This window comes from Furipterus horrens, unplaced genomic scaffold (assembly GCF_987537825.1).
Source record: "Furipterus horrens unplaced genomic scaffold, mFurHor1.1.pri manual_scaffold_6, whole genome shotgun sequence".
Classification (NCBI taxonomy): Eukaryota; Metazoa; Chordata; class Mammalia; order Chiroptera; family Furipteridae; genus Furipterus; species Furipterus horrens.
Genome location: NW_028327176.1, coordinates 82,990,926 through 83,041,877, shown reverse-complemented (window position 1 = coordinate 83,041,877; position 50,952 = coordinate 82,990,926). Strand labels below are relative to the sequence as shown.

At 41.9% G+C, this 50,952-nt stretch overlaps 2 protein-coding genes across 4 annotated transcripts; one reads left to right on the top strand and one right to left on the bottom strand.

Annotated features, from left to right (window-relative positions):
* Positions 1-3,696: 3,696 nt before the first annotated feature.
* ZFP57 (ZFP57 zinc finger protein) lies at positions 3,697-10,070 on the top strand. The gene is made up of 5 exons (XM_090281944.1): positions 3,697-4,358; positions 6,863-7,072; positions 7,522-7,648; positions 8,069-8,143; positions 8,770-10,070. Exons 2-5 carry the CDS (start codon positions 6,941-6,943, stop codon positions 10,011-10,013), a joined length of 1,578 nt encoding a protein of 525 aa, XP_090138070.1. The 5' UTR covers positions 3,697-4,358; positions 6,863-6,940; the 3' UTR covers positions 10,014-10,070.
* MOG (myelin oligodendrocyte glycoprotein) lies at positions 8,531-20,728 on the bottom strand. 3 transcript variants are annotated; one of them, XM_090281946.1, is made up of 9 exons: positions 20,505-20,728; positions 18,925-19,272; positions 13,992-14,105; positions 12,733-12,753; positions 12,371-12,391; positions 11,638-11,754; positions 11,385-11,405; positions 10,934-10,988; positions 8,531-9,435 (listed from the first exon to the last, which is right to left on the bottom strand). In XM_090281946.1, exons 1-8 carry the CDS (start codon positions 20,584-20,586, stop codon positions 10,975-10,977), a joined length of 738 nt encoding a protein of 245 aa, XP_090138072.1. In that variant the 5' UTR covers positions 20,587-20,728; the 3' UTR covers positions 8,531-9,435; positions 10,934-10,974. The 3 variants fall into 3 exon arrangements, with proteins under 3 accessions (XP_090138072.1, XP_090138073.1, XP_090138071.1); XM_090281947.1 differs by having other exon boundaries at positions 8,531-9,414; XM_090281945.1 differs by having other exon boundaries at positions 8,531-10,988.
* Between the last annotated feature and the right edge of the window lie 30,224 nt (positions 20,729-50,952).

Here is a 50,952-nt window from a genome sequence, read left to right as displayed (position 1 = left end):
CTTAAGTCATTCCTTTGTTTCACTGCCCCAGCTTTAACAAAGGAACTTTCAAAATCACCTGGACTTGTGTTGCAAAATCTTCTCTATATGAAGTCAAGAACCACACACTATAGGCCAGCCTAAGGCAGACCCGTTCCAGGCTGGTCCCTGTCTAGTAATATTCTTTGGCCTGCCTCATAATAATTGACCAAAATTGGCAGTAATGACAAGTCCAGGTCAAACTGAGTCCTTTACTCTGTGCCCAGATAGTGAATGCCTGGTATGGTAATGGATCCAGGCACCAGCAGGGGCAATCTGTACAAAATAGTCTCCATCACTGACTTGATCCCAGTCAGTCTCATTGGAGAGCAGAATGTTTCTGTGGGCAATCACCTGAGTGACCCATATGTTAGATCAGCAGCTATGGTTTATTTACAGTTTGAAGCTCCAAAGAAAGATGTCTAAGAAGTCTAGTTTTTCAAGTGTCAGGCCAAATAGGCCATAGGGAAACAGCCCAAGAGTCAGTAAAATTATAGAAAGGTTGATCAAGGGGAGTATTGATGAGAACTATGAAAATGGCTTTGAGTTCTGCCCCTCAAGTAGAGTGACAGCATTCATTTTTGGTTCTGCATACTGGTACTGAGATTGAGAGGCAGGCCACTCCAGACTGGTAGGTGGAGAGTTTAATAAGCAAGGGAACTTGTGTATGAAGCTTGTCTTTGGTGGCTGCAAGACAAGTATATCTACACACACACACACACACACACACACACACACACATCAGAATCTTAAAAGTTTGTTTAGAGATTTAAATTTGGTTCAGTCACATATTCAGTCCTGACAGTCTCAACAACTTACTCTCAAGGCCATGAAACAGCTCCTAGTGTGAGAATGGTGGGCAAAACGTACATTCCAAGATCAGGGGAGGGGTTATGGAGCCTCTGATTACCCGGTCCATCTGGTGGGTCTAGGTCTACTGGCTGTCATGTCCTCTCAATGACTTCCCCAAATAGTAGCTCAAAGGTTTGTGAAGCTTCAGAGGTAGAAAACTTGTTACAGCTTGCTAGATTGTGTCAATAGGGTGGACATCTTCCATTTTATTGCCTATCAATGAGAAAGCATTGGGGCAATGGTTAAAGACCCAGAACCAGGAACCAGGAAGTTGTTTCAAAGACAGTTACCCAGATGGTGCCCTGGCTGTTGCTAAACTTCAGATTAGGATCTTTGTCACCAATCTGCTGGTTAGCTCAAGGGTTTCTATCATTATTTGGAACCATGTAGATCAGAACCAGAAGGGCTTCTCCCTTTTTCCCTTTTCATTAGCCCTCAGTTCTGTCAAACCCAGGCTCCATATATAGGATTTCCCACAATACCCATCTATTCTCCACCTCACTATCTTCACACTCAAACCCCAATATCTATTTTATATCTTGTTCCACCTCAACATAGTCTCCTTACCACCATCCTCACCTCACACTTTAGAATGCTTCTTAGTCTCTGTCATCAGAGTTGAATGAGTTTCCCTGACCTGGTTGCTTCTCTATCTTAGGACTTTGCACTGCATTGTACTGCATATGGTGCTTCTCTCCTGTCTTGATTACAAACTCCTGTAACTCAGTTGAGAGTCTGCTGCACAGCAAATATTGTGCTGAGTACTTTTGAGACATGCAGAGATGAATAAAACTGGGTCCATCCCATCCCCTCTTTCTCCAAACCAATGGTGTAATGCTTATTGAGTGAATGAATAAATGCCTTATTCACCCCATATCTCTTTGCTCTTCCTCAAGATTTGAGGATCAAATCAGGAAACTATGGTCCAGGGGCCAGCTGCCTAGTTTTATAAATAAAATGATTTGGAACCAGGTCTGGGATTAGGGTTTTGAACGAAAAAGGGGCCACATACTAAACCTGACAAGATCTGGGTTGGCCTGCATGGGGGGCCTTACAAACTCAGAAACCTGAAGTAACTACATTGGATGGTCTGAAATTAAAACTTTCTAACTAAAAGTGAGTCATTGGAGGTAATCATGTCCTAGATGGGACAAAGGTCAATCTTTACCTGTCTGTTGTCTTTTTGCACCTACAATAACATAGCTTTGGAATGTTAGGGTAATTTCCTTTTATCCAGGCCCCTTGTTGCACCAGAGCTGAGACCACAGATCCTTTTATTGTTATTATTATGATGTTAATTGTTAACTGTTATTATCCTGTATCATCTATGTAAAAGAAATGTGTGTCTATGCCTTTTACTTTTTATCCAATCCCAGAGGTTTCCCTGATTTTTCTTCCACCTCTGTAATCTACCCCAAATAGATTTCATGTAACTCCCTATACTTCTTCCTTTGATTCCAATGTATAAAATAAGCTGCAAAACTTCCATTCTATGGAGCATTTTCTCAATCTGTTAAAATTTTGCTTCCTGGCAATTGTCAGTTTGGCTCAAAAAAACTCATAAAAATTCTCTACAGGTTTAAATGTTTCTTATGTTGACAGAGTGAACAAATGAAGCAGTTTCATGGCAGTGCATGGTCAGATTCTTTTTTTTTTAATCCTCACCTGAGGATATGTTTATTAATTTTAGAGAGAGAGAGGAAGGGGGGCAGAGAGAGAGAGAGGGAGAGAGAGAGAGAGAGATCAATGTGAGAGAAAAACATCCATCAGTTGCCTCCTGTATGCCCCCTGACCAGGGATCGAACACGAAACCCACAACCTTTTGGTGCATGGGATGACATTCAACCAACTGACCCACCCAGCCAGGGCAGATCCTGCCTTTTTTGAAGGGCTGGTTTAGTTTCTTCATGGTTAACGGGAAGCATATTTGGCACCCTCTTCCCCAGCCTGTTTTCATGTTGATCTGAAGATAGTGGTAATGTACATGACTACTTCAACCTCATGCTTTTCCTGCCGCTTTTCCTACCAGCTGACTATTTGGAGACTCTTCAGGCCACCATCATAAATTGTCTATGAAGCAGAGCACTGTCACACACCTTGGGAACACAGAGATCTAAAACCTGCACCTGCTAGCCATCCAGTACTAACCATGGAGTCCATATACCAGAGTGGTGACTTGAAAGAGGGTCTGGTTCAGTTCCTGGAGCAGCAGGATGTGGGTTTTGTCAAGGCTCATCATCTCTGGGCCTATAAATGGAATAACAATTCCTACATTCCATGGTGTTTAATGAAGGCTCTATTTACAAAAGCGTTTTGTAAATTATAAAACCCTATGCCAATGTGAAATATTTCCGCTGGGCTGATTAAAAAAACAAAAAGTCCCTGAGAAAGGTTGAATTGGGTTTGGCTAAATGGCGGAGGTAAGTAGAACTATACCTGAACATGGTCCTCCCTTCTCCCCTACCTGTGCCTGCCACTTGTCATCATGTAATGGAGACACAGGTCTGGCTGCCTGCCCACTGAAAGCCAAACTTGTGAGACAGGTGCTGGTGCATTAAGAAAGAGGTTTATTCAGGTGTGGACCTGGAAGAATGGTGGACTCCCGTCTCATAGACCATCCCCTCTTCCTGTTCAAGCCCATGGTTCTTATAGGGATAGGGAAAGGAGGGCTCCCCCTCGCCCCCGCCTTCTATCCAATTATCTTGCTAGCTTGCTGCATCCTGGGGCCCTATCCATTCATTTTCTGGCCTTCAGGAGGCTCAGAGTAAGAACCTCCTCCTGTGCTATCTCGGCCAGGGGGGAGACTTCCGGGGTTCCCCGTCTACTGTATCAGTGTCATTGCGGGTGGCGGGAGTGTGGAGCTGCAGCACCTCGGTCAAGAAGCCTGGAGGTGCCCCAGCCCTCAGCCCGCCTACCTAGCTGGACACGGTGCCCGCACATCGGAGGGAGCCGGTTGGAGTCCAGGGATAGCCCTGAATCCCGGCCCCACTGCGTTCTCTGCGCAGCTCCCCAGCAGCCTGCCCCTCCAACTGACTGTCTAGGGTAACAATCTTGTAAGTCACCATTGTAAATGCTGCCCTTTGCCTTTTCTTTTCTAAGGTGGTATGTGCCTCCATGTCTCTTCTGGGGGCCTGTGAGGGTCTCATTTTTGTCCTTTGGGTTCTAGGTGATGGTGATCGGTGGTTGCTTTAATCAGAGGTTTTAATTTAAAATTCAACCATTTCCAAGAGCAAATTAAGGTCGGGAATAAGGAAAGATCCCAGCACTAGGTGGCACCCGCGGTTAAAACTGGTAGGAGGAGTGGACTAGTGGGGCGGGGCAGGTCGCTTCCTTTTAGGCTTCAGACCTACCAACACTACGCCGGCCGGCCCACAGCCTAATCTGACCCGGCGGGTGGTCGAGGTTGCGGCGGGGACTGTCGGCCGCCCCGAACAGAGCGCGCTGGTGGCGAAGCTCGCCGCAGTTCCAGGGTGAGTTCTTCGTGGCAGGTGAGTAGGCACAGAGACGTTGGGTTCGCCGGGGTCTATGCCAGTGGATGGTGTCTGTCCCGCACGCCTCCGCTCCTAAGCTCCGCCAGCTTGTAGAGCGCTGCGCCTCTCATCTTGGAGGAGCTTCCCACCCCTGGAGCAGCTGGGGGCGACCCAGATGAGTCAGGGTTGTGCTCCCGTGAGCTGCCCACTCCAGCCTCGGTGGCTCCGGGCGCCGAGGACCGGCCTGACGCGTGTTGGGAAAGTGGGAGTCTCAGAAAGAAGGTTCGGGGAGGGGCGGGGCAGACCGACGTTTTGAGCACAGAAGCCCCACCCAGTGGGTGTTTCAATTACCTGCCAGCGGGAGACCTCCGGGCGGAGTGCGAGAGCCGGCAGGGCAGGGAGCGCTAGGGGTGGGGAATGCTGGGCGGGCCCGCACCCAGCAGGGGCCAACAACTGGACTGCAGGGCTGGGCAGGGGCTGGAAAGGGCCCTTGAGGCACTGAGCAGAGACCCGAAGGCCGTTGTGTTCGGCTGAAGAACAGAAAACACAAGTGGCTGGAGCAGCGAGTGGGGGCAGGAGGGCGGATTCCAAGACTGTTGTCAAAAGTGCCTTGGGAAACCGTTGCCGGTTTCGAGTCGGAAGGATGGGACGGGCGGGTAACAGTCTCCGGAGTTGGCCCACTTTGTCTGCACTTGTGAGTGTAGAACCTGTGCCAGTCAGCTTCACAGCCACCTACCTGCTTCCCCTACCCAGGACTCGTTCAGTCTGCACCAACCCCAGCAAATGCGATTTTCAGGACTAGTGACAAGAACGGGTCTTTCCTGCTGGAGGGCAAGAAAGCCAGGGCCTTTGACGATACTGTTATTAACATTGTTTCGAAATATATTACCTTTAATGTGTTCCAGGAGAGCAGAACAATGATTTTCAACTTTTTTCATCTCATGACACACATAAACTAATTTCTAAAATTGTGTGGCACACCAAAACATATATTTTTTGCAGAAAAATATATTACTTTTATGACAAAAAAATAGCTATAATTTTGATTCATAATGGACAGCTGTTGTTGTGTTGGCTGTTGTCATTTTTTTTTATTTGACAGTCTAAGGGAAAGGAGGTCAGTGCCCCTGACTAAATAGTCAGGTATTGCATTTTAAAAACTTTTTTGCCCTGGCTGGTGAGGCTCAGTGGATTGAGCGCTGGCTTGAGAACCAAGAGGATGCAGGTTCACTTCCCAGTTAGGGCACATGCCTGGGGCTGCAGGCCAGGTCCTCATATGGGGACCTGCGAGAGGCAACTGATCGATGTATCTCTCGCACATCAATGTTTTTTTCCCTCTCTTTCTCCCTTCCCCTTTCTGTAAAAAGGTAAATTAAAAAAATATTTTAAAAAATTCTTGCAGCACACTGATTGAAAATTGCTGGGATAGGAGAATAATCCAGATCTGCACACCTCACAGAATGACTGTGGATAGTCTTAAAGGAAAGGAAGGGATGGAGAGAGGGACTCAACTTCAAATCCCAAACATGTACCTTTCCTGTCATCTTTCTTAGGGATTCAGTCAACTCCATTGTCAAATGCCCTTTTCACTGCTGTTATTTTCAGTTCTATCACCAGTCTGAAAAAGTTAAAGAAAAAAGTCAACAAGTTTTTATGTCTTTATTCTTTTCATCTCATCTCAAGAGGGAGAAGTGGAATGAGTGACTGTCAGCAGACAGAGGGGAGTTCAGCTAGGTTTGCTTCAGAGCAGGGAATCATGGGTGGGCAGGCAACCCTGTGCTGGGCTTAGCCTGAGACCTAAGTGCTTGATATTGAGTTGTTATCACGATTCTTCTTTACAAAGTTTTGTATATATTAAAAATCCAAAGAATCTTGTTTTTTGCTCCTAGATGGGACCTTAGAGAGTGTCTCCTTTAATCTCATTTTCCAATGAAACCAGATCAGAATGATCTGGGCTGGTTACCTCAGGCACATGCTGCTCTAGAGAGTGCTTTGGGACAGTGAAAATCATGTCCTCAGTGATACTGAGTCTAGGCTTGGAACACTGATTCTGCTGTGGACCAGAAGTAACCTTGAGCAACTTAGCATCTGTAGAGATGCTTTAGGTTAATTAAAATTGTTAGTCACTTATTACCTGACAGGTCAGTACTGAGAGGATTCCATGGCACAGAACAGGAATTTGATAGCTTTTGAAGTTCCTTGACCAAATAAGGAAGCTGTTGCTCCTCACTCTTCTTCTTTCTGATGTGTTTTGTTTCTCTCTGACCTCAGGCTCCTGGAGGTGGGCATGATCTGGTGGTTAGAAGCAGGGAGAAACACAGGCAACCACCTTCCTATACCCAATCTTGCATTACTGGACAATGACAGCTGAGCCAGGGGTGACCAGGTCCCTGAACTCTGTAGCCTAGGCCTGAGGGAACTAAGGGAAGACAGCTCCTTGGAACAGATATATTTGTCACAGAAAGCCTCATCAAACCCTGGGATCTTCATAAAGCCTCTCCTTTTCCTCTCTGCTAACTCAGGGCAGTAGATAGCCCAGGGAGGTGTCCAGTCAGCCCTGGGAACAAGGCCAGAAGTGGATAAAGCTAGGAAGAAACACCATGAAAGAGAAGGTGTTTGGCCAGCTGAAGCAGTTGGAACCTGTGCAGAGGCTTCTCCGCAGCACCGGCACCAACAAGGAGACCCTGCAGGCAGCTGTGAAGAAAGAGTGCTGGTGGAAGGCTTGGGCGAAGGTGAGGAGACCACACTGCAGAGAGGGGCCAGGTCCTGGACTCCAGCAGCTCTTTTATCTGTTCCTTGTCTACAGGTGAAATGGAATCTCAGACTGTTTCAAATTGAACAGCACCCAGGAAGGGGTCTGCAAGGCCTTGCTCAGTCCCCTGCACCATCCTGGCATCCTTCATTGAGTACTTCCTGAAATTTGTCAGAGTGGCAGCCTTTTTTCCTTTGCTTCCCTTTCTATTTACTTTCAATATATATCCCTCCCTTTTCTCCTATATTTTCCTTTTCTCCTCTCCATCCTTCCTTTCTTTTATATGCATCACAGTTGCTGGCTTTGTTCCTGTTTTTCATATTTCCCCCCTACTTCCATGCTTCTGTTTTTCTCTTTGTTTTCTGAATCTTGAGACCAGATATCTATCTTTATGTGTACAGACTCCCTGAACCTCTCTTGCTCTTCCAGAAGCCAGTCACCTTTGAGGATGTGGCAGTGAATTTCACCCAGGAAGAGTGGGAATGTCTGGATGCCCGTCAGAGGGTCCTCTACCAGGATGTTATGTCAGAGACCTTCAAAAATCTGGTGTCTGTGGGTACGAAGCTGAGGTTCCCTTAACAAGTTCCCTGTTCTAGGACCTTGTGACGTTTGATTTCCCTGGACAGGTCAATCAGCTTACATGTAGCTTCAATGACCCTTAGTTCTCAGGTATGAAAGATCTGGATCAAAAAAGACATGAAAACCTGCATGAGAGCCAAGGTTACACCTGTAACATGATGACAGTTTTCTCAAAATATGCAAATTTACCTATTCATCTAATCAATACGTAGAGTCACTCCTTAGTTAGGCACTTAGTAGCTGGGCTTTCGAGTGTCTCCCCCTGAATCTATGTGTCCCAGATTATGGTTCTTAAACCAAGCCTGTTGTCCCCATTCATTGTAAAGTGGCCAAGCCTGGGACCTCAATTCCTTCTCTCCTTCCTACTGCCCACCTAGAATCTTTCTGTCTAATCCAGATCTGATCACCAAGCTTGAAGAGAAACAGTGGAGAGCAGATTTCTGTCCCCCAAATGGAGAAGGCCTTCATTCAGGTAAGTGATCATCTGCTTGAGTCCCTTGGCTTCAAGAAGATGAATATATAAGCCATCAGGACAAGTGAATATCTCCAGTTTCTGGGGATTGAGATGCTACATGTAGGTTGCTTATGTTAGTGATACTCCTTTGCTACAAGGTCTTTCTGAGAGAAAAGGAAAGGAAAGGGATGAACTTGATGCCATGCTGGAGTAGGGGAGACTTATTCCTGAGAGTCAAGTAAGGACTTGAGAGAAACTGAAGGCCAGTTTTACCATCTCCTGGTTGCCAGGACACCCAGGTTTTTTACCTCTCATCTTAGCTTGATTTTTAATAGCACCTCCTTTCACTCATGCCCTGGTTTGTATGATATCTTATGAAAATGAGAGGAAATGGATTTCAAAGAATGTGGTTATAGGTTAAAATTTTAATCTGATATTATTGAAAATTTTCAGTTAAATTTTTATTTGCTTTTAATTTTAAAAACACAAAATATTATTAACTCTAACCCAAGAGGTCCAATAGTGAGGCCGAATGTGCTGGCTGGAAGAGTGAGGGCAGGAAAAGGGAAGGAACTTGCACCTGAATGGTGTGTTGGGGTTCCCAGGGTGAATCTTGCAGTGCTGTTCTTCCTTATTTATCATAGGAAGCAAGAAGGAGGAACTTCAAGAACACAGTGAGCATTTGAGAGATGAGGACACTGGATGCAGAGGGTCAGGCCTATCCTCTGCTCTGGCTGGGTCCATCGGCAGGAGCCCAGTGTTTCCAGCATCCTTGGATGGACCACCCTTTCCCTGCCATATCTGTGGTAGGTGTTTCAGTAAGCGCTCCAACCTCCGTTACCACCAGTTTGTCCACAATCTTAAGGGGACGAACAACTGCAGCCAGTGTGGGAAGTCATTTCGGAACCCCAAGGCCCTCAGCTACCACAGACGCATACATCTTGGGGAGAGGCCCTTCTGTTGCTCAATTTGTGACAAGACCTACTGTGATGCTTCTGGGCTGAGTCGTCACCGCCGTGTCCATCAGGGTTACCGGCCCCATTCGTGCTCCTTCTGTGGAAAAAGCTTCCGGGACCTGTCTGAGGTCAAACGCCACCAGAAGACGCACCAAAACCAGGAGCCAATGGCTGGAAACCAGAAGCATTTTGTGACAGTTCTAGACACTTCGGCTGGATTCCAGGAACCCACTGTCAGGAGCCAGGAGCTTGTGGCTGAGCACCACACATTAGTGACAAGGACCTCCAAACCCATATTTAAAACCAAGGGTCCTGCAGCTCACTCCCAGCCATCTATAGATAGAAACCAGGAACCTGCAGTCAAGAACCAGATGATCACTGTGAGAACTCAGACACCAATTACTACAACCCCAGGGCCCGTGACCAGGACTCAGGCAGCCAACCGTAGAGTCCACTGCCTGAATACCGGGTCCAAGTCTCACCTACCAAAACCTTCAAGACTCAAGGTCTTCTCTTGCCCTTATTGTCCCTTAACTTTTAATAAGAAGCCCTATCTCTCCAAGCACCAGAAAGCCCACCTCACAGAGCAATCAAACTGCTGCTTCTGCTGTGGCAAGTCCTTCAGCTCATTCTCTGGGCTGGTCATGCACCAGCAGACTCACTGGAAGCAGAAGATCTACCGTTGCCCTATCTGCGACATCTGCTTTGGGGAGAGGGAGGATCTCGTAGGTCACTGGGGTAGCTACAAAGGCAAGGGGCTGTGCCTGGGCAATCCCCATAAATGCTGGGCTATCCTGGGCCAGTGGCTTGGCCTTTTTCACAATGGCTCCCCTATGGCAGGGAAGGAAATAGGTCTCCTAGGATCCATACCCTCAGGAGAGGGGAGGGAAGGAAGGAAGAAAGGAGGTATGCAGAGGAAAAGAAGCAAATGAGGCAGGGAGGGTCTTGGAACATAAATAAATGGCCTTTCTGACTGAGGCCTTTCCTTGTGTTTGGTTTCCCTGATGACTGACCTATGGGATATGGAGGCTGGGGTACAGGAAGAGAGGAGGGAGCTATGAAGGACATACAGGAAGGGAAAGGGACAGTAAGTGGTAGGCGGAAACCTGTGTTAATTAGCACCTTGCTTGTTTCTTTGTGTCTCACAAAAGATCAAGCAGTCATTGTAGAATAAAAGTGGAAACGCTGCTAGTTATGAAAATGGGAGGAAAGGGATGAGAGGAGGGGAAGTCTGAGGGACTCATCTGTACAAGTTGTGGGAGTGAAAGGGAAAACTTCTAAAGCAGGTGGGTAGCCCAGGTTGCATCCTTTGTTCCCAGCTCCTCAGTAGGCTGTGGGGACAAGATGAAGTTCTGGTCAGTATATGTGGATTTTTCCCCATGTCCTCACTCTGCAGCTTACGCAGCTGTTTGATGTTTTGGGCTCATCATGTTCCTTCTCTTCCACCCTCTACTCAGCCCACTGGGGCTGAGGTCTTGGAAGTAATAACCACCATTTGCAAAGTTGGTGGGCTGTAGTTTGCACAGAGGAGGTTCCTGGTCTTCAATTTGTGGCAGAGGCCCTCCTGTGCATTTCTCCAGCACAGGTGTCCTCTGATGAGCACCTGCCTGACTTCCATATGGAAGACAGAGGAGTTGGAAAGATGCATGGTAGAAAAAATGGGGGTAAAAGCAGCTGGGAAAAGGCAGGTGACAAAAGAGAAACCAATAGGTGCATAGATAGGTGGAACAGCAAATCGATGTTTATCTAAAAAAATGTTTAAAAGGAAAGAAAGAAAGAAATCCTATTTGGAATTTAGAGCATTCCTGGAAGTGTAAATGCAACATCCACAAGGATCAATCTTTGGACCAACCAGGCAGGCTTTCCTCCACTTCTGCCAAGATGCAACATCACTCAGAAGGGGTTTCCTAGAAGGAGAAAATAACTTGAAAAATTTGTTAGTAGTTTCTATCATGAAGCCATTAAATCAGGGAGAGGAAAAGTCCTCTGGGGTCACCCTGTCTCTTGCCTGCCTCAGTGGTTGGTCTTGGAGCCAAGGCATAGGGCAGCTGCCCCAAGGAATAGGAAAGGAGTGAACTTTTTGCCCCCAGGCACTGAAGGTGCCAGTGTCCCCAGCTCCCTTCCCTGCCACCTGTAAGGCTGGTATGGTACTCCTACCTCACAGGGTCCCCCCCCTCCACCTATGCAAACCAGTCCGTCCTTTCTTCTGGGATTTCTATCCCTCAACAGCCCCCTCTTTCTCTTGCTGCTTTCCTGTTTTTGTTTTATTTTGTTCAGCTTATAGGAAGGAGTAGGAAACTTACTTAGTTCTTCAAGAAATTGCCCTGAAAAAAAAGAAAAGTAGGTGACTGAATGAAGATGAGCAGCTTCTTCCCCACACCCTCCATGTGCAGATCCACAAAAGACCCACCCTTCCCTTTTCACCAAGGGACTCCATGGATTCTCTGAGGAGCCTGCAGTCGGCCCTGGGGACAAAGGAAGGAAATCCCAGCAACTGGAGCCCTGGTTCATCTTTCTGTTTCACATTCAGGACTGACTCATCCCCCACCACTGCACCTGCTAGTCTTCGATGTAGCCAGTTGTAGCAGATGATCAAGGCAGCCAGGGGTCCGAGAACTGGCACGATTACAAACAGGATTATCTTCCAACAGGGCACCCTTAGAAAGTGGGGATCTGAATTGTCCACCGAGAAACAAACAGAATTAACTGTGCTCTCCCTGATGCCCCACCCACCCCTCTCCATAATGTATTGCATTTCTTAACATATTGCAGAAATATCAAAATTTTGCTTATGTTTATCAATATTTTAAAACAACAAATTATTAGACCTGAACAACATTCTAGGGGGGCTTGATGTCTTCACTTTTCCTCCAAGAAGCCTGTACTAATGAAAACACCACCACATGAGTTCAGATGGTGATATATATGTACTTTGTTCTCCAGTTAATTCATGTATATGTATCACTAGATACATATGTATCAACTAGACATCATGTATTTGTTCATAGGATCTGTTTATTACTCTTTGTATTTCCTGAGAAGAGAAATAATGTGCACACAGTGTAATCCCGCACAGAATGAGTTAACAGGTGAAACTGTTAGTACACTGCCTGGCACACAAGCATGGTGTATGTATTTGCTATTATCTTACCCATCCTAGATGCAGGTGACTTAGTCAAAGAAAAAGAGAGGGAGAAGACCAATCAGGACTCAGGGATCCTTATTTCCCCAGGTGACTGGAACCAAGTGAAATAGCTGATCCTGCAAGGCCAGGCACCCCAATACTTACCAAAAGTCCTGTGAAGATTCTCTGAAAGGAACAAATGGAGAGAGACTTAGGAGGCACTCAAAGGCGATGCTTTCTCCTCAAAAACTTTGTTTTTTAATCACTTCAAATAATTTCTAGCTGACACAGTGGTACATAACACATGAGGGAAAGTAGGATTTTGTGTCTATCCTGGCTCAGCAGGGAAGGCAAGTTAAATTTTCTACCATTCTTAGCTGTTCTGGGAGTTTTAAATAGTGAATTTTGCACCTGAAGGAAACTCAGGGTATTGGGACAGAGACAAAGGTCGTCTAAGAAAGTGACCATTTTGATTGTGCCCAAAATCGGAAGGGAGGGCTTGAGAAGGAAAAGTGCCTGGAACTCACCTATCTCTGCTCGAAGTTTTCCTAAAATAGAAAAAGGCAACATTTTTAGTTCTTGCTCTGGCATGAGTTGGGCCCTTTAACACCCAGTGCCCTGGGCCTTTGTGCAGGCTTTCTGCCTAGCCCGGGAGCATCCTTTGGATGGGAAGAGCACTGGACTTGGAGCCAAGAGTTCAGGCTCTTTTTCTTGCTATTGTCTGGATTAAATATTGGGATAAAGAACATGGAGAACCTCAGATAGACAGCAAAGCCCCAAACCAACAAGGTTTATTACCTTCCCCGCTGCTCTTTGCTCCTTTTCTTGATCTTTTTCAGTTTTCATTGCCACTCCACCCTGCAAGGCTGTGATTTTGTAAATGTAAAGCCACTTCCCATCTGAACAAGGAAGGGAGGAACTAAACACTTAGTTGAGCAGCTATGCTGTGACTGGCTCTTTTTTAGGCACTTTACATAACATTATCCCCTTTAATCCTCCCTTACAATTTAGAAGGGAGGATGTGAGCTCTATTTTGGCAGGTGGGACAACTGAGCTGGGATTCAAACCCAAGCAGCCTAACTCATTGATCAGGTTCTTTCTGCTCAGCATGTGGACTGAAAGTCTTTTTTATGAATTTAAGAGGAGCAAAGAGCCACCATTTTTGATGCCACCAACATCCTCCCCTCACTCCAAGCCCTTCTTGCTACTTCATCCTCTTAGTGGAAGTGGAAAGAGAGGACTTCAAGGTCCTGGCATGCTTTGGCTTTGAGAACACTGGGTGGTGAGAAAATTTGGGCACATTAGAGGAGCTTCACTGAGAGCTAAACAGTTTTTAGTGTTGAATAAAGAAGGAGGAACTGGTGAATATCTATTATGTGGTAGGGATTTTTACTCATAGTATTTTTATTTAACTTCCTAATAGCCTAGACCTGTCTAACCAAAGCTCACTCTCCCAGGTGTGTGAAAGTACTCCACATGGTGCTGGGGCCAGAAGGTGGGGCTTAGGTCTGAGCTCTGCTACTTACAAGCTGTCAGATTGAGTAAATCAGGGAACCACCCCAGGCCTCAGTTGCCTACTCTGTAAAATGGGGCTATTATATGCCATCCTACCTCATAGGGAGATGCAAGGTTCTATTATTTATACAAAAACATTCTCTACTGTGTAAAACCTGTCATTGTGGAATTTTGAACCAAGAAGTCATTAAAAATAAATGTTAGCTGACCAAGCTTTAAGAGGCCAGCTCATTTCAGGAATGGGCCCCAAGCTGCCCCCACCAGCCTGTACCTCTCAGTCTGTGCTGCAGGCAGAGGAAGAGCAGGCCCACGGCCAGCTGCAGGAGGAGCACAGGCAGGACTGCTATCGCAACCAGCACTCCAGGGCTGATCCAATAGAAGGGATCTGAAAGCAGAAGCGCATCGCCCAGCACTGTATCCCCCACACCCAGTACAGTGCCCACAGCGTGATATATCAGGTTGAATAAAGGAATGAATATCACCAAGATTCAAAGAAGATGGCACAGAATTGACACCTGGGCTTAGTCCTGAAGGAAAAGAGGGTTTCTAAGAAGGGCTGGAGGTTAAAACAACAGCATTCAAGGTTGCATATTGGGCTAGTCCTGGAGAGTTTTGAGAACAAGCTAAGGGACTTACATCTAATTGTCAAGGCCAAGGGAGTACACTGATAGATTCCAAGCTGAGGAGTGACAAGACCTGGTTACTGACTGCAGGAGTAGAGGAGATCCCAGGGAGGTCAGTTCAGGGGGCATGGTAATAGTAACAGTAAAAACAACAGAGCCTGAACTAGGGCAGTGGTGGAAGTCAAAGGGTCTGTGAACTCAAATAAGAAAAAACAAACAAACAAAGAAAAACCACATTTATTTTCAGTAATGTTTAAGCTGAAATTTAGTGTTTCTTTCTATTATGTTTATAAGCAGCACACTACAATAGTATGAACAGAACCTGTGACTTTGTCAGTAACAAAAACCACAAATAATTTCCTATCACATTGAGTTGTTCCAGAAATCTCAAAATATCACTTATGTTTGTCATCATTTTGAAATTACACTAATTATCAGGGCCATTCCATATCCTGTTCTTTCAATATTTTGGTACTATTTCAGTACAAAAGTGTTTTATTTTACACATTTAAAATACCCTTCTGTGAAGGAGTCCACTATCTTCACAGTTTGCCAAAGGGGTGCAATGTACACACAGGGTTAAGAACCTCTTTTCTGGAGCTTTTGAGAAAGGAAGATCCATAGAATTTGGTAACTGAGCCTATGTAGAATGGGATGGGTAATGAGGGAGAGGATTCAGATCTCCGGTTTCCACCTCTTTCCTATTCTAGAATCTGCACAGCAGTGCTCCCAGTTCTGTTTGTCTAGCCTCAGTAGCCATGCTGCGGTCCAACCTTTCTCATCTTGTTCTCTGCTTTAGGGGGCTGGATAAAGATACTGCCATCACAGTTAGGAATTACATCACAGCAAGCCACATTAAATGGCTCAGGAGGGCCCTTGCCAGATAGCTCAGTTGATTAGGACATTGTCTGGATACACCAAGGCTGTGGATTTGATCTCTGGTCAGGCACATACAAGAAACAAACAACAAATCAAAGTTTTGCTCTCTCTCTAAAATCAATAATAAAAAAGTTCATCTAAAATATAATAAATGGGTCAAGAGCATTCTAAAATATAAATACAAACATAGAAGAAAACGCAGTGAATTTTACTTTCAAGTTTTTTTCTGAAATAACCTGTAATGGCATGGTTAGCAAGCACATACATTAGTTCTTTCTTTGCACACATTTAGCACTTTTTCTAAGGATTAGAATCACAGGAAGAGAGAACAAAAGGCATTATGAACCTTCTGATGTAAAGAAATATGTATGTAGCATCACCTACAAAGTATGTTTGACAAAATAAAACCCAAATGTGATTGCATGTCTCCAGTTGATCAACCGACAGGAAGTACAAGGTATGGAGTGCTCTGTTCAACAACATGGGAATGAAATCAGCAAAATTTAGACCATGGGATACACTACAGGAAAAACACCAATGTGTGAATCTTATTTGGATTCAATGCAAACAAACCAATTGTAAAAATATACTTATGAAACAATAAAAAATTTGAACAAAGACTGGATATTCGTGACATTAAGAAATTTTTGTTAATTTTTTTAAAATGTGGTAATAATATTATGGTTATAATTTTGAAAGAGTTTTTTTTCCCCCTGTTTTTCTCTTTTTTATTGGATTTATCAGATGACATTGGTTAATAAAATTATGCAGGTTTCAAGTGTACAATTCCATAACACATTATCTGTATATTGCATTGTGCATTCACAACTCAAAGTCTCCTTCCATCACCATTTATTTATTTATATATATTATTTTTTAAGTGGTTATATCATTAAACAAAAATCCTCACCTGAGGATATTTCCATTGATTTTAGAGAGAGAGAAAGGAGGAGAGAAAGAGAAACATCAATGTGAGAGAGAAATATTGATCGGCTGCCTCCCATATGTGCCCCAACCAGGGATCTAACCTGCAAACTAGGTATGTGCCCTGATTGAAATTAAACCTGCAACCCTTTGGTTAATGGGACTATGCTCTGAACAAGTGAGCCACACAGCCAGGGCCATCACCATTTTTTTAACTTTACTTGTAATTTATTGATTTCAGGGAGACAGAGAAACATCGATCTGTTGTTTCACTTATCCATGTATTTATTCACTGGTTGATTACTGCGTATGCCCTGACCAGAGATCAAACCTCATAACCTTGGTGTATCAGAAGGATATTCCAACCAGCTGAGCTACCCAGCCAGGGCTCCTCCGGTCACCATTTATCTCCTTTCTTTACCCTCTCCTACCTTCCCCCACTCCCCTAATGTGTTCTTATATTTGAGGGATGCATACTTAAGGATTTAGCAATGAAATGATAATGCTGCCTAGGATTTGCTCAGTAATTCAGCTGGAGAAGGTGAAAATGAGTGGGGTTATGTGAAACAGTTTGTCTTTTGGTCATAAGTGTTGCAGGCAGTGATGGGTACTTGGAAGCTCATTATTGTTATTCTCTACCTCTGTATATGTTTTAAAGTTTCATAATAAAGACTTAAAAAAGGATTAGAGACAACTACTAAAATCACAAAAATGAAAAGAAAAATAATAAGGTTGGAGAGACAACAAAACTCTTTGGTGAAGGAAGGGAGATAAGGACCCCTGGACCTTGCAATAATACAGTTACAGCATTTTAGTCCTAAATTTGCCTCAGTTTCCTGGCTAGCCTGGCTAGGTGGTCCCTTGTTTAGTTGTGAAACACTCTTATAGGCTCTTAGGCATGGAGACTATGAGATGGAGGAAGAGGGTTGGAATGTGGAAACCAATCCAAAGGAAAACTTTCTTCCCTGAGACAAAGTTTTTAGGTTACTTTTTTTTTTCTGGTGCACTGGATAGGGGTGGGGGTGTACTGGGGGGCAGTTATTGAACTAGGACGTTATTGAACAGGAAGGAAGAAAATCTGCATACTAGAGAGGTCCTCAGCATTACTCCTCTTTGCAGGTAAAAATCCACCCATTTCCCCCACCCCCAAGGAAAAAAATGCTGTTGAAGAACATTCTGTGACACACAAAGCTATTCATATCCCTGCAATCCATCTCTAGAAAATAGTGCTTTGTTATCCTGCATACAATGCCATCATCTGGTCCCAGCCTGCAGTGGTCAGCCTTGAGATATAAAACTGATCTATTGTCTGATGTTTTGCTACAGGTGGGGAGGAGGGAAAAGAGAGAAAGGGGAAGGACCTGAGACTTGGGCCCTCAGAATATTTCTGTCTCTCAATTAAATAGCAATTTACTTTCACCCTCTCTGGTAGCTCAGCTGGTTAGAGCATTGTCCAGATAGCCAAGGTTGTGGGTTTCATTTTAGATCAGGGTACATACAGGAATCAACCAGTGAATGCATAAGCAAGTGGAACAACAAATCAATGTTTTTCTCTCTCTCTATCTTCCTCTCTCTCTCTAAAGTCAGTAAATAAAAAAATTTAAAGTAAATAGTAATTAACTTTGAAAGCTCTCCTTTCACCCACTTCACCTTGTCCACATCTTAATCATCCTGGGATAAACAAAAATAATAATAAATTACAAAGTCATCCATCACACAAAACACACTGAAAATGAAATTCTGGGTAAAGAGAGTGGTGGAATAAAATCTATAGGTGACATCTCTCTCTATATAAATTACATTCAGACATTTGTTTTACTTGTTTACTCACTTTAACTATGTTTTCCAGGGATATATTTTCCAATAATGTTTCTCATCTAATAAAACACCACAAATACATCAACTTTGGAATTCATTGTAATAAGATTTTGTCAAGTTGACACATTAGAAATAATCCTCTTGCTTATAACAGATAAACAAGGAGATATTCCAAAGCAAACAAGAAAGAAAAAAGTCCACTTGCATACTTTAACTTTCAGGTTATTCATATTCCCTTCTAGTAGCACACACTAATCAGAAATTAATTATTTTGGATTTTGCTGCTTCCATTTATTTCTTTTTTCTATTTTGTTTCTTGTTTCTTTAAAAGATTTTTTTCTTTAATTTTTCTTTATATGTACCCACATATATATATAATATATACTTTTATATAAATGAATAAATATGATCATATAGATAATTATGATTTTTTAGGTTCTTTGGCTGGACTACACCCCAACTTCCTCTCCTTTCTTATCCCCAAGTAAACTATATTAACTTTGTTATGGATCTCTTTTCATGTTTTTCTCTGAGATATACATAGTATATTCACAAACATAAGATTTTGTTTTTGTTCCCTACATTGTGTAGTTTGCTTTTATCACTCAACAATACCTTATGGAATGCCTCTGAGTCATTGGTTATAGCCCTAAAACAATCTTTTTAATGGCTGCATAATATTCTCAGTATGGATAACAATGTTTATTCAGTCACTTCCCTACTTGTGGGCATTAACTTTCATTCTGGGGTCCTCTCCCGTGTTGAATAATGAGGCAGCAGACATCTGTGAGTATATAAATGCTTCTGTATTGATGTACATACTTCTGTGGAATTGATTGCCAGGAGAGAGATGAGTTGAAGGAGCTAATCTCAAGTAAGAGAATGATTAAAGTCTCAGAAGGAGGTCTTAGCCACCCAACAGATGATACCGTACCCAATAGTATATATGGCACTACTCACCTTCCACTTTCAATTCCATTGCTGCCTCCTCTTGATAAGAATGATCTCGGAAAAAACAGGTAAAACCTCCTTCATCTGAGAACCTTACATTCCTGATCCTGAGGGTCACCTTCCCGTCACCAATATTGTCTTTCAGCAACTCTGTCCGACCCCGATATTCAGGCGCCTGCTCTCCGTCCTGATCCTTGCCATTTCGGTAGAGATGAACCACCCGAGAGAAGGGTGGCCGGTACCATCCCACCTCCATGCCTGTAGCATTTCTTCCAGGAGATAAGTGACATGGCAATTCCACTTCATTCCCCACCAGAGCCCAAATGGGGTGTCCTGGTCCTATTACTCTGAACTGTCCTGTAGAAGATACCAAAGAAAAGAAACAGAATCAGCAGGAACCTTCACAAGCGTGTTATGGGAAGGACTGCTTCAAAGCAGAAAAGGAAGAAGATACTTGATTTTTAAATGGGGTTTTGAATAAATGTTTTAAATGTCATTCTAGAACCAGGAAAGAGCTTGACTTTTTCTTCTTGAATATTTATATAAATAAAAGGTCTCTAGTTATAGAGCTATCATGAGTACCCTGGACAAAACATTCTAGCATGTGGTCATCCTGACAGTTGCTGCTTACCTCTGCCAACTGTGTGTATCACTGTTCTTCAGCCCCACTTTAGGTCCCAGCTTGAACCATGGTCTAGCTTCTTGCTGTTTAATTCTTCATGGGCCTCCCTGTTCAGACTTGGCCAAATTGATCCCTGCTCTCCGCTAGGGATTTTGCTTTTGTCCCTCCTCCACTGCTGCCTTTCCATCACTTCTCAGCCCTACATCCTATTTCCAACCTGTTTCCAAATTATTCTCCACTGAGACCTAGCACCCAGAGGTGACTCCACTTCCTTCTTTTTTTTCCCCTCTGCACCTACAGCCATCACTACATGCTCCTGGTCTTTTCTGACATGGAAGGTGTCTCCTCAGTTAGACTCGGAGCTACTAGAATATAAGGCTGGTTTCCCCATTCATTTACAAAGGTTTCCTCAGGGGAGTGCAGAGACTGGTTCTCCACTGTTAGGGGCTCCCTTAAGTTAGGAATCTGTCTTCTGTTTCTTTTACTTCCCCCCCAGCACATGAGTACAGGGCACCTCTACAAAAACTTATTAGTGCCTGATCATGTAGAATAAACCTCTCAAACATGAGAAGATATTACATCCAATAAACACTGATTGCAATTTACTATGGGATAGGCACTACTAAACATGTTTATGTATCTCATCTTGCTGAACCCTGACAGCAACTCCAAGAAATTGTTATTATTATATCCCTATTAGGTAGGTGAGAAACCAAGTTAAAAAAATAGGTAAGAAGGAGTTCAAGGAGAGCCTAGAGTTAAGGTCACATTAGGGAGTTAGGGTTTTATTCTGAAAGCTAAAGGTAACTATGGAAGTTTTCTGTGGAGGGGAACACTGTCAGCACATCTAAGTTTCAGAAAGATAATTTGCATTGTAACTTGAGGATGAATTGAAGGAGGTAAGCCTAGGAAAACTAGCCTTTCTGTTCTCTGGTACTCCCAGGGCAAGAATAAAGATCAATCTTACCTGCATCGCTAGTAGACAACTGGAGGAGGAAGAGGAGGCAGAAGAAACAGTTGGGCAGAGAGGAGCTCAAGGAACTTGCCATCTCCACTCTCACTGGGGACACAAAGCCCCCACAGCAGGGTCAGGACGAGAGGCCTCAGGGTGCATCTTCCCCACTTCCCCACTGTTGAAAAAGCCTGATGAAGGATCTGGGAGGGCAGTGCTCTGGCCTCGCCTCTTCTTGGCATGCTGCAGCTGTGCTCAGAGGAACAGCCCCACGTCATCCTTGTCAGGCACTTACACAAAGGGCTACAGACATAGGCAATGACCAGGGTTTGCCTTCCCACCCCCTCAGAGCTACAGAGATGAGGCTGCCTGGTACAGGGCCTTCCTCCCCCACTCCCTAGGAGAATTTGAAGGGGTTCCTAGGATCTGACCAGTTGGGATCGGGACCACTCACTTATTGGACCTCAGGAAGAGGCTTGTCTACATAATGTGTAAGGCTCCTTCAACACCTGTCCTCCCAGTACTAGCCAAGGAAGAGGGATCATTGTTGGCCTTTAAAGGAAAAAGAACCTTTAGCCTTGGTTTCCTCTTTCTACTACCTCATAACTATAATTGCCAAGCCATTCTTTTTCATGTCGAATGTCCCTTTCTCCTACTGCAAGTCCAAATTCCCTCCTTATGTTTAGATGTATGATTGGTCACTTGGGCTTAGTTAGCTTCTTGCTCCCAAAGAATACCTTTAGGAAAGTCATGAGTTTGTAGGAGAGGAAGAAACTGTACCCTCAAGGTTCTTTCAACTGGTCTAGTAATCAAATAGACATGATAAGATTAGCAAGAGAAAATGACCAAGTTTAATTACACACATATGTCTGGGAACCCTGCATGCCTGAGAGAGCCAGAGACCCCACATCCATGAGAGGTTCAAGGGCAAAAAATTAAAATGAGATATATATGGCATTCTGAGTTAGGGCTGAGGTAAGGTGCCTCAGGGACTTTAAAGGGTTATGGCATGATGATAAGAACAGCAAATGTTTGGTAATTAGAAGTTTGCCCTACCCTATAGATAGGTAAAAAAAGGTTATCTTTGATAATCTGTTATTATGGACACAACCCTTAATTCAAATACTTCAAGTACTTAAAGGGGAGGACAGAAGTTTCTCTTAAGCCCACAGGGTCTTGGTTGCCTTTAGGTCAAAACAATTTACACACCAGAGAGGCATATCTGGTGGTGATTTAACAGGGAATAAAAACTTTATACTACTCTGACTTACCATGAAATGGAATTAGAATAAAATGTACTAACAAACTGATAAAAAGAATTCACATGCTGACAGTTTCTTTGTAAGCATATTGCAAGGACCAACAGTTCCAGTTCCTGCTTGTATTCAGTACAAGAAATGGCCTTGACCATGACTTCAGTTGATGCAGACCACACAACTACAGGAATTTGGCTGGCACTGACCAGTTAGCTCCAGGATGCTGACATTAAAGACCCACATCAAGTCAGCAAGGACACTGCCTGCACATCCACAGCCTCTCCCCCTGATCTCTTTGTTCTCCTTGTCCCTCTTCCTCCTTATAAAAACTCCTGCCTACACTGAGATGTTAAGATGGGCTTTGGGATGAGAGTCCATCTTCCGTGTTGCCAGCACTTGAATAAAACCACTTTCCTTTACATCAGCACTTGCCTCTCAAGTATTGGCTTTCAAAGAGGCAGGCAGCCAGACCTGCGTTCAGTTTCAGTGACTCCTTTCAATTCAACTCCACAAATTGAACATCAGGGGTTTATGGCCACCTATGCATAGAGATGAAATCATAGAAGATTAGCAAGGTCAACAGCTATCAGTCAACATAGCCAATGAGGACAAAGCCGGTAAGTGGACACATCCCTCTAGCCTTGGCATCACTCTCTGATTTCCTCAGTGTCATAGGGGAAAGTGAGATCTGGAATGGAACTATGATTTTTTTTCTTACCTCCTGAGGTCAGCTTACTGAAGGACAAGACCAGTATCAGCAACAAGTTTGAAAAATATATTTCCTAATCTTAAAGCAAGAATGTCTCATTAAATAATAATAATATAATGTGTCAGACAGACCATTTAAACCATGCTGTCTAATGCAGTAATCATTAGCTATAGTAGCCATTTAAATTAAAATTAAATAAAATTAAAAATTCAGTTCCTTGATTGCACTAGCAGTGTTTCAAATGCTCAGCAGCACATATGACTATTGGTTACCACATTGGACAGCACAAATATAGACTTCCCATGATCACAAAAAATTACCATTCAAGGGCTAGGAATATGACTGGACATATATTTTTGTCTGTGATGAGAACCAGGGGCTAGAAAGACAGACTCTAGTCTGCTGGGAGTTGCTTCTTCTTTCTCCCTGCAAAGCAGCTATAGTTTGGGCACAAGTAGGTTGGATACGCTGGAGCCGTGAAGGTAAAAATCAAGGTCAGGAGGGGTGAGTCAGGTAGAAAGAGGAGCCTCTGTGCACACCTGAATTCCTCTAAAGTAGGAATTCTCTCCTTCCAAATCTAAAATGTCCTGCAGTGCTCTTCCTTTATGATGCATGTTTAGGTAGGAGTGTTCTGCACAAGGTGCTTTCCTGAGCAGTGTTTGGGAGTCATAGGGTACTAAAATCATCCAGCACCAGTCCATGTGTCAAAAGCTGAGTGAGAGATTGGGGTGGAGTGGAGGGTTAGGGGAGCAGAGAGGATCAGAAGCTAGACAATCAAAATCAATTTGGAGAAATCACAGCATCTGTGAAAAAAAGAAAAAAAAAACACCCACAAATACCACAAAACATGTGACTGAACGTTTCTATGTGCCACTGTTCTGAGCTGTTTAAATGTGTTAGCGGCAATAATGGCACCAGGTGTTAGATCGGTACAGTCAGACTGTGCTCTTGAGGTCTAGCTAGGAAAGAGTTCAGGGCCAAGACTAACTATAAGAGAAAATGTATTCAGAATGTCACAGAGGTAGAAGAGTGAGTGGAAGAAGAAATGGGCTCAAGAAACAAGTTACAGAGGCAAAAGAAGGGTCCTTGGAGCTTAGAAAAATGGAGAGTAAATGTAATGCCCCAGGGGGGAAATTGAGTTGGGAGGAAGGCTCCTGCATGCTCCTCGGAGGGAGAGCATGCTGGGTCCTTCCTCCTAAAAGCTTTTAAAGGTGCAGATCTCAGGGGAGGATCTCAACAGAATAATCATCAGCTTTCTAGGTGCGTCCTTTTAGGGTTGTGGTCTCCACTGATTGGTTGGTGCAAGGGTAGGGGGTCATTAGTCAATGCAGCTACTCCTTATGTCAGTCTGGGCACACTTGTCTGGATTTGCTGCTTTTATGGGTGTGGAGGTGAAATGCAGTTGAGACCTAGATATATTTGATGCAGGTCAGAATCTCCTTGTCTTGGTACTTAATGCTTAAGAGCTGTTCTCTGCCTTCTTTGTTTGTACCCCCTCCAAGGAGGTCTAACCCACATAACTAGCAACATACCAGGGGCAGAAAAGTCAGAGAAGAGTCTGGACTGCATGACCAGCAATATGAAAAATCAGGGGGCCAAAACTGCATGACCAGCCATATGCTAGGAGAGGAAAGGTCACCCTGGGGGTTGAGGTCCTCGTTTTCCAGTTTTGCGCATTGTTAGGCACCCAGGGATTTCCACCCTAATGACTTTCTCTATTGTCCTTGCTCTGCTTGTATCTGTCTAACTGCCTGCCACACATATATTACCTCATTTTACCCTCACATCATTAAAACAGATGTTAAACTGTTATCACTCTTATTTTACAGAGGAGAAAACTGAGACACAAAAGAAGTCACTTGCTCAAGGTCATACAACTAGGGAATGGTAGAACTGGATTTGAATCCAGGCTTTCCAACTTCTCGTAATGTGCTTTTTTTTAAATGTATTTTTTAAAACTATTTAATTTATATATATATGTTATATATCTCTATATATATATTATTTAGAGAGAGAGAAAGGGAGGGAGAAAGAGAGGGAGAGAAACATTGATGTGAGAGAGAAACATTGATTAGTTGCCTCTGGAACACACTCCAACCAGGATCAATACTGCAACTCGGGCATGCGCCCTGACTGGAAATTCCGTTTTGCTTTACCAGACACTGCCCAACCAATTAAGCTACAGCAGTCAGGGCATAACATTTTTTAAAAAATATTTTATTTATTTATAGGGAGAGGGGAAAGGAGGAAGGAAGAGAGAGAGAAACATTGATGTGTGAGAGAAACATTGATCAATTGCCTCTCATGCGTCCGCAACTGGGGACTGTGCCTGCAACTCAGGCATGTGCCATGACTGGGAATTGAACTAGGGACCTTTCACTTTGTGGGATGATGCCTAACCAACTGAACCACAATGGTCAGGGCTTTTTAAAAATTTCCTGTAAGTGCTTTTCCAGGTACTTGTAATGACTATACTATGCATGTCTGAAGACACCTCATTCACCTCCATGCCCTTGACTCCCTCAGATCTCTGGAAAGGATGTGAATTCCTGGAATTAAGGCAGTGGATTCTTTGGATGACTGACCTTTGGGCAAAGGTGATGTAAAGTAAACAAGGGAAGGGGATAGGAGCCACTAGAAAGAATGAAATCAGTGGTGTGGTCATTTACAGGAAGCTGGGGTGTAGGAGCATCCAGTCTGTGTTGGGCATGGAGCATGACATAACTGTGTCAAAGGAGAAACTGCTTGTGTGATCAGAGTAATTTATTTCCTTTGGCAGTTTAATGTTAGTTTGATTTTGTTTAGCATATCTTATGGGATTTTGCAAGTGTGTTCCAGTTGTTTCTTGTGTGCATTTCACTCCTCAGTAATTTTGTTAATTTGCACCTCTTTTCATGTTTGATACAGTCCTGTATGCAGTCACATAATGTAAACACATCAATATCCCTGCTAGTTAACATGCTGTCCCTGTGTGAAATTGTTAAGCACTCAATAAATGGTGGCTTACCCAGGTGACTATTCAGTAACAGTACTGCATAAGCTTATCCAGATACTGTGTAAAATACATTTCATACACAAATAATATAAACAATATTCTGCTTCTTTTGTTGTTTATATAACAATGTATAGTTCTACATTAATACATAATATAGCTATGTTATGTTTTTTCCTATTTTTTAATTGTTATTCTATTACAGTTGTCTCGTCTTTCTTCCATTACTCTCCTCTGCCCTGCCCACCTCCTCCCTCTCCCACAGTCAATCCCCACCCTGTTGTCTGTGTCCATGGGTTATTTACATTAGTTCCTTGACTAAATCCTTCCTCTTCTCTCCCAACTTCTCCCCCACCCCTCTCCCCTCTGGTCACTGTCCGTCTGTTCCTTGTTTCCATGCCTCTGGTTCTATTTTGCTCATTTGTTCTGTTCATTATGTTCCTGTATTAGTTGAGACATATGGTATTTTTCTTTTGCTGACAGGCTTATTTCACTAAGCACTCTCCACTTTCATCCATGTTGTCGCAAAAGGTAGGAGTTCCTTCTTTCTTTCTGCTGCATAGAATTCCACCAGGTAAATTTACCACAAGTTTTTGATCCACTCATGCACTGATGGGCACTTAGGCTGTTTCCAGCATTTGGCTATTGTAAATAGTGCTGCTATAAACAAAGGGGTGCATAGGTTCTTTTGAATTGGTGATTCAGGATTCTTCGGTTATAATCCTAGCAGTGGAATTGCAGGATCAAAAGGCAGTTCCATTTTTAGTTTTTTGAGGAAATACCATACTGTTTTCCACAGTGGCTGCACCAGTCTGCATTCCCACCAGCAGTGCACTAGGGTTCCCTTTTCTCCACATTCTTGCCAGCATTTGTTTGTTGATTTGTTAATGATGGCCATTCTGATTGGTGTGAGGCAGTATCTCATTGCGGTTTTAATTTGTATCTCCCTGATGGTTAGTGATGTTGAGCATTCTTTCATATGCCTATGGGCCCTCTGTATATCCTCCTTGGAGAAGTGTCTGTTCAGGTCCTTTGCCCATTTTTTAATTTGAGTGTCTGTCTTCTTGGTGTTGAGTCATATAAGTTCTTTATATATTTTGGAGATCAGTCACTAGTCTTGTTACAGAACCCCTGGGCTGCTCCAGTTGAAAACAAACCCACGGGCTCTTTAGTTAGGGGCCCGATTGCCCGCCGCCAAAATTATAACTCTCAATACCAGAGTTTGGTGAAAAGAAAAAGAATTGTTTATTTAACAGTTATATAGATTTAGTTATTTGCGGATTTCTGTTGTTAAGTCTTATGCTCTTTAAAATACCCACAAACACATATCCTTGCCTCCCCCCCTTCCAAACCAGGCTAGTTTTAGGAAAGTCAGAGAAACCGTTTCCCTACTTTCCAAACACAGTTCAGCTTTACCAGCAGCTGCCAATCATTCAATCTGATTGGGGAGGTCCTTTCTGTGCTGTGGTGCCCTCCAGCTCTCAATGCAGAACCACCTGGATTCTCAGCCTCCTTGCAAACTGTCTTCTTCCTGCAAACTGCGCGGATCTCCTTTCCTTCTCAAAACCGCATGGCGAGAGCCTCTTAACGCAGCCTGGAGACCCCTTCTCCAAGCCACATGGAGAAGGCCCCTTCACCAAGCCACGTGGAGGGAGCACACGAGAGTGAGAGCGAGACCCCGAGAGCGAGTGTGCAAGAGAGCGCGCGAGCCAGAGCGAGAGCGCGAGTGAGAGCCCGAGTCAGAGAGCGAGAGAGTCTCAGAGTGAGAGCACGAGCGAGAGCCAGAGAGAGTCAGAGCTAAAATGTCTGTAGCTGCTTATATATCCCTGACTGCGTCATCTGACGCAGTGGACGCTGCAAACAGCTCTGACCACCCACAGACCCCTATGTAGGCTCTGTGTGCTTTCCATACCGTCCCCTGGTTCAAGACTCCTCCCATCTACCTGAGGCTTTGGATGCATTAAATCCATTTGCATAAGAAAGACAGTAGCCACCAGCCTCAGGCATGTGGAAGCGTTTGAAAAACTGCTTACTTCTCCCCATCCCCCAGCAGCAAACTCTGGGGATTTTTGGACTCCCCTGTTTCTGTAACAGTCTGAGGTATCATGGCAAATATATGTTCTCCCATATAGTTAGTTCCCTTTTCATCTTGCTGATGTTTTCTTTTTTTTTTTAATTTATTTAGTTGTTTGTTTATTTGTTTATTTATTTTTAGAGAGAGAGAGAGGAAAGGAGAAAGAGAGGGAGAGAAACATCACTGTGTGGTTGCCTCTCACTTTGCCACCAACTGGGGACCTGACGTGCAACCTAGTTATGTGCCCTGACTGGGAATCGAACCAGCGACACTTGGTTCACAGGCCGACGACACTCAATCCACTGAGCCAGACCAGCCAGGCCTGATGTTTTCTTTAGCAGAGCAAAAACTTTTTAGTTTGATGTAGTCCCATTTGTTTATTCTTTCCTTTATTTCCCTTGCCCTGGGAGATGTATTGGCAAAAACATTGCTGCATGGAATATCTGAGATTTTCCTGCCTATGTTCTCTAGGACTTTTATGGTGTCATGGCTTACATTTAAGTCTTTTATCCATATGAGTTTATTCAGGTGTAAGGTGTGAGTTAGTGTTCGTTTCATTTTTTTTGCATATCCCTGTCCAGTTCTCCCAACACCGTTTGTTGAAAAGGCTATTTTTACTCCATTTTATGCTCCTTCCCCCTTTGTGAAATATTAGTTAATCATATAGACCTGGGTTTATTTCTGGGCTCTCTATTCTGTTCCATTGATCTATATGTCTATTCTTACGCCAATACCAGGCTGTTTTGATTACCATGGCCTTGTAATATAGTTTGATATCAGGTATTGTGATTCCTTCTACTTTGTTCTTCTTTCTCAAGATTGCTGAGGCTATTTGGGGTTGTTTCTGGTTCCATATAAATTTTTGAAATATTTGTTCTAGGTCTGTGAAGTATGCCATTGGTATTTTATTAAGGACTGTGTTGAATCTATAAATTGCTTTGGGTAGTATAGACATTTTAATGATGTTGATTTCTTCCCATCCATGAACATGGTATATGCTTCCGTTTATTTGTATCTTCCTTAATTTCTTTCTTCAGTGTTCTGTAGTTTTCTGAATACAGGTCTTTTATCTCCTTGGTTAAGTTTATTCCTAAGTATTTTATTTTTCTTGTTGCTATAGTAAATGGGATATTTTTATAGTTTTATCTCTAATACTTTATTGTTGGTGTACAGAAATGCCTTCAATTTCTGAATATGGACTTTGTATGCTGCTATTTTGCTAAATTCACTTATTAGGTCAAGTAGTTTTTTCGAAGAGTCTATAGGGTTTTCTATGTACACCATCATGTTGACTGCAAATAATGACAGTTTTAGGAGCTCCTTTCCAGTTTGGGTGCCTTTGATTTCTTTTCCTTGTCTGATCACTGTCGCTAGAACTTTCAAAACCATGTTGAATAGAAGTGGAGAGAGTGGACATCCTTATCTTCTTCCTGATCTTAGGAGGAAAGCTTTTAGTTTTTGCCCATTGAGTATGATGTTGGTGTCAGGTTTCATGTATGTAGCCCTTATTATGTTCACGTATGCTCCCTCTATGCAGTTTGCTGAGTGTTTTTATCATAAATGGGTGCTGAACTTTATCAAATGCTTTTTCAACATCTGTTGATATGATCGTGTGATTTTTGTCTTTCATTTTGTTTATGTGGTGTATTATGTTTATCGATTTGTGAATATTAAACAATCCTTGCATCCCTGGGATGAATCCCACTTGATCATGGTGTATGATCTTTCTAATATGTTGCCAATAGTTTGTTGAGGATTTTAGCATCTATGTTCATCAGTGATATTAGCTTATAGATTTTTGTGTGTGTGTGTCTTGCCCTGGTTTTGGAATTAGGGTAATACTGGCCTCATAAAAAGAGTTTGGGAGTCTTCCCTCCTCTTGGATATTTTTTTGGGACAGTCTGAGAAGGATAGGAGTTAGTTCTTCCCTAAATGTTTTGTAAAATTCACCAGTGAAGCCATTTAGTCCAAGGCTTTTGCATGCCGAGAGTTTTCTTATTACTGCTTCAATTTCACTAGTTGTTATTAGTTTATTCAGGTTTTCTGCTTCTTCTTGATTCAGTTTTGGGAGATTATATGTTTCCAGAAATTTGTCTATTTCACCCAGGTTGTCCAATTTCTTGTGATACAGTTGTTCATAGTAATTTCTTACAATCCTTTGTATTTCTATGGTACTGGTTGTGATTTCTCCTATTTAGTTTCTGATTTTGTTTATTTGGGCCCTCACTTTTTTTTTCTTGATGAGCCTGGTTAAAGGCTTGTCGATTGTGTTTAACTTTTCAAAGAACCAGCTCCTGATTTTATCGATTTCTTGAATTGTTCTTTTTGTCTCTGTGTCATTTAATTCTGCTCTGATTTTGATTATTTCCCACCTTTTACTTGCTCTAGGCTTTGTTCATTATTGCTCCTCTAGTTCTTGTATGATAGATGTAGGATTAAGTTGTTTATTTGAGATCCTTCTGCTCTTTTTAGGTAGGCCTGTATTGCTATGAACGTCCCTCTCAGAACTGCTTTTGCTGTGTCCCATAGGTTTTGGGCTGTTTTGTGTTCATTTTCATTTGTTTTCAGAAATTTTTTATTTCTTCCTTGATGTCATTGTTAACCCATTCATTATTTAATAGCATGTTGTTCAGTCTCCATGAATCTGAATGTTTTTGAGGTTTTTCCTTGATGTTCGTTTCTAGTTTCAGGCCACTGTGATCTCAGAAGATGCTTGATATGATTTCAATTTTCTTGAATTTGTTGAGGCTTGTTTTGTTCTATCATGTGGTCTAGCTTTGAAAATGGTCCATGTGCAATTGAAAAGAATGTATGTGTTGCTTCTTTGGGGTGAAAGTTTCTGTATATATCAATTATGTCCCTTTGGCTTAATTGCTACAATATCCTTGGTGTTTCTTTGCTTGGAAGATCTTTCCATTGTTGACAATGGGGTGTTAAAGTTCCCTACTATGAATGTGTTGCTGTTGATAGCCTTCTTGAAGTCCTTCAAAATTTTCTTTATATTTTTGGTTGCTCCTATGTTGGGTGCATTTATGTTTATAAGGGTTATGTCTTTTTGATGGACTGTTCCCATAAGTATTATGAATGTCCTTCTTTGTCTTTTTATAGCCTTTGTTGTGAAATATGTCTTGTCTGATATAAGTATTACTACCCCAGCTTTTTTTTCCATGTCCATTAGCTTGAAATATTTTTTTTCATTTCTTCACTTTCAGTCTGTGTAGATCTTTTGTTCTGAGGTGGGTCTCTTGTAGACAACATATATATGGGTCATGTTTTCTTATTTATTCAGCTACCCTATATCTTTTTAAAAAATATGCTTTATTGATTATGCTGTTACAGTTGTCCCAATTTCTTTTCCCTTTGTTCTCCTCCATGCAGTGACCCCCACTTCCTTCAGTTGTTCCCCCCTTAGCCCATGCCCATTGGTTGTGCATATAGTTCTTCTCAGCATCCTCCGATCTACTCTGCTCCCTCCTACTATGCTTCTTAATTCCTGTACCCTCGCCCCCCCTTTCCCCTCTTCTCCATCTCCACTGACCTCTCCCCAGAATGTTCCCCATACCTATAATTCTTTTCCCACTCTCGTTGCCTACTTAGTTTGCCTTTGTTTCAATTCCCTAGCTTCTGTTGTTGGTTGTTGTGATACAGTTTTCATTTTAATGTTCATAGTTTTGATCCTCTTTCTCCTAAATAAGTCCCTTTAACATTTCACATAACAGTGGTTTGGATCTGATAAACTCCTTCAGTTTTACTTTGTTCTCTGCCCTTCTATTTTGAATGACAGCTTTGCTGGATAGAGTAATCGTGGTTGTTGGTTTTTGCTTTTCATTACTTTGAATATTTCTTGCCAGTCCCTTCTTGCCTGCAGGGTCTCCTTTGAGAAATCAGCTGATTGACTTATTGTAACCCCTTTGTACATAATTCTCTTCTTCTCTCTTGCTGCTTTTCAGATTCTCTCTTTAACCTTAATTTTTGACATTTTGACTATAATGTGTCTTGTTCTGGTTCTCCCTGGGTCCAGTATTTTTGGAATTCTCTGTGCTTCCTGGACCTGTAAGTCTATTTCCTACCCCAAGTTACGGAAGTTTTGCTTCATTATTTTTTCACATAATTTTTCAACTTCTAGTTCTCCTTTACCATCTGGCAACCCTGTGATTCAGATGCTGGCCCATTTATAGCTGTCCCATAGGTTTCTGAGCCTCTCCTCATTTTCCTCACTTTTTGTTTCCTCTTTCTTCACTAGTTGTTTGTTTCTTTCCTATGTTCCAATTTGTTGATTTGATCCCTGGTTTTCTTTTCCTCACCACTAGTTTCTTATGTGTTTTCATTCGTTTCAGCAGAACTAGCCTTTATTCCTTCCCCATCTTGTTTAAGATCTGCTGTTAGGTCTGTAAGCATTTGTATAACCAAAGCTCTGAAATGTGCCTCAGAAAGATTTCCTATCTACTGTTCCATTAGATTAGATATTTGCTGGCTGGTCAGCTGTGTCACTGGGATCTCTATCATGATCTGTGCCATACTGACAGTTTTGTGTTTAGCTTTGCTTCCTGGCGAGGCTGTCAGAGCTCCTATGCTATAGGAGGTGGAGCCCCATGCACTTGTCACTACCAGGCGACCCTCTCACCATTCTGTGGCCTTTTGTATTGGGGTGGGGGTCCAAGATGGATTCCTGCCATTCACTCCCCGCTAAGAGACCAGATGCCTCCTCTTCCATCCCCACCCCCTCCGGCCCTCACTGTCCAAGGCAATGGGGGTCTGCCTTCCTCGGCATTGGAATTGTCAGCTGACAGGTTTGGTCTGCAGCTGGGGATGCTCCCCTGGCGCTTCTCGCCTTAAATATGGGTGTCTGCGCTTACCGCCCTCCTGCTGCTGTTGTGGCAGCTGCTGTGCCAACCGCTTGACCTCTCTACCCTGACTTTGCACCTCCTACCCATCTGGATGAGCACCATTTCTTTATAACTTCATATGTGGGACTTCCATGTAGCTTTATTTTCTGAAACTTCTGGTTATTTCTGGTTTTATGGTAGTTGTATTCCTTCTTAGTTGTGGAAGGAGATGGAGCGTGTCAGTCTAGGCCTCCATCTTGGCCAGAAGTCAGCTACCCTATATCTTTTTATTGGAGCATTTAGACCATTTACATTTAAGGTTACTATTGATAGGTACTTATTCATTGTCATTTTATCCCTTTGTACCTGTATTCTTCTCTGTCTCTCTCTGTTTCTTCATCTTCTTAAAGCAGACCCTTTAGCATCTCTTGAAATGCTGGTTTGGTGGAGATGTATTCTTCTAGCCTTCTTTTGTCTTGGAAACTCCTTATTTCACCATTTTGAATGAGAGCCTTGTTGGCTAGAGTAGTCTTGGTTGTAGGTCTTTGTTTTTCATTGCTTGGAATATTTTTTGCCATTCCCTTCTGGCTTGTAGTGTTTCTTCTGAGAAATCTGATGATAGCCTTATCAGAGCTCCCTTCCATGTTATTAGCTATTTCTTTCTTGTTGATTTTAGGATTCTCTCTTTGTCTTTGTGTGTTGCCATTTTAATTATGATGTGTCTTTGGTGGGCCTGTTGGGGTTCATCTTCATTGGGACTCTCTGTGCTTTCTGGACTGTGGGATTTTTCTCTCATCAAGTTAGGGAAGTTTCTGTCATTACTTTTTCAAACAGGTTTTCTATCCCTTGCTCCTCTTCTTCTCCTTCTGGTATTCCTATGATACAGATATTATTATGTTTCATGTTGTCCTGCAGCTCTCTTAAACTCTCTTCATTCTTTTTCAGTCTTTTTCATTTTGTTGCACAGTTTTGGTTTTTTTTTTTTGTTTTTGTTTTTTAATGTTGTCCTCCAGCTCACTAATCTGATCGTCTGCTTCCTGTAGCCTGCTTTTGATTCCTTCTACCATGTTCTTCAATTCAGAAATTGTATTCCTCCTTTCCTCCTGGCTCTTATTAATAGTTTCTATATCTTTTATAATGCTGGTGTGGTTCAAAGTAAGTTCCTTGTAGTTTCCTTGGAGTTCTTTGTAGTTCCCCTGGAGTTCATTGTAGTTTTTTTCTGAGTTTGTTGAGTTCAATGAGCTTCCTTATTACCATCGTTTTGAATTCTATGTCTGATAGTTTGCTTGCTTCTATTTCATCTATCCCTCTTCCTGGGAATTCTTCCTTTCCTTTCAATTGGGTGTTGTTTCTATGTATACCCATTTTATGTGGCTCTTTTTGTTTATTTCTACTCCTTACATTGATCTGCTTTAACTTCCTGCTTTTGTGTTGTGACTTTCTGTGGTAGGAGTTCTCTGGGATTCAGTGGTGCAGACTCCACGATCTCCTCAACTTGATGTTCTTGGGATGCCCTTATGCTTTTTATTTGGATAATCTGGTTGTATTTGGGTTTTCTTTGTTATTGTATTGCTCTTTGGTGGGTTCTTCCCTCCATCTAGCTGAATGAGAGGCACTCTGCCCACTTCACTTTGTAAACACTTGTTGAGCTGCTGCTAAAAGAAAGCCACCTTCCCAGGCCAGAATCCCATACCCACAAAGATATCCCCCACCCTCAATCACCATATCAACTGCTAATGTGCCATGATTAATAATGATGTAATGAGACTGAGACTATTATAAGAAAGGAAAAACAAATAAGAGTTGAAAGAATAAAAATTTTTGAGAGGGGTGGGGGAGGAGAAATAATAGTAGCGAGTAGGGACAAGGCAATGAGAGAAGAAAGTAAAATTTATATCATATATTAAAAAGGGAGGGAAGAAGGCAGAATGAATTGAGAGGGAAAATGTATAGTATTAGGTTTAAGCAGAATTTTTAACATATATATATACCATGTGAGAGAACCAATGCAGAGAGAGAGAGAGAGAGAGAGAGAAATAATAATAAGGAAGACAAATAAGAAAAAAAAAAGGCCCCAAATTAGAGAAAAAATTTCACTACAGCACTAACAGTAACTTATGAGCTAAAATTAATGTAGGTGGAATGGGAGTAAGAGGTAAAAAAGAAAGAAAGAGAAGCTTAAGAGATGTCTGGAGCAAAGGGAGTGATTTTGAGATCATAGAGGGAGAAGGAATACTTAAAGTGAGGAATGAAAATCTGGCTAAGACAGGGAAAAATTCAAATTTAAATGAAAGAAGGAAAGGGCTGGAAGAAGGTACAGATGGATTAGGAGAGATGAATGATAAGATTTGAGATTTGAAATACTGGAGTAGTGAAGATCTATGAATAAAGTTGTAGGAACATCACAGATTGATCAAGGTGGAGAGAGAGTAAGTGTATTTTATGATGGGAAAAAGAAAAGGCTGGAGAGGTGAGAAAAAATGAGTGAAGATTGGAAATGAGTGGTAGTAAGAGAGAATATAGAATTAAAAAAAATAAGAGGAGGAAATCAAATGGTAAAATTGAGAAAAGGGAGCAGCAAAATATGAGCTTTAAAATAAACTATAATATAAAGACTATTTACTTATAATGCATAGACTGGGAGGACAAAAAATGAGATTTTTAAAAAAGTATATTTTATTGATTATGTTGTTACAGTATCACAAGTTTTTTCCACTTTGCTCCCCTCTGCACAGTACTGCCCTTCCCTCCAGCAATTCCACCCTCCTTAGTTCATGTCCATGGGTTGTACATACAAGTTCTTTGGCTTCACCCTTTCCTATATTATTCATAACTTCTCTATGTCTATTTTGTACCAACTAATTATGCTTCTTAATCCCTCCACCATTTCTCCATTTCTCCCCCGCCCCTCTCCCAGCTGCTAACCATCCAAATGATCCTCATACATATGATTCTGTTCCTATTCCGGTTTGCTTAGTTGGATTTTGTTTTTATTTTTTAGATTTCGTTGTTGATAGTTGTGAGTTTGTTGTTATTTTAATGTTCATAGTTTTGATCTTCTTTTTCTTAATTAAGTTCCTTTGACATTTCATATAATAATAGTTTGGTAATAATGAGTTCCTTAAGCTTTACCTTGTCTGGGAAAAACTTTATCAGCCCTGGCATTCTAAATAATAGCTTTGCTGGATAGAGTAATCTTAGTTGTAAGTCCTTGCTTTTCATCACCTTGAATACTTCTTGCCAGTCCCTTCTTGCATGCAAACTTTCTTTTGAGAAATCAGCTGAAAGCCTTATAGGCACCCCTTTGTTGGTAACTCTCTGCTTTTCTTTTGCTGCTTTTAAGATTCTCTCTTTATTTTTAACCTTTGATTTTTTAATTATGATGTGTTTTGGTGTGGCCCCTTTTGGGTCTAGCTTGTTTGGGACTCTCTGTGCTTCCTGGACTTGTATGTCTATTTTCTCCACCAAATATGGGGACTTTTCCTTCATTATTTTCTCACATAAGTTTTCAATTTCTTGCTCTTTCTCTTTTCCTTCTGGCAATCCTATGGTTCTGATGTTGCACGTTTAAAGTTGTCCCAGAGGTCCCTAAGCCTCTCCTCATTTTTTTCAATTCTTGTTTCCTCATTCTGTACCGGTTGACTATTTTTCTCTTCCTTATTGATTTAAACCCCAGTTTCCTTCTCTTCACCACTGGTTTTGTGTGGATTTTTCTTTGTTTTATTTAGCAGAGCTTTCACTTCCTCCCTTGTGCATTTACCATACTTAAGCATATCTGTCAAGCCTGTGAGCATATTTATCATCAGTGTCTTGACTCTGCATCTGTTAGGTTGGTTATCGTCTCATTTGTTAGGTTGGCTATCTCCTTGTCCCTTAGTTCTTCCATTGGAACCTTGATATTTCCCCCTCTTTGGGCCATACTTTTCTGTCTCCTCATTCTTACAGGCTCCTGTGTTTTTTATCTCCATGTCTTAGGTAGAGCTGTTACACCTGTTATGTTGTAAGGGGTGGAGCCTTAGGTATTCATCAATACACGGTGGCCTGTTTCACCACGTTGTGGGATTGTATGTGGGAGAGGGGTCTGAGAGGGAGCAATGCTGCTTGCTCAGCACTCTCCCCTTTTCCAGGCATTTCTCCCACTTTTGTATGGGACTGGCACCTCTGTAGATGTTGTCATGGCCGTCGTTCCCAGGGTGGGTGTGTCTGTGGATGTTTTAGGACCATGGGGGCCCTTTAAGCAAGCGGACTCTACTGAGAGACCAGCAGTTTCTTCCTCTGCCCCAACCCCCACTGGTTTGCATAGTCAGAGGCAATAAGGCTTTATTTTCCCCAATGCTGGGACCGTGAGTTATGCTGTCTTGTCTCATGCTGGGAGCCCTCCCCTGGTGTCCCTCCTGACTTTTAAAAATGTGTGATTGTGCTTTCCACTGGCCTGCTACTGCTGCTGCTGCTTCTGCCACCATATAACATTCTCTCCGCCCTGGCTCCACCCCTCCTATCTGTCTGGATGAGTATTTCTTTTTCATATCTTTGTTTGTTGGACTTCCATGCAGCTCAATTTTCTGGAACTTCCAGTTGTCTCTAGTTTTGAGGTAGTTGTATTCCTTCTTAGTTGTGGAGGGAGATGCATCGTGTCTGTCTATGCTTCTATCTTGGACAGAAGTCCAAAAAATGACTATTAAAAGGATGTGTAGGACGTACTGTCAGACCAAGCCTGAGTTTCAGCTCCCAGATCTCTCAGGGAAAATCTTCTGGGTGCTGTAAAATCTCTCTGCGCACAGAGCCACCATCTGTGGGTGCCAAGCTGGCAATGCTGGGTTACCACCAGCATCTCTTCAGAGATCTGCACCCAACAAATTGCTAGGAAGCAGCCTCCTGCACCCTTCCATGGCCACTAAACTCAACTCCAGGCAGTGTCCAGTGGTCGTGTCACCGAGCAAAAGGAGGTTCTTTCACATGGTGCCTTGGTGTAAAACCAAAAATTAATTTTGAGGAAAACAGGTCTTTATTTACAATACTCCAATGTGGCGAGGGCAGTGAGCACTTCAGCGCAGAGCCCTGTTCTCCCATTGGACCCAGCAATTCCCTTGCTTCCCCAAAGGGTATAAACCAAAACCAAGCCTAATAGTTCCCCATCCCTTATCTGTCAGCTGTCCCCTTCAGGATCTGGGGTACAATGTCATCAGCCTCCATACAACAGTCCAGGAAAACATGTGCCATGTTGCACTAAATCACACATGGTTCTCTCCTGCTTTTCCCTTCAAAGTTGCATGGCTATTCCTTTTCCCTTTCAAAACCACATGAATCTCCCTCTGCCCTTTCAGAGCTGTGTGGATCTCTTTCCTTCTAAAACTGCATGGTGCTCTCCCTGCAAAATGGCTGTCTTCTTATTTGTAAATCCCTGACTGCGGCCTGTGATGCAGTGGGCAGGTAACTGGTTCTGACCATTCACAGAACCTTGCATACGACCATATGCTCTTTCCTCATTATTCTATAGTCAAATCCCCTCCTATCTCCTTGGGACCTTGAAAGAACCAAACCATTTGCATAACTAAGACATTAGCTACCAGCCATAGATATGCAAAGGCATCTTGAAAGCTGTTCCCTTCCCCCACTCCCAAACCGCAGGCTCTGGAAATTTGGGGACCCCTTCTCTGTAACAGTCATACATATGATTTCTCAACAATTAAGCCAAAGATCCAGACCCAGGGGGAAGGCCAGCATAACTTTTCATTGAGTCCTTCCTGGATATTACTGGACACGGTGTCCAGTCCTTTCTTAAGGTCTTTCCATTGAGCCCTGGACTCCTTTTTTCTCATCCCCTCAGCCATCCTACTTGCAATTATCCAGCAAATGAAAATTTGTTTCAATACAATTGAAAAGTCTCCACCTTTGTCCCAATTTCATAATAGGATCTTGCGGTAAGATTGAGGAAGACACTTTCTAAAGAGGAGCATGGAGAGCAGCAAGTTCATCTTCTTGTTAACACTTTTGATTTTGTTGTTTGTGCTATTACAGGTGTCCCATTTTCCCACTTCACCCCCCTCAACCCAGCCCATCCCCCACTTCCATAGTCTATCTCCACTCCATTATCAATGGGCATGGGTCCTTCATGTATGTTCTTTAACTAATCACTTCACCTTCTTTCAATCAGTCCCCACCATCCCTCTCCCCTTTCTGGTACAATTTTGCTCATTAGTTAATTTGTTCATCAATTCCTCTTATAAGTGAGATCATATGATATTTGCCTTTCACTGACTGACTTATTTTACTTAGCATTATATTCTCCAGGTCAACCCATGCTATGGCAAAAAGCAGGAATTACTTCTTTCTTTCTGCTGTATAGTATTGCATTGTGTACATGTACCACTGTCTTCTAATCCACTCATCTACTGATGAACACTTAGGCTATTTCTAATTCTTGGCTATATTTTAAAGTATATTTTTATTGATTATGCTATTACAGTTGTCCCAATTTTTCCCCTTTTCTGCCCTCTGCCCTGTACCCCCCTTCCCTCCAGCAATTTCTCCCCCTTAGTTCATGTTCCTGGTTCGTGCATATAAGTTCTTTGGTTGCTTCATTTCCTATACTATTCTTAACATCCCCCTGTTGATTTTATACCTACCAATATGCTTCTTAATCCCTATAACTTTTCCTGTATTCTCCCCCTTCACCCTCCTGCTGATAACCCTCCATATGATCTCCATATCAATGATTCTGTTCCTGTTCTAGTTGGTTGATAGTATGTTTCTGCTTCTGTGTTTCAGATTCAGTTGTTGGCAGTTGTGAGTTTGTTGTCATTTTATTTTTCATAATTTTGATCTCCTTTTTCTTAAATAAGTCTCTTTAACTTTTCATATAATAATGGCTTGATGATGATGAACTCCTTAAGCTTTCCCTTGTCTGGGAAGCACTTTATTTGCCCTTTCATTCTAAATAATAGCTTTGTTGGATAGAGTAATCTTGGTTGTAGGTCCTTGCTTTTCATCACATTGAATACTTCTTGCCTACAAAGTTTTTTTTATGAGATCAGCTGATAGTCTTATGGGAACTCTTTGGAGGTAACTCTGTTCTTTTCTCTTGCTGCTTTTAAGAGTCTCTATGTTTAACCTTTGGTGTTTTAATTATGATGTATCGTGGTGTGGTCCTTTTTAGTTCTAGCTTTCTTGGGACTCTCTGTGCTTCCTGGTCATGTATGTCTATTTACTTCACCAAATTAGGGAAGTTTTCTATCATTATTTTTTACAAATAAGTTTTCTACTTCTTGCTTTTCCTCTTCTTCTTCTGTCATTCCTATGATTCAGAGGTTGGCACTTTTGGAGATGCCCTAGAGTCTTATTATTCTCTCCTCATTTTTTTTGAATTCTTGTTTCTTCATTCTGTACTGGTTGACTGATTATTTTTTCTTATGTCCCAATTCATTGATTTGAACTCTGGCTTCCGTCCCTTTATGGTTGGTTTCCTCTAGATTTTTCTTTATTTCACATAGTGTAGCCTTCATTTCTTCCCTTAAGCATTTGCTATATTCAATAATTTCACTGAGCATCATTATCACCAGTGTTTTGAACTGGGCATCTGATAGGCTGGCTATCTCCTTTTCACTTAGTTCTTTTTCTGGAGTTTCAATCTGTTCTTTCATTTGGGCCATATTTATTTGTCTCCTCAATTTGGCAGCCTCCCTGTGCCTGCTTCTGTGTACCAGGCAGAGCTGCCACACCTGATATGTGGCACAGCCTTAGGTATTGGTCAATGTGGGGCAGCCCATTTTACAGCTTAATGGCACTGTATGGTGGGGGGTCATAGAGGGAACAATTAAGGTTTGTTGGCACTTGTCTCTTTTGCAGTCACTTCACCCACTTCCTGTATGTGACTGATGTCCCTCTAGCTGTTGCTTTGGTGTTGGTTCCCAGAGTGGGTGGATCTGCATATGTTCTAGGACCTTGGGGGTCCTCTAAATGAACTCTCCTGAGAGCTGGGCAGTTTTTTCCACAGACCCAACCCCAACTGGTTTTCACAGCCAGAAGCTATAAGGCTTATTTTTCCGGCACCAAAACCATGAGCTGTGTGGTCTAGCCTGGGGCTGGGATCGCTCCCCAGGTCTCCCTCATGGCTTTTATCCACCGTATGTGAATGCAGGATCACTTGTTTCACTGACTGCAGCTGCTCCCTTGCCACTGCTGCCTCACCTTCACCACACTGCATCCTCTTGGCCCTGGCTCCTTGTCTCCACCTCTCCTAACCATCTGGAGGAATATTTCTTCTTTAAATCCTTGCTTGTTGGGCTTCTACATAGTTTAACTTTCTGAAAGTTCTGGTTGTATTTTGCCTTGAGGTTAGTTGTAATTCTTTTTATGGCTGTGGGAGGTGACAAAGCATGTCTACTTATGCTTTCAACTTGGCTGGAAGTGATCCAATTTTTAGCTATTGTAAGTGGTGCTGCTATGAACATAGGGGTGCATAAGTTCTTTTGAACAGGTGTTCTGGGATTCTTAGGGCATGTTCCCACCAGTGAAATCCTGAGTCAAAAGGAAGCTCCAATTTTAATTTTTTGAGGAAATTCTGTACTGTTTTTCACAGTAGCTGCACCAGTCTGCATTTCACCAACAGTGCACTGTGGTTTCCATTTTTCTATATCCTTGCCAGCACTTGTTTCTTGTTGATTTATTAATGATAGCCATTTTGGTAAGCATGAAAGGCATCTCATTGAGGTTTTAATTTGCATCTCTCTGATGGTTAGTGATGTTGAGTATCTTTTCATATATCCATGGACCATCTATATGTCTTCCTTGGAGAAGTGACTAGTCAGGTCCAGTGCCCGTATTTTAATTGAATTGTTTGTCTTCTGGTGTTGAGTCATATAAGTTCTTTACATATTTTGGAGATTACATCCTTGTCCGATGTATCATTGAAAAATATGTTCTCACATAAGTCATTCCCTTTTCCTTTTGATGATGGTTTCTTTAGTCATACAGAAACTTAAATTTGATGTAGTCCCATTTGTTTACTTTTTCTTTTATTTCTCTTGCCCTAAGAGATATATTGGCAAAAACATTGCTATGTGAAATACCTGAAATTTAACTGTCTATTTTCCATGAGGACTTTTATGATATCATAACTTATATTTAAGTCTTTAATCTATTTTGAGTTTTTTCTGGTATATGGTGTAAGTTGGTGGTCTAGTTTCATTTTATTTGCATGGACCAGTCCAGTTCTCCCAATGCCATTTATTGAAGAAACTATCTTTACTCCACTGTATGTTCATGCCTCCTTTGCCAAATATTAACTGACCATAAATACATGACATGATCATGTGGTTTTTGTCTTTCATTTTGTTTATGTGATGTATCACATTTATCGATTTGTGAATATTGTACCATCTTTTGCATCCCAGAAAAAATCCCACTTGATCATTGTGTATGATCCTCTTAGTGTATTGCTGGGTCTGGTTTGCCAGTATTTTGTTGAGGGTTTTAGTGTTTATGTTCATCAGAATTATTGGACTGTAATTTTCTTTATTTGTTGTGTCTTCACCTTTATCTGTTGTGGAATTAAGATAATACTGACTTCATAAAATGAGTTTTGAACTCTTCCTTCTTCTTGAATTTTTGAAATAGTTTGAGAAGGACAGGAATTAGTTCTTTTTTGAATGTTTGGTAATATTCACCTGTGAAGTCATTAGGTCCAGGGCCTTTGTGTGCCTGGAAGTTGAGTTTTTAAAAAATTTTTATTGCTGCCTCAATTTAATTAGTTGTTATCAGTTTATTCAGGTTTTCCCTTCTTTTTGATTGAATTTTGGAAGATTGTAGGTTTCTAGATATTTATCCATTTTTTAAAAATATGCTTTATTGGTTATGCTGTTATAGTTGCTCCAATTTCTTTTCCCTCTGCTCCCCTCCACCCAGTGATGCCCCCTCCCTCCAGTTGTCCCACACCCTTAGTCCATGCCCATTGGTTGTGCATATAGTTCTTAACATCTTCCTGTCTACTCCACTCCCTCCTACTATGCTTCTTATTTCCTGCATCATCTCCCTCCCTTTCCCCCCTTTTCCCTCCCCACTAACCTCCCTCCAATATGTTTCCCATACCTATAATTCTTTTTCCACTCTTGTTGTCTACTTAGTTGGCCTTTGTTTCTATTCCCTAGCTTCTGTTGCTGGTTGTTGTGATACAGTTTTCATTTTAATGTTCATAGTTTTGATCCTCTTCTTCTAAACAAGTCCCTTTAACATCTCATATAACAGTGGTTTGAATCTAATGAACTCCTTCAGTTTTACTTTGTCCTGGAAGCACTTTCTCTACCCTTCTATTCTGAATGACAGCTTCACTGGATAGAGTAGTCATGGCTGTAGGTTTTTTACTTTTCATTACTTTGAATATTTCTTGCCAGTCCCTTCTTGCCTGCAGAGTCTCCTTTGAGAAATCAGCTGATAGTCTAATTGGGACCCCTTTGTACATAATTCTCTTCTTCTCTCTTGCTGCTTTTAAGATTCTCTCTTTATCTTTAATTTTTGACATTTTGACTATAATGTGTCTTGTTCTGGTTCTCCCTGGGTTCAGTTTATTTGGAACTCCCTGTGCTTCTTGGACCTGTAAGTCTATTTCCTTCCCCAAGTTAGGGAAGTTCTGCTTCATTATTTTTTCACATAATTTTTCAATTTCTAGTTTTCCTTCTTCACCTTCTGGCAATCCTATAATTCAGATGTTCACTCTCTTATAGTTGTCCCAGAGGTTTCTGAACTTCTCCTCATTTTCCTCACTTTTTGTTTTCTCTTTCTGCACTGGTTGACTGTTTGTTCCTACTCTATGTCCAGATTTGTTGATTTGATCCCTGGTTTTCCTTTCCCCACCACTTGTTTCATATGTGTTTTCATTCATTCCTTCCCTGTCTTGATTGAGTCCTGCTGTTAGTTCTGTAAGCTGCTTTATAGCTATAGCTCTGAACTGAGCCTCAGAAAAGTTATCTATCTGTTCATCCACTAGTTCGTGCATTTGCTTTCTGGTCAGCTGTGTGATTGGGATCTCTATCATTATCCCTGTCATCCTGACAGGTTTGTTTACCTTTGCCTCCTCGGCGGGGCTGTCACACCTCCTATGCTATAGAGGGTAGAGCCCTGTGCATTTGCCACTACCAAGCGACCCATCTCACCAAACTGTGGTGCTTTGTGTGGGGGCGGGGGTCCAGGATGGATCCCTGCCATTTACTCTCCGCTGAGAGACCAGGAATCTCCTCCTCCATCCCCACGCCCTCCAGGCCTCACAGTCCAACATAATGGGCGTCTGCCTTCCCTGACCTCGGAATTGCGAGCTGACAGGTTTAGTCTGCAGCCAGGGGTACTCCCCAGGTGCTTCCCCCTCCCCTTAAATATGGGCATCTGTGCTTACCACAGTCCCGCCACTCGTCACTGCAGCTGCCGCCGCCACCAGCACAGCTTGACCTCTCCGCCCCAGCTTCGCCCCTCCTACCCATCCAGATGAGCACCCCTCTTTATAACTTCATACGTTGGACTTCCATGTAGCTTTATTTTCTGGAACTTCTGGTTAGTTCTGGTTTTGCGGTAGTTGTAGTCCTTCTTAGTTGTGGAGGGAGACAGAGCGTATCAGTCTAGGCCTCCATCTTGGCCAGAAGTTCTATTTATCCCTTTCACTCAAGTTGTCCAATTTCTTAGCAAATAATTGTTCATTGTGATTTCTTACAGTCCTTTGTATTTCTGTGGTATCAGTTGTTACTTCTGTTTCATTTATGATTTTTATTTATGGGGTACTCTCTCTTTTCTTGATGAGTCTGGTTAAGTGTTTGTCAATTTATTTATGTTTTCAAAGTAACAGCTCCTGAATTTTTGATTCTTTGAATGGTTTTTTAAGTCTCTATGTCATTTAATTCTTCCCTAATTGTTGCAGGAAGACAGATCTCTGGGTAGGGGCATTCTCATGCCCCACCACCCAGGTGGCATCCCATGACTCAGGAGACGATGAGCAACTCTCGTCTCCGCCTTCGGCTTTAGGCTGTCGAGGCCACTGAGTCGTGGAATCCTGGGTAAAACAGGTTCTGTTGTGTACTCCATCTGCTTCCTTGTTAATGAAGTCTTGATATGGAGCTGGCTTTGAAGATTAGAGTATCTGCCTTGCTTCCCTGATAGGTGCTAGACATATCAATGATACTATCACTTATAAAATTCTCCTGTTGTTGGCTGGATTGTCACACCCCCTGTTCTATTTTTAGTAACTTTTGAAACCCTAATAAAAGGAGGATGAGGCTTCCCGCTCTCCGCTGATGGTCTGAGCGAGCCACAGCCCTCCATTCGTTACTGGCCAATCATCCTGCCTGCCGGATTTATTTCAGCGTCCGAAACCACAACCAACGCAACACCTAATCTTCATTATTACCTTCCTTCTACTCACATTGGGCTCTGTTTGTTGTTGTTCTTTTAGTTCTTTTTTGGTGTAGGGTTAGGTTGTTTATTTGAGATTTTTCTATCTTTCTAAGGTAAGCCTGTAATGCTATGAATTTCCCTCCTAGGATTGCTTTCACTGCTTCCCATAGGTTTGGGGTTTTTGTGTATTCATTTTCATTTTGTTTCCAGGAACTTTTTGATTTCTTCCTTGATTTCATTGTTAACCCACTCATTATTTAATAACATGTTATTCAGCCTCCATGTATTTGAATACTTTTGTGTTTTTTCTTGAGGTTGATTTCTAGTTTCAAGTTGTGATCCGAGAAGATGCTTGACATGATTTTAGTTTTTGTTGAATTTGTTAAGGCTTGTTTTGTGCCCTATCATGTGGTCTATCTTTGAAAATTATCTGTGTACATTTTTGAAGAATGTATATTTTCTTCTTGACATAAAATATTTGGTAAATATCACTTAAGTTTATTTGATCTAGTGTGTCATTTAATGTCACTACATCCTTGTTGATTTGTCTGGAAGATCTATCTATTGTTGACTGTGGGGTGTTAAAATTTTCTACAATGGAGACTTTCAGCGAAGATGGAGGTGTAGGTAGCCATGTTTCATCTCCCTCCACAACCATAAGAAGGACTACAACTACCTCAGAACTAAAAACAATCAGAACTACCAGAAATTGAACTGCATGGAAGTCCAACAAAGATATAAAGAAGTAATACTCATCTAGACAGGTAGGAGGGGCAGAGCCGGGTTGGAGAGGAAGCAGTGTAGCGGCTGTAGAGGCAGTGGCAGTGGCGGTGGCAGCAAGAGAGTGCCTGTGACTGGCAAGCGGAGAGTGCAGTCACTCATTGTAAAAGTCGGGAGGGACAACTGGGGAGCGATCCCAGCCTCAGACCAGACTGCACAGCTCTTGTTTCCAGCACCAGGGAAAATAAAGCTTCATTGCTTCTGACTATGAAAAAGCACTGGAGATTGGGGTGGCAGAAGAAACTGCCAGTCTTTCAGCAGAATCCACTTGTTTAAGGGGCCCCCACTGTCCTAGAACACTCACAAACCCACCCACCTTGGGAACCACAACCAGTGAAACAGTTAGAGGAGTGCCAGTCCCATATGGGTAGCAGATGAAGTGCCTGGAAAAGGGACAAGTGCTGATCAAGCAACCTCGTTCCCTCTCAGACTTCACACCCACATACAAAGCGACACTATGGTGAAATGGGTCACCTCTCACTGATGAATAATGAAGGTTCCACCTCTTACAATGTAACAGGTGTGACAGCTCTACATAAGACACAGAGGCAAACACAGGAAGCTGTCAAGTTGAGGAGACAGAGAAGTATAGCCCAAAAGAGGGAGCAGATCAGGGTTTCAGTGGGAGAATTAAGTGATGAGGAGATAGCCAACCTAACACATGCAGAGTTCAAAACACCAGTGATAAAAATGCTCACAGACTTGACAGACATGATTGAGTATGAAAAACGCATAAGGGAGGAAGTGAAGGCTACACTAAGTGAAATAAAGGAAAATCCACATGAAACTGACGGTGAAAGGAAGGAAGTTGGTGTTCAAATCAATGATTTGGAACATAAGGAAGAAATAAACAGTCAACCAGTATAGAATTTAAAAAAAAGCATAAAAAAAATAAAAGAAGTGAGAGTGGGGAGAAGAAGATTAAGAATCTCTGGGACAACTTTAAATACACCATGATTCATCAGGGTGCCAGAAGGAGAAGAAGAGGAAGAAATTAAAAACTTATATGAAAAAACAATGAAGGAAAACTTTCCTAATTTGGCAAAAGAAATAAACATACAAGACCAGGAAGCACAGAGAGTCCCAAACAAGCTAGACCCAAAGAGGACCACACCAAAACACATCACAATTAAAAAAACAAAGGTTCAAGATAAAGAGAGAATCTTAAAAGCAGCAAGAGTAAAGCAGAAAGTTACCTACAAAGGGGTACCTATAAGACTATCAGTTAATTTCTCAAAAGAAACTTTGCAGGCTACAAAGTACTGGCAATTGTATTCAATGTGATCAAAAGCAAGGAGATACAACCAAGATTACTCTATCTATCAAAGCTATCATTTAGAATGGAAGGGTAGATAAAGTGCTTCCCAGCCAAGGGAAAGCTAAAGGAGTTCATCATCACCAAGCCATTACTACATGAAATGTTAAAGGGACTTATTTAAAAAGAAGAAGATCAAAACTATGAACATTAAAATGACAAGAAACTCACAACTATCAAGAACTGAACCTAAAAAATAAAAACAAAAACAAACTAAGCAAAAGCAAGAACAGGAACAGAATCATAGGTATTGGGATCATTTGGAGGGTTATCAGCTGGAAAAGAGAGGGGAGAGAAATGGGGAAATGGTGTAGGGATTAAGAAGCATAACACAGGGGAACAATTTTTAATACAATCCCTGTTGAGTTCTATTTTTTCAGCTGTTTTAGACTTAAATAGGGATGCTGATTTCAAAACTGCAGTTATTTTTCTTCTATCACATCAAGTTTTTCCTGTACAGCTTATCTTAATGTGGCTTCTCTAGGCTGGATCGAGGCTGGATTGAGCCTGGATCGAAGGAAGCACTAGTGCTATCCTACTGGCTCAGAGCACACCTTCCTTGAGTGGGGAGGGGGTGGAGGACAACCTTGGAGACCAATGACAGGTTCATACTTGTCTAGGCTATTCAGTTACACATGAGACAGTATGATGAGAGGTTGTGTGCTGCTCTATATAGTGAATTGTATTCTGAAATGTAGTCTGAGTTCCTGTCTGTATACAAGGAGTTAGCAGAAATTATTGTTTTACTTATATACATACTTATTTCCTTTCCTTCAGATCATGTCTGCCTGTGCTATTTCTTGTCCTAAGTGCCTAAATAACCCCGATTCATTTTGTTATATCTGTGGCAGTTTCACCATTCCCAGTCAAAGGACAAACATCAGCGCATTTGTCAGGCAGGCCTATTTTGCATATTTTAAAGTAAAACTTGGTGATCAAGATAAATCTTGGGCCCCTCTCAAGATGTGCAAGCACTGTATCGAGAGTTTACAGTTGTGGATGAAGGGAACACGTGATAAATTGCCATTTGGTATACCTATGGTTCGGCGAGAGCCCAGAGATCATTCAAGTGACTGTTCCCTTTGTATAGTGAAAACGTCAGGATATAACAAGCAAATAAATGTAAAATAGAGTATCTTAGTCTACCATCAGCTGTACACCCAGTGCGTCATTCAGCTGAAATCCCAGTGCCAGTTTTCACTAAACTGCCCTCTTTCGAAAAACAGGAATATAGTGAAGAACTAAGCGATAGCAACAATGAAGATTTTGAAATTGAAGGTGACTCAGTTCATAAGGGATTTGTTCGTTATGAGTTAAATGATTTGGCACGAGATTTGGGACTATCCAAAAAGGCTTCTAAACTCCTAGCATCAAGACTGCATGAGAAAAACTTGCTTGACAAAGGAGTGAAGGCATCCTATTTTTGATTAAGAGAAAATGCATTTCTGCAGTACTTTCGAAGTGATGGTGGCTTTGTGCATTGCCATAATGTACATAGTTTAATGGAGGAATTGGGAATTCCAATCTATAACGAACTGAATGGCGACTGTTCATCAATAGCTCAAAGTGGTGCTTGAAGTGTGTCCTCATCCACAATGGCAATGTACTTGGTGCAGTCCCAATTGGCCATTCAGTTTGTTTTTGTGAAGAATATGAAGACATAATGAGAGTCATTGATCTGTTGCAATATCACAAGCACAATTGGATCATCTGTGTTGACCTTAAAATTATCTGCTTCCTTCTTCATCAGCAATGCAGATACACCAAGTATCCCTGTTTTCTGTGTATGTGGGACAGCAGAGCTCATGAGAAGCATTGGATGGAATTGAATTGACCTCCAAGGTCTGACCTCAAACCTGGTGATCCAAACATTTTACATGAGCCACTTGTTGACAGAAAGAATATTATATTCCCACCTCCACACATAAAACTGGGTCTCATGAAGCAATGTGTGAAAGCTTTGCCACCTGAAGGAGACTGTTTCAAGTATCTCATTTTGGCATTTCCTAGCCTGTCATTTGAAAAGATCACATTCCTTAATATGTATCTTTGGTAGCAGAACTTTACTACTTGTACACAATTTGTCTTATGGTAATAGTATATAGCCTTTATATGAATAAAATAACTCTAAATAAACAGTATATTCAGATAATATTTTCCTTTGTATGTACATTTTGTATGATTTTGGGGACAAAGGGAGGATATCCCGTTCCTTAAAAAGTTGACGTGATAGAGAAAAACTGGGTCATTTTTGGATTCAGATGCCAAAAGTTAGTCAACAACAAGTGTCAGATATAACTAAACAAAAATTGCGTTCCCCAGTGAATTGGTAGATGCAAAATAGGCAGGGCGATGTTGAGAATAGTATAGGAAAGGGTGAAACCAAAGAACTTACATGCACGACCCGTAGACATGAACTAAGGGGGGATGAAACTGCTGGAGGGAAGTGGGGTACTGGGCAGAGGGAAACAAAGAGAAAAATAATTGGGACAACTGTAACAATAATCAATAAAATATACTTAACATTTTTTCTACAATTGGTGTATTGTCATTCTCTTTCTTTAGGTCCTCCAATAATTTATTTATATATTTAAGTGTTCTTATATTGGGTGTATATATGTTTACAAAGGTGATATCCTCTTGTTGGTCTGCTCCCTTATGTATTATATAGGTACCTTCTTTGTTTTTTGTTATGACTTTTTCTTTTTGAAGTTTATTTTGTCTGATGTAACTATTGCTACCATAGTTTTTTCAAGTCCATTTGCTTGAAATACTTTTTTCCATCCCTTCACTATCAGCCTGTGTAAGTTTTCTGTTGTGAGGTGGGTCTCTTGTAGACAGCATATATGTGATCATATTTTCTTAGTTCATTCGGCTACCTTATGTCTTTGTCTGGAGCATTTAATCCATTTACATGTAAGGTTATTCTTTGTAGGTACTTATTCAATGCCATTTTCCCCTTTGTAGCTGTGTTCCTCTCTTAGTTTCTTGTCCTTATTAAAGCAGCCTCGTTAGCATCCCTTGCAATGCTGGGTGATGGAACTGTACTCCTTTAGCCTTTTGTTTTTTATCTGGGATACTCTTTATTTCACCTTTCATTTTAAATGAGAGCCTTGCTGGATAGAGTAGTCTTGGTTTCAGGTATTTGCTTTTCATTACTTGTAATATTTCATGCCAATCCCTTCTAGCCTTTCTCATTTCTGTGGAGAAATCAGCTGATAACTTTATTGGAGCTCCTTTATACATACTAGATGTTTCTTGCTTGCACTTTTAAGATTTTCTCTTTGTCTTTAATTTTTGCCATTTTAATTGTGATGTGTCTTGGCATGGGTTCTTTGGGTTCATCTTGTCTGGGACTCTCTGTGCTTCTTGAACCTGTGTGCCTCTCTCCTTCACCAAGTTAGGGAAGTTTTCTGTCCTTATTTCTTCAAACAGATTTTCTATCTCTTGATTCCTTCCTTCTCTGGCATCCCTATGATGCAAATATTGTTGTGTTTCATGTTGTCCCAAAGCTACCTTAAACTATCCTTGTTCTTCATTTTGTTGCTGTGTTGTTGTTTTTTTAAATTTGTCTTCCAACTTGCTGATTTGATCCTCTGCTTTGTCTAGCCTGCTTTTAATTTCTTCTAGTGTATTCTGCATTTCATATATTGCATTCTTCATTTTCAACTGGTTCTTATTCAATGTTTCTATGTACTTTTTCATGCTGATATAGTTCCCACTATGTTCCTTGCAGTTATGACTCAGTTTTTTGAGCATACTTTTATTGAACTCTATGTCTGGTAAGTTTCTTGCCTGGATTTCATTTAGCTCTTTTTCTGGACATTCCTTCTTTTCTTTCTTTTAGGAGTTCTTTTTCTCTGCATTTTAGTTGCCTCTCTGTGTTTGTTTCTATGTATTAGATTGATCTGCTTTGACTCTCTGTCTTGTGGCGTGGTCTTATGTGTTAGGAGTTCTGTGGAATCCAGTGTTGCAGATTCCTTAATCTCTTTATCTGGATGCTCTAGGAATGTCCTTTGTGTCAGTTATGTGGACTCTACTGTTGGAGTTGGATCCTAATTGTTATTGGCCCACTCATTGGTGGGAACTCCTCTTTGGCTGGCTGATTACGTGGCTCAACTCCTACCATATTTTGTATG

Excerpts from the sequence above, each read along its gene's own strand:
- ZFP57 (XM_090281944.1), top strand. The coding sequence starts at position 6,941 with ATGAAAGAGAAGGTGTTTGGCCAGCTGAAGCAGTTGGAACCTGTGCAG. Across the intron at positions 7,649-8,068 it reads CAAAAATCTGGTGTCTGTGG|ATCTGATCACCAAGCTTGAA; the intron begins GTACGAAGCTGA and ends TGTCTAATCCAG. Across the intron at positions 8,144-8,769 it reads TGGAGAAGGCCTTCATTCAG|GAAGCAAGAAGGAGGAACTT; the intron begins GTAAGTGATCAT and ends TATTTATCATAG.
- MOG (XM_090281945.1), bottom strand. The coding sequence starts at position 20,586 with ATGGCAAGTTCCTTGAGCTCCTCTCTGCCCAACTGTTTCTTCTGCCTC. Across the intron at positions 19,273-20,504 it reads GTTGTCTACTAGCGATGCAG|GACAGTTCAGAGTAATAGGA; the intron begins GTAAGATTGATC and ends TATCTTCTACAG. Across the intron at positions 14,106-18,924 it reads AATGGAATTGAAAGTGGAAG|ATCCCTTCTATTGGATCAGC; the intron begins GTGAGTAGTGCC and ends TTCTGCTTTCAG.